The sequence below is a fragment of the Erpetoichthys calabaricus genome, chromosome 17 (genome assembly GCF_900747795.2).
Source record: "Erpetoichthys calabaricus chromosome 17, fErpCal1.3, whole genome shotgun sequence".
NCBI lineage: Eukaryota > Metazoa > Chordata > Cladistia > Polypteriformes > Polypteridae > Erpetoichthys > Erpetoichthys calabaricus.
Window position 1 is genome coordinate 40,413,017 of NC_041410.2, and position 72,089 is coordinate 40,485,105.

The following is a 72,089-nucleotide window of genomic DNA, read 5'->3' on the forward strand; positions in this document are numbered from 1 at the left end:
GTCTTGTCCTCCAAGACAAGTGGTACTGAAAGCCTACACTGCAGTGACCATCAAAAAGAAGAATACAAAAGCTATGACTGGCTTTTGCTGAGAAGCATTTTTTGTGGACTGAGGGTAACTGGTCCAAAGTTCATTTTGGCGACAAAAGCAAGATTAATTTAGTTGGTTCACATGGTAAACATTATGTTTGGCATCAAACTGGGGAAAAATTGAACATAAAGTGTGGGAGGAAGTGAGTGAAGTTTGGAGGAAGAAGTGACACAATATGGAGAATAGTCTCTGCAGCAAGAGTCACGCCTCTCGCACAGCTACATGGCAAGGTGAATGCAGTGAATCAGAACCTCCTTCTGGAACATGTGGTTTCATCCCTGTGAGCATCACCCAATAAGCCAGCCATTTTAATGTATGACAATGCCCACTGCAAAACAGGTGAAGCAATTCTTGAAAGTGGATGGTCCTGATATGAACCCGAATAAGAATCTCTGGAAGATACTTGGCAGCAAAGTTATGGCAAAGAAACCCAGTACAGTTACTGAATTGTGGAAAAGCTGGAAGGCGAGTGGAAGAAAATAAGCCAAAGCAGTTCAAGAAACTGGTCATGTCCTGTGGGTACAGATGTGTCAATGTCACTTCCTACTAAATTTTAAAACTGTAATCATCAAAAAGTGTTTATAATAAAGTTGTCCAAATCTGATCACTGTAGTTTTCCAAAAAAAAAAAAAAAATTGTTGAATGACTTTTTTGCCATGGTTATTTTTATTTAATATTCTAATAGAACAATAATCATACCTACAGCTGCTATGACTTTCAATTATGAAAAGTGATTGTCACCAGTATATGAAATACTTTACACAATTTTTCATAAATTGTTCTCAAATTTTGACTGCAAATATATATAAACAAAATATTATATTTTAACTGCCTAAGTATGCTTAGTCTACTTTAAAAAGAGTACAAGAAAGGTGAAAATGGAAGCCTTCCACTTAACCCGAAGGAGGCATTTTCCAAAGAGTTAATGTTGTGTTGTCATGAACAATTAAGGTTATTGAAGTAGTTCTTACTTTTGAAAAAGAGTATCCAAAATAGATTGTACACTCTATATAGCTTACAACTCACCTATGGACAGACAGTAACATTCTGATATTATTACCTTTTGCTCAAACAAGAATGCATGACTGTCAGAAACCCTCCCTAGATATCATTAAGACATTTTACTATTCTGTATGCACTAGCCTGACTAAAGTACTGCTTTTATACTTGCCTGTGTGTAATTAAAGGAGAATTTGGCTCACAAAATGAGCAGAAAGTTTCAAGTTTACAGAAGACAATTAAAATAAAAAATATTCAAAGCAATATACTATGAGGCAAAATCTGAACAAAAACACTACAGCTCTATAAATAAACACACACACAGAAGTTATTAGTTTTGAGTGGCTTACTTTTCTACAGGAGATTTGGATAAACAGTACAGTTATTTCTTTTTACAAAGCATCTGCATACCTAACATCCATAGGTTTATTTAACTTACATACATAGAATACAAAAAGTAAGCATGAATGACCTTGATTAACAAAGATATTAGAATGCAATGCACATAGGAGTTTGTTTAGAACCTAATAATACATACATAGTTAAGATGCAGAAAAACAACTGGAGCACCTAGAAAACATGCACATACACACACATAAAAAAGGCAGAACATACAGTAGTACACATTCCATAAAGACAATGCCCAGTTGAGATGCAAACCAGGCCTTTAAAGATGTCGCAGCAGCACTAACCTCTTTACCTGACGTACTAAAGATCCACGGCAGTCATTTAAGTACACAGGATAATACGGAGACTTCATTACAGGAATTCTCAGAAGTCCTTGAAGCAATAAGGGATAAGAAAATACAAACCTACAATCTGGAACTCTGTAATTTTGCAGCAGTTTACTTTAAATTACATGATGATCTGCAGGTTATTTATTTTCATTACAAATTAAGGTTTCTACTTTTATACTTTTAGTCTTGTTATACCGTGCTGTACTTCAGTTATTAGAAATCAAGTCAAATGGCTCAGAATAACAAACCAAATGGGCTATCATCTTCTTAAAAAACAAACGTGCAAATAATTTACCCATTATTCTAAATATTGTGTTACAAGAATTGGTTCTACATTTTTATGCTCGAAAACAAAATAGAAAGGTGGAGTATATAACTTCATCAACATGTTTAGATGAGGTTCATCTGTACTATTTAAAGATATTTACAAGGATACAAATCAAGATAGAATTTCCCTGCTACTTACTTGTTTTCTGAAACCCGGCATCAGAAGTTTTCTATCCTGTAGTGCTGTGCAAGGCTTCTTGTCCCTGTGGCTTCAATGTTGCATTTTTAACTAACTGGAAGGCTTTACCATTTCAATTAGATAAAAAGAAAACCACCCACAAACACCCACTCAACAGCTCACTCACCAACATTAATTCTGAAGGATAAACATAACTCACAAATAACAGCCTTTTTAAAAAAAAAAAAAAAAAATAGTAGGAAAACACTGGCAGCTGCATTCAAAAAAGTTTTGTTTAATATAAAACATATTGCAATTAATACCAATAAAACATTATGCACCGTGTATATTAAAAAAAAATACATAATTTTTATTCCAGATTTATATTGCTAAAACTAACTTCTAAGTGAATGAAGCTAACAAAGAAGATAAGATATCCACTTACGGGGAACCTGAAACACAAACATCAGATTTGAAAAGAATAACAAAGACTTTATATGAGTTTTACTTATTCAAATGTTAATAAAACAGTTTACAAATAAACTTGATTTCAATACTTGTTTGTTCAGAACATATGTCTAGGGTTAAAAGAAAAACTTAAAAAAAAAAAGTGTTTAAATTGAATATATAGAGGACATGTTTATTATAACAGAAAATATTTCCTTGATTCAATGCATGAAAACCAAACAATGAATGTTTCAATCAACTTAGATTAGGAGCAGGATGCAAAAAAAGATGTTTATCTTCAATTTTTTGGTATAATGTCCATGAAAGCAGGTAATCCAACAACTGATGAATATATAAACTCTCCTGAATACTTCTGTAATTCCATCAACATTCTTCTTTTACCTTGAAAGTCTCTGGGAAGAATCTATTCATATCTGCAAGTTTTAGTTAACCTTATCTCTGTAAACATCCATCCATCCATTTTCCAACCCGCTGAATCCGAACACAGGGTCACGGGGGTCTGCTGGAGCCAATCCCAGCCAACATAGGGCACAAGGCAGGGAACCAATCCCGGGCAGGGTGCCAACCCACCGCAGGACACACACAAACACACCCACACACCAAACACACACTAGGGCCAATTAAGAATCGCCAATCCACCTAACCTGCATGTCTTTGGACCGTGGGAGGAAACCCACGCAGACACAGGGAGAACATGCAAACTCCACGCAGGGTAGACCCGGGAAGCGAACCCGGGTCTCCTAACTGCGAGGCAGCAGTGCTACCACTGCGCCACCGTGCCGCCTCATCTCTGTAAACATTCTAAAGAATTAAAAACATTTTTAATAATCCAGTGAATGTGCAATTTCTAATGCAGTTTTTAACTCCAGTAAAAACTGCAAGCCTTCCCTGGACTCACATAAACCATCCCTTAGACACTCACGTGCCGCATATGGAAATTGACAACATACTCGGCATTTGTGCGCTGCACAGAGATGGCAAAGGGTTCAAATGGATGAAAAGTGAAGGCTACAAGTCTGCGCACGTTGTGGTTGACAGGTCGTCCCAAAAGTCCAGCCTGGATTTTAAATTTAAGAAGACCAGAGTCACGGGCATAAAACCTTCGAGAGAGAAGAAAAATGACTGTAAATAAAGGGAATGCTAAACGATTTAAAATTAGAAGATGTTTTATAAGATCCTTTTAACAGTACATGGCCTAAATGGAAGCAAACTTCAGCTATAGTACCTAAGGCTGTAGTTTAAACTGCTTCCTGAAAAGAAAAACGCATTTCAAATTAGGTTATCAAAATATTCTGCTTTCTTCAACTTTATGAGCTGAAATATGTCACAGTCTCAGGATAAAATATTTTAAACTGATTTGATGAACTAATCAAAAATACTGCCTAATTTGCTTTTCAGGTTACACTTTGCCTAATCCATGCTACATCAGTAAATCTAACTCTTAAAGCTTTTTTTTTCCAGTTTGGACCAAAGCCTTATAGATCCCTATTTTAAATGAAAACAGACACAGATTTTAATTTGCAAAGAATGTATACAAATTCCTACGGCAAATTAATGTACACCATGATTGAGAAAAAGATAACATCAACTTAAAAATACCAAATGTATTATCTTGTTCACTTTTTCTAAAACAGAGAAATCAGTCATGAATTGGTTGGACTACTATTAAATCTACATTAGTAGACAACAATATTTCAGTTTCACACTACTTGCCAGTATTTTTTACAACCTGATAGGATGGTCGCCACAGGTCTTGGGTCGCTCCATTACAGACACCCACTTGTCATCGTAGCTAAAGAGAGAGAGGTCTAGGTAAGGGCTGCTGCTGTAGGACTGGGCACTAATCGGTAGTTGACCAAGAAGCCTTCTAACCGCTTCAGTATGACCACCATACTTTGCATTTACAATAGTGTCCTTAAACCTGTTAGAGAGATATATTTTTTAATTTCACCAACATCAAATTCACAACTAAATTAAATAGCCAACCAATAAAATAAAGCCTACAAAAGGGGTAAGAACAAAAACATAGCTGCATCACCTAATTTTTATTGGCTTGTTCAAAATGTATTCTTTATTACCGTGTGAGAAGCAGGGCTGTGGAGTCGGAGACAATTTTGGGTACCTGGAGTCGGGGTCAGAGTCGGCAAAAATGTACTGACTCCAACTCCTAATAAATTTAAATTGTAATGAAAAAAAAAATACAGCAAGTTCAAATGTCCCATTTCACAAACATCAGTCATAATTAAGTACTTCTCTGATGTAAGAATAAAGCTCGGTGAATAGTTGTGTTACTACTAGCATGAAGTTCAGCTGAGCTATTATATAACCTGACATTCACATATTGTAATCTGGATCATGGTACATTACAAAAAGTGTTTTTATTTTAACCCAGCCCCAGGGGATGCACAAACCAGTGTTTTTCTTCGTGCTGGTCCCAAGCCCTGATAAAAGGGGAGGGTTACGTCAGGAAGGGCATCAGGTGTAAAATTTTGCCAAATCAATATATGGACAACAATACAAATTTCCATACCGGATCGGTCGAGCCCCAGGTTAACAATGACCGCCACCAGCACTGTTAGTCAACAGGGTGCTGGCGGAAATTGGGCTACTGTTGGCCAAAGAAGAAGAGGAAGAAGAGGGGGGAGACGTGTCCGGAGGAAGGTAAAGAGAGTGGAACTGAGGGTAGGAACTTTGAATGTTGGCAGTATATGGATGTGGTGAGAGAGAGAGGACATGCAGGTGATGGGTGTAAAAGAACAAGATGCAGAGGACAGAAAGATATGGAAGAAGATGATCCACTGTGGAGACCCCCAACAGGAGCAGCCGAAAGAAGACGACGAAAAGTGTTATTTTATTTCAGATATGATGTGCTTAACAAATTAATTTGAGTGTACACAAGTGTAATGTAGGTGGAGGTGTGTGCTATGGCCTTATGTGTGTTCACAGATTCTTGTCTTTTGTTTATACTGGCCAATACAGTAGAGAGTCAGCTTCCTAGCCAGTAGATCTGTGGTTAAATGTGTATGTTGCCTTCCTTTAATCAACTTGGAAAATACATTAGCATATTAAATACAGAGGAGTCGGAGTCAGAAGTACCGGAAACTAAGGAGTTGGAGTCAAAGGATTTATCTACCGACTCCACAGCCCTGGTAAGAAGTGTCTAAATACTTATGACAAAGATGCCAATTCCATCTGTACCTACTCACTGTTTTGTTTCAAATGTAAGAGAAAAAAATAATTAAAAAAAACAAACAATTTAACAAGTCCTTGTCATAGTAATTTCAAGAATCGTTGAATGAATAAAAATTGGTCTCTCTTAAGTAAGCAGTCATTCAGTTCTGCTGAAACAGAATGCCAGGTTTTGTCAGGTGCTTTTCTTTAATTATATAATATGTTTTGCATTGGTATACAGCTAATTTATCATTTAAAGTAAACATGACACATTATAGCTAAAGATATATGGAAAATAGCATATTAAATGGAAATTAGTTTTATAAAATATTTCTAGTGTACTGTACATGAAAGCACTTAAGTACCACTTAAATCATCAAATATATGCAAGACAAAAAGACCTCAATTATGCAAAGTATTATCCGTTGAAGTTGGGTTTTTACCTGTCTTCATTGGAAGCTCTTGCAGGTTAACATGGTAATATCATATTTTCCTGAACTTGTCTTAGGTAGGGCTAACATTTTAAATACAGGAATATGCAGAATTAAACAATTCAACTAAGGCAGACCTGACCTTCTTTGCACCTGACGTGCAAAATTGTTGCTGGAGGCAGAACATGGGAACTGAACAGCATCACTATGTAGTGTGGCATTACGGAAGAGGTCACAGAAGTTTTCAAAAAGTTCAAGAAGCTCGTCTGACGTGTTTTCATATACTGCCAGTACTTCTGTTGTCACCATATTGTAAACCACAAAGAAGGAGGGCTATAGTGAAAAAGTAGGAAATTGTTACTTTATACTATTTTTAAAAGCTGAAAAATAAGAAACAGTATTAGGAAGAACGCTATCAATTTTAAAAATAAGCTACTCCAATAAACCACACAAAACAAGGTGGCACAAAAGACTTGTGAATAAACTTTGCACCACAAGGTGAAGTACAAATGCTTATTTAAATTCTATCATAAGCATACCTGTGAGGGATCAGTAACTCGCAAAGTCACCACATCTTCACTTGTGTATTTCACAAAAAGGTGGTTTTTATCCAGCAGCTGCATTTTCCACATACGAAGTTGTCTCAGTTGATCAAAATACTGAAAGAACCTGCGCTTAGCCATGGCACTGCCATCCTGCTCCGCACGACGCCAGAGGTAAACCAAAAGTCTGTGTTTCAGAGAGTTGATGGTTTTCTCCTTGTAAAGACGAGAAAAGCCTGTCTGACCTTCTGATTGTGCTTCAGGGTATACAGCAGAAAGGGTGAGAAGGTCATCCTCATAGCAGAACCGACCTATTGTTCGGACATCTAAGAACATGCCCTCTGGTGTTATCTGGAAAGAGAATATTAACAGCTGCTTAAAAAAATACAATTCTAAGCAGTAATATAATAAATTTATATATAAACATACAATAGGCTATTAAAAAATCTAATTTGCATACTAATAAAGCCAGTGCATCCAATAGAGAGGTAGGAAGCAAGCACCGATACTGCACGTTGCCGCACCCACCACATGAAGAACCACGTCAGGATCCCAAATTAGGACACGAGCACAGACATGCAATTGTAACACCTCAGCACCACACTAGTTCGAATGGAGTGGAACAGTGTGAGGATTTGACAGTGGCAGTTTTTTTTATTAAGTTTAAGCAAGAGCAGGATGTTAAAATATAGATTACATTTTACTACAATAAATCAAACAGTTTATTATGGGGAGGAGAAAGCTCCCTTTACTGCCATAAATGCACCTGTACTAGATGGGTTCTGGCTAGAACTGTAAACAATTTTAGCTTCCTTTCAATTCAGGTTTTTTTTTTTTATTTGTACTACTGTTTTATGGTACATCATATATTAATATAAAACTGGAATTTTAAGTAACATAATTTGAAATTGTTATATAAAAATTGCCACCAGTTCAAATAATTTCTGAATTCATTAACATGAAAAATGAATGGCATCTACTATTATCGAATCCCGGAAAGATACGCACTGGAAATATCCGCACAGTCATATAAGCACACGGGAAATAACCCCACACGGAAAAATGCACACACGGAAAAAAACCACACGCGGGAAAAAATGCACGTGGAAGAATACGCATATGGTAAAGTGCGCACGCGGAAAAAAAAAAAAATCACACGGCAGCGACATATAACTATTACAAATATAAAGTATACTCCACCTACAGTATACTGCTAGACATTTTTTATTACAATAAAACAATGACTGGTTTGCTCTTGTACAATGTCTCCGTTCTTCATTTTCATTAAGGAATGGCACTTTGTTGATCGATTCCCACGGCACCTCCAAGTATCTATCTGCGTTTTCGCACAACAAATGGAATAGTCAAATCCCTAGTAACAGAGAATTTGCTTGCCTTTCTGACTGGTCGAAAACTCCATCTCGGTTATTCAAAAAAAAAAAAAAAAAAAAAAAAAAAGTCGACTTCCCTTGCTCGAAAGTTAGGGAAGATTAAAGAAAACTCCGTGGCCTATTTATAGGACGACCTTTACTTACTTGCCGTAATCAAAACTATAAAACCCTAATTTGCCTACCTGTGGAATAAGAAGGTATAAATTCTGAAAACTATTGTAAAGAATAATAATTTTCCAGAAATTGTAATTTAGGCACAACAATGACAGTAATAAAAGGATTAATGACTATTTTATTTTGTGGGCCATCCAACAGCCCTCTACCCCAATTAGCACAAATTAAAACATACAAGCTTATAAATACGTTTAGTGAACAATTATACAATTTCGTTTGTTGCAATTTTTTCTTCTTTGCATATACGCCTTTGCCGTATACATATTTTTCCATGTGCGCATTTATCCACGTGCGGTTTTTCCTGCAGGCTTATATGACTGTGTGCTTTTTCTCTGTGCAGATATTTCCTGTGCGCTTCATTCCGGTCACCCTATTATCATAACACTAGGCAAATCAAATGATGCACATAGCCAGCATCAATGGTGACAAAAAATTTTACTGAAGAATCCAAGGCTAAAACCCAACTATATTCAAACACACCAAGTTGCATAAAATGAGTATTCTCATCTGCTGTTTGACCATGGAAAGAACAAAAAAAATATGTAAGCAATGTGCTCACTGTTTATTTAAAAAGCAGTTCAACCAAATTTAAAGCTATTAACTTTGTAGGTCTAATCTGCAGAATACGCCAACCCACATTGATTCCATTTTTTGTTTTCAGAAATACAGTCAACCATTGATATACGACCGGCTTGACATGCGAACAACTTGATTTACGACCAACATCTTGCGTTACGACCTGAATGCGGTCACGTGTATCCGCTTGCGCTATTGTAAACAAACAGAAATATTCCTATTAATGCAGCACTCATTCAATAAAATGTCAGGGTTGTAAACTCTCTTGGGACCTCCCCCAACTAGAAGACATGCCAAAGTCCAAACTCCGTATGGAAGACTGTTTATCTGTTGCTGGGGCAACAGCCAGCTTAAAGCTGTGCCGAGTCTCTCAGTCAAAGCAAATAGAAAAGATATCGATGGGTGATATGCATGCGATATCCCTACCCGGCAATGGACAAGCAAGCTTACACAGTCGCGGCAATCGCGCTTCAGGACGCACTTCAGCATGTCGTTCCCATTGAGTGGGGAGGGTCTCAGAAGAGTTCAGAAACAGTTCCTTGTATCATCGCAAGGAAATGCTGAGAAAAATTCTCGTCAGAATAACTTGTAGGCAGGAGGAGATTACAATTAACGCAAAAGAAGCTATTGAAATGATTGCAAATGCTTGAGCGCAAGTTAAAGAAAGCCTTTAAAAAGCCTTCAGTTTCATTATCATCCTCCTCCCTTCCTGCAGCCCAAAGATGTCAAATTAAATGGTGAGTACAGTATGAAATTGTTGTTTCTGGTAGGCTAGGCACTTTTTATTACTTTTTGACTTACGAACTCAATTCGTTCGCGAGGGCTGGTTGTAACTCAAGTTGGTTGTAAGTCAAGACTATTTTTCCCATAAGAAATAATGGAAATACCCATAATGCGTTCCGAACCTCCCACTGCAACACTTACTTAACCTTTTCATAATAAAAAAGGGTTGTATAATGTGCATAATTTACGAAAACACCAATAATTTTTCTAATGTACTAACCAAAAAGTAATAAAAAGTGCCTAGCCTACCAGAAACAACAATTTCATACTGTACTCACCATTTAATTTGACATCTTTGGGCTGCAGGAAGGGAGGAGGATGATAATGAAACTGAAGGCTTTTTAAAGGCTTTCTTTAACTTGCGCTCAGGCATTTGCAATCGTTTCAATAGCTTCTTCTGCGTTAATTTTAATCTCCTCCTGCCTACAAGTTATTCTGAGAATTTTTCTCAGCATTTCCTTGCGATGATACAAGGAACTGTTTCTGAACTCTTCTGAGACCCCCCCCCCCCTCCCCCCTCAATGGGAACGACATGCTGAAGTGCGTCCTGAAGCGCGATTGCCGTGACTGTGAAAGCTTGCTTGTCCATTGCCGAGCAGGGATATCCCATGCATATCACCCATCGGTATATTTTCTGTTTGCTTTGGCTGAGAGACTCAGCACAGCTTTAAGCCGGCTGTTGCCCCAGCAACAGATAAACAGTCTTCCATACGGAGTTTGGACTTTGGCATGTCTTCTAGTTGAGGGAGGTCCCAAGAGAGTTTACAAACCTGACATTTTATTGAATGAGTGCCGCATTAATAGGAATGTTTCTGTTTGTTTACAATCGCGCAAGCGGATACACGTGATCGCATTCAGGTCGTAACGCAAGATGTTGGTCGTAAATCAAAATAAAAATTTTGGTCGTAAATCAAGTTGTTCGCATGTCAAGCCGGTTGTATATCAAGGGTCGACTGTAGTATAAGAATAAACATATTTAAGGTTTTAAAACAGACATAATTAAATCAAATTCAAAATAAGCAATACTTATCTTACTAAACTGAACACATCAACTACAGACTGAAATCTGTGTATATTATCAATATAATGAAGACTGTACTTCATGCAAATTTTATTCTTAACCATTCTTCTCATCTCTAAATTAGAGAATGTATTTCAAACAGAACTCAGGACTGGGTTCTTTTAACATTAACATCTGAATTTTTGTACCCTGAAACATAAAACATGAACTTGTGTGGTTAATCAAATTGGTCTTAATTTATCTCTTGCCATGGTAAATTCTTTTTAAATACCAATTATCACATAATGCTGTAATGTTACTTGTCTAGACTTATGTACATAATAGGTTTTAACTTTTACTTTGATGCAGGTCAGTAGGGGGCCAGAGCTGATCCTGGCAGCAATGGGCACAGAAGGCAGAAAGCAGTTCTCTCTTAGAACCACAAAACAAAACAAAAAAAAAAAAAAAAAAACCTCAGCACTTTTACGCCAGGCGTATACTTCATGCAATGTGATGCTTGCACCTTGGAATGCTGCTGCTATGCATGCAGTGTACTGTTTATATTTGAGCGCGTACTTCATGTAAATCTGGAGGATTCCACCAGGTGGCAGTGCAAGATTTCATCATGGTCAGAAAACAATATTCAGCTTCACTGCTGCGAATTGCCCAAAACATCCATTAAATTCCCAGGACACCTTGCTGCAACCTCTGAAAATGATAAATGTCTAATGATTACATCCATCGATCTAAGGACGCGCCCATTCCAGCAAATATCGAACGAGAGGTAGAAACAATCCCTGGATGGGGCATCAGACCATTGCAAGGTGAATACAAGCACACACATACACTAGTGTCTTCTTAGCATCCCCAAACCTGCATGTTCTAGGAAGGAAACCGCAGCACACTGTGGCAATCTATCAGGAAAATATGCAAACTCCAGGCAGAGGACACCAGGAACATGACTCATTACTGCGAGGCAGCAGCACTACCACTCCCAACACCATCCTGCCCAACATGTGGAATTAATAACAGCATTATTTAAATGAAGTTAACAATTTATCTGTAAAGTGTAACATACGTGCTTTAACACATTAAATCCTGAAAGCGATATCAAGTATAAATCTAAGGATTCTAAATGTGCAGAGAGCTGGAATAACATCAATTTAATGTATTCTGTGTGGCAATCACTGACTGCTGCTGCAACAAATGCAGGAGCGAGCCCCAGAAGCATGTAGTGATTAACAAGTGGGTTGGTTTTAAGTCAAAACTTCCACTTTAATCATGAAATAGACCTTTTTCTTCACTGTGTCCCATTTGTTTTGGCTCAAATACGCCTCCATACATTCTGATGCTGTTGGCAAGGTGCAAAACACAAAAAAAGCACAGAAGATTGTATTGTATCATTATAAAGGTGGAATATGCAACACTTGTATTGCATATGTGAGAAACAGATGAAGAAATGTCATGTTCATAGTAAATAAAAGACTCTGAAATCATATTTCAGCTTGAAGACACTAGGGCCCCCCTGACTTTTTGCCAGGTACGGCAACTCTGGCAGACGTTGCAATAATTTCTGAAGACTGTAAGGTTTCTAAACTCGTTTGGGACTCCCCTCAATGGGAGGACACGCTGAAGATTATCCTGAAGTGCAAGCACATCTATGGAAAACAGTTTATCAGTTGTTGGGGCAACAGTGGGCTCCCAACACGGAAGCAGCTTGCAGCTAAAGCAGATCCTAGTTGTGGTACAAGCATTTGCTGTTGATGGGTGATGCAAGGAACATTATACATGCAGGGATCAGGATTATTTGGCCACTGACATGACCACAACCCTGCTTGATTGCTGTGTCTGTGTTTAGGAGAATGGTAGATCCCTCTACAATAAATAACCATGCTGTTCCCGTTTCAAGCTGAATAAAGTTGGTTTTGCTAAAGTACCGAGACTCAGCCTCATGTTTTGGGGTGCAAGACTAACATGTTACAAGACATATTCAGAGGAAGTGTCAAATGAATGCTGGGAATGTGTGGTAGCCATGATGCATGTGTGTATGCATTCTGAGCGTGAAGTATAAACCGGCACTTCCAGGGCCAATGTGTTATTTCAACTTGTTGTTCCATAAGTGTTTGGTAATGTAGGATAAAAAAAAAAAAAAAAAACCAGTAGTAAAAAGAAATGCCACTTAGGCATGGAAAGAATGCGCAGAAAAAAAGAATTCATAACCAGGATATAGGATCTGTGAGCCTATCCTGTAATTTCAGGAAGTAAGGCAAAGAACAGCCCTGACCAGGGCTCCAGTCAACTGCAGAGGCCACTCACTCACTCACTCAAACACAAACCCACACTTAGTCATGGTCATGGGGTCAGCTAGAATCAAATCAGCCATACCACATGCACTTCAGAAGACGTCATCCACCTGAAGCTAAGCATGTTCGGAACCGGCCAGTACTTGGGTGGAAGAACATCTACAAAAAGCTTGGGTTGCAATTCCAGCAGAGGGTGCTTACCTGTGGTCTGAATGTGGATCCCAATACTCCAGTGCAGTGATAGGGACACTGTATTGTAAAAAAGGAGCCATCCTTTGGATGAGACAAACCTGACATCCTGACTCACTGTGGCTTTCTTCATAAACAGCAGGGTATATCCCAATGTTTAGGCTAAATTGTCTTCTATGACCTACTCCTAATCATCATCTGTCTCTAATTGTCTCTCTCACACCACTTCCCCACCTATACCTTGTGTGGTGAGCATACCGACGTAAAAATGGCAGCCGTTGCATAATCCAGGTGCATGAAGTGATTCCCCACTCCCTAAGAAGAGCACTTTGGAATATTGAGGAAAGCACTATCTAAACAATTATCAATTAACCTAGCCAGTATGTCTTTGGGATGCATTCATAAAGGAGCCAACTGGAATCACCAATCAACCTAACAAGCATGTCTTTTTGGATGCAAGCGGAAAGCAAGAGAACTCAAAGGAAAACTTGTACAGATGCAGACAGGACATGCTTAACTTCACATGGACAGGATGAAAGCACAGGATTCAAACCCAGGGCACTACACCCGTAAGCCAGTTGAGGTACCCAATTGCCACCCTGATTTTTAAGTCATAATGAATAAAAAAAATTTAGCAAGATATGCTAATAAAGATGAATGCTATTGCAAATACTTAGAAATCTTTTACATTAAAAGGTGTAAACTGAAAAAAAAAAAAAATTGTACCCAAAGTGCAACACAAGAAAAAAAATATTCAAAAACAAAATATGACAAATAATTTAAACACAAAAAGCTTTGCAGAAGATCCAATTAAATTCACAAATGAACACAGATTACATGTAAAGAAAAGGGAAAAAAGCTTATTATACATAAAAGGATTCTGAAGCATTTACCTGGAAAACATGTATTGTCTGCTGCTGTACAGAAAGAACAGCTAGTATGTTGCGATAGAGGTAGAGGCCCTGGTTGTGGGACAATATTATTTTGTCACATTTGAATGTGCGAGTATCACAAAGGCGCCCAGTATGTAGGTCAATAATATGTAGAGAATAGTCCTCCAATGGTGAACGTGGATTGGGAGTCACGGACTCATTGTTTCGATACACTTCAAAAAAATGTGGCTGTGGCTCCTCAGGAAGGTAAGCAGCAGAACCCACAATCACATATCGACAGTCATCAGTAAAGAGACTGCACTCTCGATTGAGATGTTCTCCATTAGAAGCAACATTTGTAACATGCATCAAGGAAAAGAAACGCTCAAACAATCGTCCACGAATGTTCAAGGAACGCTGGTCATTGCCATTGGCCAAAGTCTCCCCTTCCAGGCCCCAGAGAAGGTCTTCTGCTGCCTGACAACCTTGGTACTCGTAAATTTCCAGAGATGTCTGATCAGAGGAGAAAGCAATGAAGCATCGTCCATCAGGAGAGAATTTCCGCAGAAAGCATGGTGGCTTTTCAACATTGACCACAGTGAAGTTTGGGAACATATTCTGATGGAAGCAGCGCATGCGATACCAGTGGGCTCCTGGTGGACCTGAACAGATCCGACGTCGCTCAAGCCTGTAGACAACATTTTGATTTTGGATTCGACGGGGTTTTAGTGTTGGTGATTCATCCTCCATTCTGATCTAGATGGTGTAGGAGATCACATCAGTCTACATGACTTCTTAAAAGAAAAAAAAACAAAAAACATTCACTTCAGATTACTAAAAATAACAGCACTATAAATATTTAATTAAGAACACAACCATTATACTATAACCTCTGTGGTGTGGCTGGCATACATACTTATTTTAAAAAACAAAACAACTAAAATGAGGGGCACACTGACCCTTCTCTATTTTGGTCGGGAGGATATTTTCATTTTGATAAACTCAATGTCACATGTATGGATGCACATTCTAAAATTCTGACAACATGTGGTCTTCATAACTGTTCAAATTTACTGTGTACTAACTCCAGAAGGGAAAACAAAACACAAGACTAACCAGACAAACTGATATCTGATTTTTTTTTTTTTTTTTTTTTTTTTTTTTTTTATAAATACAGACTTTTTAATTAATTAATGACAGATATATAAGTGCGGTTTTCGTACATGTTCAAACTCTATGATATTACTAAAAGTTACAGTCTGCCAGTGACTGAAAAATCAACAGCGAGTAAACAATGATACCATATTAAACAGTCATCAGCCCTGCTCAAATCCACTTAATCTAAGGTAGTGTTGTGGAGGCCGGTGCCTACCCTGGGCAGTAGTAGAGGCACATATTAAAAATAAACTTCATAAAAATATCAAAGTTTAGTTAATAGCTACAGCAACGATTGCTGTTGGAAGCTCTTTGCTAAAATCAAGACTCAGTTTTAATTAAATGCACCCTGATACACATACACACTAAACACAATCTGCAGAATGAATGGATCCTAAAAATGCAGTGGTGCTAAAATGTAGTTAGAAAACATGAATTTTCTTCACAATAAATTTAAAAAGCATAAAACTATCATACATCTTAATCCAATTCATAATTGTGGGGGCCAAAGCCTACCATGACAGCATCATCATTTCCCACTTGAGCACATTAGGCCAACTTAGAATTACCAAGTAATCTACGGGAAAGGAAAACTGGAATACCTAAAGAACATGCTGGGAAAAAAGCGAGAACATGCACACTTGACACATGTAACACCTGGGATTACGATACTGGACATATTGAGGCAGCAGTGAAAACAGGCAACAGACACACATACCCATATGAAAAGACCCATTATTATAGACTGAAAGTTCATACAAATTTCATTACTTAGATCTGGCTGAAGACACCCTTAAAAATAAAACCAAAAATATGCAAATGAAAAGATAAACATTAAAGCAACTGATGGGAGACACTACAAACAGCTCCAGCATGTATGCTTTTCAGTAAGGTAAATATGAAGCACCAATTTTGTTGGATAATCCAGCTATTTTCTAAACCCGCATAATCCAAAATTATAGTTATGAGGGACCAAACCCACACCAACAGTTTTTAACAAAATATAAGACCCAGCACTTGACATCCTGCCAAGTCATACCTACTCAAACCTGGCCAATTTAGAGTCACCAATTAACCCAAATGCAACACTTTGGGATAAAGGGGGAAAATAGAATACTATGAGAAACGACCACGCAGACACGGAGAGATTCGGCATACTTCACTTAAGAGCGCGACTAGGATAGGCAATACCCAGTTTTCTGAGTCCAACAGTTGCACAATTACCACACCAGTTACTCTCATTAACTTATTGATTACTTTTACGTGGCTTTATTACAGTCATCTGACTAATAACAGCAGCTGTTAAAATGTAGTACTTCTCAAATGATATTTTGGCCTCTTCTAAACAACATTTACAATGTTACTGGAGGCCATTGCAAAAACATTTGAATGTTTTTCATGGTTGCTCTGTTTCTTTTTTCTGATCTAGAACGCTAGTAAATCCCCAGTAAAATAAACAGAATTTGAAACAGAAATAAACTTGATATTCCCATAGATGGAGATTTGGATAACCCAACTAAAAGGGCAAATGCTGTCCAATCAATGCTTAAATATTCTCACAGATGGTCCCATTAAGAGTACAACAGGAAATCCTTGGGCAGTACTGGAGCCTGATAGCATGTCTTATGCTAGTCAGTGAATTAATATAAAGGCATGCGAGGAAACAGAAACACAAGTAACTCCACCAGTGAGATGTTTTTACTGCTAATTAACTTCTTTTGAAACAGTTTTACTTGACTTATTTTTTTAAGATCTGTTCCCCGAACTTACTTAATTTCTTTCCTTAAATGGCTCCCAAACAGAACTGAAATGCGAGGTGAGTGGGCCAACAAAAGCCCAACTAAGTCAGGGCCTCAGACTCCAACTAGTTTCACTCCAACCACTTGCTTAATTAGGCACTAATTCTTGTTGTTGTTTAATTCCATGGCTTGCTGTTGCTCTCATTGTGCAGTAGCAGTCATTTCTGAAATTGATTTTCTCATTTCTAAGAGTACTGTTTTGGGGACCTGAGCAGATCAACATTCCTCAGACCTCCATCTTTCCTTATTTTCAGATCTTGTATGATGGGCACAGTTTGCTGGTCATGTTTTAGCTCATTTTGTATCTCATTATTGTTTGGTTGCTAATTAAGGAAAACGAAACAATCAAGAGGTCTGAGTCTTCAAGAGCAAGTCAACTGAAATTAATTCAAAAAAAGTGAATTAGCAGCAAAAACAGGTCACTAATTAAGAAAAGGGTCGTCTAGGACTGGAGTTGGGGAACCATGGCTTTCAAGAAGAAAAAAAGTTCAGTTAAAAAACAAAATCATCATTGTATTCCAGGCACTCATGTTCAAAACTAAACTATGTCAAACTTAACACTCTTCCTCTGCCAAATTCACAGACTATTCAGCGTGTTCGATAAGAGGTGCTTTTTTGCTGAACGGTTTTGCTGTCCTGGTTTAAGTGAAGTCCCATCGTCTTTATCCTAGACATTAAGAAATTCTTGCCAAAATTATGAAAAGCTCCGGACCATCGCTGGTTTTAGATAATGTAAGGAAGGCACCGCTTTATTGCTTACCTAAAGAAGGTGGGTGGGATTTACCTTTGGAACTAACTCAATATACGATAAATGCAGTGACAGAGTAACAAATCATATTGAGCATTACTTCTAGTCAAAAATAACTGATATGCATTTAAAACAAAGTATAAGAATGGCAATATAAAATATAAACAAAGTATAACGTGGGTAACTGGTATTTTTATGTGCAAGTACACTAATTTAAAATGGTGATTTTACAAATGACATCTATGACCCAACTTCATTATTCCCTGTCTGAATCAACCAAAGCCGGAGGCCAACCACCCAGAAGAATTCACACCATAGAACGACAAACAATAAACCGAACAGTAATTTTACGACTCCACAAAGTCAAACAGCGGAAGAAACTACAGCAAAATACTCAATTGAAGACGCGTTGTTAATTTAAACAATAATATAAGAGACGCGTGCAAAACAACATTTAACTGACTAAAATCCTTCTCTTTAAATATGCAGTACTGATCTATAAACGAGATATTTTGGCAATGCTTAACATGAGATCATTTGCACTACTTACCAGATTTCCAAACTTTAAATCAAAGAAGCAGACTAAGTCATTTTGATAAAAGAAAAGTCCTCATGACATTTAAAAAGGCTATTTTAAAGCCATTACTTGCTTGTGATTTTAAGCAATACGCACAAAAAAACATATAGTGTTGTTGAAAAACTATCATGATTTTAACGATATTTTAAAGACAACCACAAAATACTCAATGGGCAGGCATATCCGGCACCATCGAATGGAGAATAGAAGTTTGCCTCAAGAGCCAATAGTGCGCAGCTTCGGAAATTTCCCAGCGACACCTATCGACGGGAGGCTGCAGGCAACTGGGTTAAAGCATAAAGTTTAGAGTAGTCATTTTCAGCTACACCGCACCCGGTCCTTGTTTGCATAGAGTTTCCATATTCACCCTTTTTCTGTGTGGGGTTTCGCAAGGGGTTTCTTTCCACATCCATGACAGGTCAATTAGTAATGTTGCGTGAGTGTGTGTGTGTGTGTGAGTGAGTCAGTGACGGATGGGTGGGGGTTGGCTGCGATGGACTGTCACCCCGTCCTGACCTGTGTCTAAACTGGCTCGCAGAAACTCGCGGCACTGAGTTGGAGTTAGTGGGTTTATGAGATGGTTCTTCATCTTCTTCTTTCGGCTTCTCCCGATAGGTATGTTTTGATATATTTCTGGACTGTCATGACACGCGTGCACAAAAGCGACGCTGATGTTACCCGAGGTTTTTAGCGTCCTGGGGACACGCAGTTCTTAAAAGAAATGCATAAACTAGTTTCTCGGTTCAGTTTTATCTAGATCTCAAAATGAATGCGTCAGTCACAAGTAATATCATTTCTAATTTTCTGTCCACACACATACACATCAGGATAGAAGTCAACCTTTCTTTGAGCAACAATTTACATATTTCGTTATCCATCCATCCATTTTCCAACTCGCTGAATCAGAACACAGGGTCACAGGGGTCTGCTGGAGCCAATCCCAGCCAACACAGGGCACAAGGCAGGAACCAATCCCGGGCAGGGTGCCAACCCACCACAGCATATTTCGTTATCCAGCACCGAATTCGCATCGCTCGTAGTAAGACGGGGCAGGGAGGAAAAATAAAAGTACATCACGCGGAGTGAACGAAGCATATTGTTGTAAGCTGTAAGACAGAAATTCCCTCTACAAGTGGTCTATGGTACTGTGGTGCGTCTGTTACAGAATTTGCAAAGATTTGTATTATTTAATAATTCATTTGAGTATGAAGGTTCTAAAATGCACAGAACTGTTACGTGCGTGTTGCTGATTTACTCTGACAGTGTTATTTCTTCATTTCTTTGCTACACCTTAAATGTGTTCTTGCGCATTTGACTACATATCTGCAGAAATGCAGAGCTGTGCGCTTCATTCATTCATTTTGTAATTTTAATCAATGTACAGCACCAGCAATCTATTCATCTATCCCTATTTTCCATCCATCCATTATCCAACTAGCAATATCCGAACTACAGGGTCAGGGGGTCTGCTGGAGCCAATCCCAGCCAACACAGGGCGCAAGGTATGAAACAAACCGGGCAAGGCGCCAGCAATCCTTACTTTATGTATTACTACTAACAGTGCACAGTCACAAGGAGCTTTACAGGGCTATCAAGATTACAACACTGCATCAGTACACAATTTTATCTGTCTCTCTGTATATGCACACACTGTATATGGTGCCTTGCAAAATGATTTAGCCTCCAAAACTTTTTTTTTTTTGACACGGGGATTTTATCAATTAGACAAGGACTTTTTATTTGAAAATTAAACACTATAGTGACGGAGCGAGAACTTTGAACTAGGGTGGTGGGAGGGTGGAGTCAAGTTCGTTAGTGCCCCCCACACAGTGCCAGTTCAAAACACAGACAGGTTCCAAGGATTTCTCACGTGATTGTCGTTCTGGTAAAGTGTTGCGGTTATGCAATCAAAGGGAGCTTAAAATAAACTGCATTCTGTAGTACACGTCAGTGATTCTCTACTTTTTTATTTGGTGTATCACTTCAGGAAGTTACATGTTTCAAAGTACCACCGTTTTATTATTCTTTTTAAATTGTTAAGTATCCATCTCTTATTAGGTAAAACTAAAGGTAACATTTCATTATCTGCGCAAAAATATCTTAATTATGGTTTTTAACCAGGCATTACAGATTGCAGTTTTTTTACGTGTGTGTTTGTACATTTTTGTTATGTAAACCATTTCTAAAATTATTTTTCAATTTATTAACAAGAGTGTAGTTTGATTTGGAATAAAAATTAGAAAGCCTGAATTTTCATTACTTTTAATTCACAAAAAAACACAATTTGGAAATTAAATTTTATGTGTGGGAGAAACAGGGGGATTTCCCCTATTGTAACGACAAATTGAGCTATTTGATTAAGGGCTTTTGGAGGATTTTAGCACAGGTTTAAAAACATATAGTCACTGTGGACAACCCAATTCATGTGTGCACATAATTTATTCATTTACAGCTTCTGTATATTAACTGAAAAATAAAATACTGCTTAAACCAATAATAAAAGATTCAAATATTATTATGTCGTCACACGAATTAGTCAATATGAAAATTATTCTGAATTAAACCGCATTTTTAAAATAGGTTTGTAAGGAAATCAGCAGGTTTTTTAAATTTGTTAGTGTTCTGCTAGGTAGTCTACCATACATTAAAATTTTCTTTTTTTTTCCTACATATTAGAAAGTTTTTCAAAGCACAAAGAAACAACTGCATATGCAGAGAACCCTTCTCAGAATGAAATCAAGCAATGGCTCTATGATGAACCCTACAACCCAGTTAAGAACCATATAGTGCCATTAAAGAACCATTTTTTAAGAGTGCAGGCTGGATCCTTAGTTGAGTCCAAGGCAGCCGGGATAGGCACCAACTACCAGTGACCTTGAACAGGATATGCCAGTCAGAAAAAGGATGGACAACTGTAGTCGTTTTCATAACAACTCAAAGGTAAATGTAAAACTTCCATTCTTTTATCATGGCTGTGTACGGCGCTGCGTTAAAAAGGGAATAGTCACTTCACTCACTCAGTACATTGAACTAACATTTGATTTGTTTCAACCTTAGGTTCTCAAAGCACGCATAATCATGTATTTTTACTTCTAATTCTGAAATGGTGTAAATGTGGCAATGATAGATAGATAGATAGATAGATAGATAGATAGATAGATAGATAGATAGATAGATAGATAGATAGATAGATAGATAGATAGATAGATAGATAGATAGATAGATAGATAGATAGATAGATAGATAGATAGATAGAAAGCTTGTATTGACTTGAAACCATGCAGGATTTTTTGAAGTAACAGACACATGCAATCCTGTGCCGAAATTCAAGCCTCGGAAGCGCTTCTTAAGGTGTAACTGCAGTGGGTTCTTTCTGTTTTTCTTTCCAGTGGGCTTCCATGCACTTGATTATTCACAGAAACCTGATGTCTAAAATACCATGTAAACCCTTATTTCGATTAGAGAAATCGAGTTATTGGCCTCTGAGAAGCCCAGTTATGTGGCCATGTGGCTACTGTTAAGGATTTTGTAGACTGTGCTTGTCCTTTGCACTCTATACATGTGTTTGCATGTCACACACTATCAGCCGCCATAGGTAAGAGAGTCCATGAAATACATTCCTAGAGGCAAATGTTTGGGTGACCACATTATTCCTTCTCCTGGTTGAAATTATTTGTCTCAGTATGTCAGAAATCACTAAATTTGTGTTGATGAGCTGAATGTACAGTATTAAACTCAGAAAACACAAACTTGACAGCAGAAAGGTAACACGTTAAAAGTAATGTGCGTGTCCGATTACTTTTTAAAGAAACAAGTAACCTAAGCAATAGTTATTTTATTGAAGTAAAAATTCCTCTGTTATTATAACTCTAGCAGTGCAGGGTATAAGGCAAGAAGCACATGCACTGGGTCCATTGCAGGGCTTAATCACACAGGCAAGCGGAAAGGAGTATGCAGCGTGCAATCTGGTAACAGAAACCTATAAAGAAAGCGTCAATTTGAATAAACATATTTATAAAACTCAATAATATTATGACACGCGTCATGTTTATTTTCAGATTCATGGCGGCCAATGATGACGTTTAACCCTTTTATTGCACAGTTTAATGACGTTGGAGTGTTTTGACAAAGGAGAACTCCAGAAGATTACTTGAGCGTGTACTCGTGGATTTTAAGACACCCAGTTTCTGCCATATACTCAAGCGATTATGTGTGTGCATGTAAATGTACTGAGCCTTCACTCACACTCAATGTTGTGCACTTTTGTCTTAATCTTGTGTATTCCCTCACATATTGCCTACTAATTTTTTATGTACTACAGGTTATTTGAACAAGTCTTTATATTAGGATGTACCAGAAGATTATATAAATAGATGTTATTGTTTAAAGTATTTTTGCCAACATTACAATGAACCTGGAGTGTAGCCTTTTTTGGACAAGTCTCAATTAAGCTGTGCCAAGTTAGTTACTGAGCAGTGGTGGAGAACAGTTGTCTCACCATAGAGGTTTGATGGGTCAGGGCTCTGACTGGGGCACTCAAGAACATCCATGTTTGCATTTTACGCCACTCTGGCAGTGTTCTTTGGACTTTTTCCTCAGTTTACACTTCCTGGCAGAGGGGTACAAGTATTCCTGCATTGTGCAGCATTTATGTTCCAGTCCGTCCTGACCAGACTGCCAGTCTCTATTACTGAGCAGCATCACCACAATGTTTTAATGGCAACACCACATTTCTCAGTGGGGATGGTGTTAACCGGCTGAGGTGAGGTGTTAGATTTATGCCACATGTGCTGCTTTGTGTTCACGCCAAAAGGTTTCATTTTAGTCTTCATTAGACCACAAAGCTTTCTGCTGCAACTTTGAAGTATCTTTCAAATGAAAAATTTTCAAATCCTATAAAGGCAAAGGCATCTTTTTTTCATCCAGGGCTTCTTTTTGGTGCTGAGGTGTCACACTCAGATCCTAATCTGGGATCCTGAGTTGATTTGTCATGTGGTGGGTGCAGCAATGTGCGGTATCAGTGCATGTTCCTAACCTCTCTCTCTCTCTCTCTCTCTCTCTCTCTCTCTCTCTCTCTCTCTCTCTCTCTCTCTCTCTCTCTCTCTCTCTCTCTCTCTCTCTCTCTCTCTCTCTCTCTCTCTCTCTCTCTCTCTCTCTCTCTCTCTCTCTCTCTCTCTCTCTCTTATTTCTTGCCATTTGTCTATTAAGACACTTTTCATGCAATGCCTTACAGATTGTTGAGTCATGAACTTCCTCTCCAGTCGCAGTCACTGGCTTCAGCAGTTCAATGAGAGTAACAATTAGCCTCTTTGACAAGTGCCTTTCTTATTCAGTGAATATGTTTAAAGGGCTGGCATGAGCTAGGTATGATGGACTGCACTGAGGTATGTTCAGTGCCTTTGAGATCATCCTGTACCCTTCCCCAGGTTTCTGTTTGACCTGTTTTGAATTCTCTTTTTTCTTAATTTTGGTTTGCTCTGAAAAAAATCACTACCATAATGTTGGACCTCTGTGAGAGATGGGCTGTTTATCTTCATAAATGTATTGAGGACAGGTGATCCACTGATCCAGATGGAGATAATCAACAGCTGGCCTAGCTGGTAAGGTAATAGATGTCACTTGAGCCAAATTAGCCAAAGGGAATGCGTGCTTTTTAAATCTCACAATGTTGATTTTTTTTCCTTTTTACCAAACTGTTTAAGGATTGTCAGTTTGTTTTTTTTGGATTTGGAAAAATGTACAATATTTCATAGATGAGATGGAAAACTTTTTACTGTAAGAAATTTAGAATTTAAAACAGTAAAATATCTTGATCCACTGCCTAAACAGATCCATATTACTAACCGAGAATGGTAAACTGGAAGGCACGGACGCAGGTACACGGCGATGGACCCAGGAGACATAGTGCTCAGGCGCCTACAGCGCGCGTCTCACGGCGATGGACCCAGGAGACATAGTGCGCAGGCGCCTACAGCGCGCGTCTCATAAACCACAAGCAAGGTCTGATCCACTACGAACGAAGGAGTCACGACTCAAAAACGAAAGAGCTCAACTAACTTAAATAAGACATGAAGCAACAACGCGCCCATAGCTAACGACTAACGACATAGCCACACAGAAAAGAGGATTCTGCACTGCACCCCAGAGTCAAACGGAAGACACTACGGAGTCCGCAAAGGTCCACAAAGATAGTACGAAAGGCGCAGGCGCCTACAACGCGCTTCTGAACTAAACGTCCACACTACACAGCATGGTCCGGGTAATGAGAATAAACGAACTCTCCGTATTAAATGTACGGCATCCTCACACGTCCAAACCATATAGCATATGTGAATCACATTACAGTGATGCATTATTAACAGTACAACCACAGAAAACGCTCCGTATTAACAGTAAGTGCAATTATCCATATTACTAACGGTAGACAACGGATAACTAATGGAGTCACGGTCATGGCTCCAAAACGATCCAGCTCAACGAACAGAGCTACAAAAACGAGCCTGCATGGATAAAAAAAATAAACATAGGCGCCTACAACGCACGTCTGAAACCGCGGAAGCAAAACTGTCTCGGCTCCAAAACCAAACAGCTCGACTAACGGAGCTACAAAAACGAGCCCGCAGGACAAATACAATGAACATAGATGCCTACAACGCGCATCTGAAACTGTGGAAGCAAAGCAGGCATGGGTTCAAAACGAAAGACCACAACTGACGGAGATACAAAAACGAGCCCGCCTGGATAAAATCAATGAACGCAGGCACCTACAACGCGCTTCTCAAACAACGCAACACACCATCTTTACTACAAATGTTGTGTATAAAGAAATATTCCAATAAATCTTTCTAATGTGCCATACTATGGGGTCTTTACTTCCTTTGTTCGTCATCTACACCTTTACACTCCAATATATCTCATACATACATCAATGTATTTCGGGTTACCCAACACCAGGAGTTGGTGAGCGAAGCGAGCAGGGGGCAGAGCCCTCTAGTTTCTTCATATACAGGATCATGTGCAACCTGAGTCTATTCCAGTAACGTCAGGAGCATAACAGGAACCATCTCAGTTTAGGAGACATGTTTACATCCACCCAGAAAACTCATCCCAAGACAGATTGGAGTACTCAGTTAACCAAAATAAAATGTGTTTTAGTGCATACTGTTTATTTGGAGTGACTTCACCAGAAATTGAATACAATTCTCAGCAGCACTAACAACTGCAGTATGACACAAGAATTCTTCAGAAGGACAAACAAATTGTAATCGCTTTTACTTCACTATTGGCATGTAGACTTATCTTGCTCAAGTGGAAGAATCGTTATTCACCTCTTTTAAGTCAGTGTATAACTGATCTTCTTATATAATACGCTACCATGGCTGTTCATTTGTCTGTCCAGGATTTTAAATCACCTGTAGCTCGCAAATCGTTTGACCTATTGACCTAAAATTTGGTACACATATACTACGTGATGTCTACTGTCCGCTTTCTGGGTGATGATTTTTATTCCTCTTTTTATTTTTATTTTATTTTATTGTAGAATCAACTCTCGGCAATGGGCAGGAGGGCAGCTGTGCGGCACATGCGTACGGGCGCCATTCTCATCCCTACCACCTTCACCGTCACTTCCTCTACCTCTTCATATCTTAAATCATTCTTGAGGCAGATTGAACACTTAAGTGCAAGATTACGTGAAAAATGAAAGAAAACGTACTAAGTAATTGCAACATAAACACTGACTTAATCAGTTTTAACGCAAAAAGACGGAAGAAGAGAAGAAGCAGGTGCTAGTGTGGAGAAAAGAAAAGCTACTCAGGAAGCAGTAAGCGCATCAACCTCCGAGCAAACGAATGCTAAACGTACAGAGGAAGAGTATGAAAATTATGAATGCTCAAGTCAAGTGTATTCGTGCAGTGTGCCGTTACTGGTGTTATATATTATCTGAAATTGGAAAAAATCTAATTCTCACTTAGAGGATCTTTGCAAGACTTCTTCAAGACCTGTCAGGATCTAATTAACAACATTTTAGAATAAGCATTTAAATTGAGGAAGTGGATTCTCTTCCCTTTTTTTATTCTATTTTTATTTATGTAGTAGGGTGTTCCCCCCTGCTTGCTTCGCTCACCAACCCAAAGGCCTGCACTGTTCACCAGCCACTTCACGTCTCTGCTGGTCGCTCCTCCAAAACCCCCTCTTAAACGCTGATACAATGGGAAAACAAGTACAGTTTTTTTTACCTCCTCTTTGCTCGATCAGCTGCTGGCTTGTTTTTTCTGCTCTGCCACGTGATCTTGAACTCGCACGTCGCTTCAAACATTTAAAGCCTGTACAGCAGCTGTCCTGCTCTTTGTCTTTTATTTCCGGCCCCAGGCGTGGTTAAGTCTTTTGGCACAAAGTCACGTCTCACGGGACATGAGTTCTTGATATTTTTTAGTTTTTAATTGAAAAATATAATACGATTCTGAAAATCTAACAACATCACATTAAAGTTCGATAAATTCTGAAAAGAATGATACCAAACATATATATGTAGGTTTTAAAATAAGCCAGATTTAAAGTGTAACAAAAAAAGTGACAAAAATGTCACATAAAATCGTTGCACTTTTAAGCTTAAGATTTTATATAGAGAGATTAGATTTAATTATGTATTTATTTTTCCTACTTTTAAAGTTTTATTCTGTTGGCCTAGCTTTCTGTCTCGGGGGGGTGGTTGATTAGTTTCGAACCTAGTCTTGTAAAACTTGACTTGCTTGTATGGAATGTTATTTGATTTTAATAAATTCAATAAAATTAAAAAAAAAAAAGGAATTCTTCATGCCCTCATTCTTTCATTTTATAGAGAGGTTTTTCTGAATTCAGGGCTGCTATTCCACCTGGTCCCAGAGCAAAGCATGATGTAATCTCATACAAGATGCCAGTCCATCATAAGCCACACTCACACACATTCCCACACTCACTCATACAAGACCAATTTAGAGTCTACTATTAATCCAACACGCATTTCTTTAGGATGAGGAAATAAACAGAAGGGCTGCAGGAAGGACAACTAATCTACATAAATACAAGGGGAATGTGCAAACCTCAAATAGAAAGTCACCAGATCAAACACAAGCCTGTAATGCTGAGATATACTGTATAATGAAGAATAGTGTAATAATGTAACTGTGTTTTTCCTCATAAAGTAATAAAGGAATATGTGACATAACATCGCAAAGCAAAGGTGGCATAACATTCTGAAACACCTTTTTTAAAACAGGTTGTGGGGAGATGGAGCCTATCCTGGATGAAGCATAAGTCCAACAGGACCCTTGTGCAAATAACAGCTACACTCACACCTGGGCAGTTTAGAAAGGCCAGCCAGCCTAACGCATACAATACCTTTGTGGGGATGTAGGAGATAATGTTGAGGAAACCAGAAGAACACCCATTCCATCGTGGTGAAAATGTGCATACTGCACACAGAAGCAAATAAGAAATATTAACTAATTAAAAGGGAAGGCTTAGTTATGGATCTACTGTACTCTGGACCTCTGGAGGTAGTAGCAAAGGAGAGAGTTAAAACAAAACTGAGTACCATTATGAAGAAAGCTGCACCTCCTCTCCCTGACACACTAACACTGAGTACTTTCAGCCAACAAGTTATTCAGCAGAAGTGTGTCTAGAAACTACTGGGGCTCCTTTATACCAACAGCAATATGTCCGTATAATGCCCCACTGTGACTGTAACTGCCAAGTCAGAATTTTTCTTTGTTTTGAATTTTACTTGCTTTATACAGGGGTAGGATTCAAAAGTAATGAGCCTCATTTTGTTCTGACGCGAACGTACCTCGCCGCGCCCCACTTGCCAGCGACGGCGACGGTGGGTGTTGGCTTCACAACGCAACGGAGCTCCTACCGCTCCGAGCTTTTGGAGCAGTAGGATCAGCCTTGACGGGAACCCCTGTGCGGTAGTGCGTTACACGGCGGAATGGAAAGTTCGTTAGAGCAACAGTACGCGTTGAAGATGAAGACCATGCTCATTGCCTTCTTCGGAGTGAAGGGGATCATCCACTACGAGTTTGTCCCGCAAGGACAGACCGTGAATGCTGCTTACTACTTGGAAGTCCTGAAAAGTCTGAAAAGAAGCGTCGCGCGCAAGCGAAGGGACATCAAGGACAGCTGGAAGCTTCACCACGATAACGCGCCCAGCCACACCGCCTTCATTGTGAGCGCTTACCTAGCCCGGTTGAACGTTCCGGTGGTCCCCCAGCCTCCCTACAGTCCGGACGTGTCGCCTTCTGACTTCTTCTTGTTTCCGCGCTTAAAATCAGCGCTGGAAGGAAAATGCTTCGACTCGATCGAGGACATCCAAGCAAATGTCAAGGCAGCCCTTGCAGCCATCCCGGAACAGGCCTATGTGTTTGCCTTCGAGTCATGGAAAAGCTGCCTACAAAAGTGTATTGATGCAGGAGGTGCCTATTTTGAAGACTATTAATTAGTTGTACAGATTTGCTCAATAAATTTGTCTTTTTGAACAAAGGCTCATTACTTTTGAATCCTACCCTGTAGTAATTCCAGTGTGTGTTCAGACAATAGTGTGTGTATGTATATATATTTATTAATTTATTTAAAGAACTTCTGTAAAAAGCCACATTTCCCAGTAGACAAATATAGTTGTGTCTAAGAAAAACCTGGGAGTTGGTGGCAGAATTGGCACTCCAGTCACCGTAGGACACCGCACACTATTCCATTCCATCTGAACTAGTGTGGTGTTGAGGTGTCACCCATTGCAAGGCTGCACTTGGGTCCTAATATGGGATCCTGAGTTGGTTTGTCATGTTTGTCATGGGTGCGGCAGTGCGCTGTATCAGCACTTGCTCCTAACCTAAATGGTGGCTGGTTTTGAGCATAAAGCACTGGACTGATGATTGTGGGGGTGCTAATCAATGTGCCTTCATGTCCCTGTAAAGCAATTCAATATATGATAAAAGCAAATTTAAAAAAAAAAAAAACATAAACCAGGCATTTTTTTGTTATATATTTGAGCATGCCTACAGGTGCCATATTATAAAATAATAATGCATGCAATTACAGGTTTAAGGAAATCCTAACACATTCTTTCATCCTTTTTCAATGTTTTAGATTTTTAACAGTTTCAAATGTTCAGTTTATTACATATCTGTTGTTTTATGGTTTTTATGGTCTTTAGTTAGTATTATTTTAAGGCCATCATGCTCACTGTGGCTCTATAATAGCCAGTGCTTTAAGTATATGAAGGAAATGGTTTTTTTGGTAGAGGGGTTGAAAAAGTAAAACTATCTGAAGTTTTCGCAAATAAAATTAATAGAAAGGTTTTAAATTGCTAGGACTGAAGTAGCAGATCCATTTGTGGCCATGGAAACAAATACAAAGATGTTATTTCAAGTAATGACATGAATAAACAGAGTCCGCTGAGTAGGTACAGGAAGGCCTCATCATAATATTGCTGAGCTGTAGCTCTTTGTTTGTTTTACTGAGCCACTTTTCTCTTATCAACAAAGAGTATCTGAATCCATGAAATGTACATATTTACGAGCAGCAGCAATGCTGTGCCCATGTTATTTCATAGACTCTGATTCTGAGTTTCAGTTCAGTGTTTTATTTCATCACTTGTACATTCTAACATTACCAATGGTCAATGGCTTTGCACTCTGGTATCTAACCTGTCTTTTATGTTCAATAATCTTCTCATTTCAGCAGTTTTCTTTAATCAGTGGATTATGAGACTTATAATTATTTCATAGCATATTCATTAGAATAAATGCTAAAAGTCATGGTAGTAGTTCATTAATGCCCAGTAGTCACCCATTCGCATGATTTACACTGGCACATGTTTCTAATAATGCTGTTAAGACTTTGAGTGCCTACAAAACCAACACAGCATGGGTCAAACGTTACCTACACCAGTCCTATTCTACTTTTTGCTGCACAAGAAAGAAATAAATTTTCTCTTCATTGTTTTTTTTTATTACTATTTAAATGCAAGACAAACATTTCTTCTCACTTGGACTGTTAAAGCATCCAAAAGAGGCAGCTCAGGAAAATAAAATATAACAATTCTCCACTCTGTCCTTTCTCCACTGTTTTCCTTCTGAAAGCATCCAAATGTAGAAGTACAGCTCTTCTAGAATGGTGCAGGTGCATTAACCACTAGATTATTTACCACAACAGATGGGCGTCTTAAGTGTTCTTTTAATCCATGAAAGAAATTTTCTCAAAAATAAAATAAAAAACTGAAGACTGCAGAAGATGAAGCCAAAATTGCTAATTGTTTACATTTGGATGTAACCCCTTAGGCTGTTTCTGGAATTCAGGTTTTTATTAAAGATAATTCTTTTATCCTTCATAAGTGATCCAATGTATGTCATGTGTGTGAAAAGAATATTCTTAACTCATATTGAATTAATTCAGGACTAACAATTTGAATAAACATTTGCTCGCTATCACACTTGACAGTCATTCATACTAGTCAGTGATTACTGTGATGTTCAGAAAAGTTGCATATCACTTGTTTTAGCTTTTACTTCTTTACATTCCAAAAAAAAACTTTTTTTCATACTTATTTACTATAAAATAAAATGCTACTGTTTTTGGGTGTGTCTGGTCCCTCCAAGCAATCTGATTGGTCAGGTTCACTTTGGTTGCTCAGTCAAATTCAATTGAGACAGGAAGCACCAGGCAAGAGAGGTTGAGACACACTCAGACATCAAGTAAAGGTGTAGGAGGAATGCTGAGAGCTGCCTTTAGAGATGAGAAATATTTAGAAGAATATGAATGATGTTTTCACAGTGGCTAATGGGACCCCATCTACCATTGCTGGTAGTCAAAAAGCAGATAAGAAGCGAGCAATGAACCTTGAAATGACAGAGTCTGAGAAGTAGGCTTTATGGGAGCGCAAGCCTTTGAGGAAGAGACGTTGAGACACACAGGTATATCAAGGAAAGGTGTAGGAGGAATGCTGAGAATCACCTTCAAAGTTAGGAATTGTTCACTAGAGTACAAATGATGTTTTCACAGCAGATAAGGGGATTCTTCTAGCATTGGTGGCAGTAAAAAGCAGATAGAAGGCAAGAAACTAATTTCAGTCATTTTTGTCCTATTTCTAATCAACCCTTCATCTCCAAAATTCTCAAAAAAATAGTAGGTATTCAACTTCATTCCCATTTATCTTATAATAATCTGTACGAACAGTTACAGTCTGGTTTTTGCCCCCTCCATAGTACAGAAATGGCACTTATCAAAATTACTAACGTTACTAATTGTGAATTGTGAATTTCCCATTGGGATTAATAAAGTATCTATCTATCTATCTATCTATCTATCTATCTATCTATCTATCTATCTATCTATCTATCTATCTATCTATCTATCTATCTATCTATCTATCTATCTATCTATCTATCTATCTATCTATCTAACGACCTCCTAATGGCAGCTGATTCTGGTTTAATCACTGTTCTCATTTTCTTTGATCTGCGTGGAGCCTTTGACACTATTTGTCGCACCACTCTGATCAATAGATTATCTTCGATTGGCATTACCCACACTCCACTAGATTGGTTCAGATCCTACCTCTCAGGCCACACTCGGTTCATTCAGCTTAAAACTTTTACATCCCAACCCACCGCTGTTACTTCAGGTGTGCCCCAGCGCTCTGTCCTGGGGACCCTTCTCTTCATTATTTACCTCCTTCTCCTTGGCAATATCTTTCGTAAATATAACATTAATTTTCACTGTTACGCTGATGACACCCAGTTCTACCTCACTTACAAACCTACTTTTTCCCTCCCACTCTCCTCACTTATTGACTGCATAGCAGAAATTAAATCCTGGTTCTCCTCAAATTTTCTTAAATTAAACAGTGACAAAACTGAGGTTCTTCTCATTGGTACAAAATGAACATTATCCAAAACCGATAATTTTTTATTTGTTATTGATAATTTCTGTTTCCCCTTTCCCACAGGTCAAGATTCTGGGTGTCATCCTTGACAGTACTTTATCTTTACAGTCCCACATCAATAACATCTCCCAGTCTGCATATTTCCACCTGGGTAACATTAATCGTATTCGCCCCTCTCTCACTCCCCACACCACTGCTATTCTTGTTCATAGCCTGGTCACTTCTCGCCTGCATTATTGCAATTCCCTCATCTTTGGTCTTTCTCGTAAATCCCTCTATAAACTTTAGCTGGTCCAGAATTCAGCTGCCCGCATCATTACTAGATCTCCCTCTAATTACCATATCACTCCCGTCTTGCAGCAGCTTCAATGGCTTCCGGTTAAGTTCCACATTGACTTCAAAATTCTCCTGTTAACATTCAAGGCTATCCACAACCTTGCCCTTCCATATCTGTCTGACCTCCTCCATGTTGCCATTCCCCCCCTCACCCTTAGATCCTCTTCCTCCATTCACTTGACTGTCCCCTTCACCTTCACATTCAGTTGCTTTGCTCCTCAGTTCTGGAACTCATTACCATCTGAGCTTAGAAATATTGATTCATTTTCACTTTTCAAATCTAAACTTGAAACTTATCTGTTTAAGATTGCTTTCTCTCTTTGATTACAATTGCTCTGTCTGATTTAATTTTTTTTTTTATATTTCTTTATATTTTTAGTTTTTGTTTATAATGTGATTTTTATCTATTGTTCAGTGTCCTTGAATGTTCAGAAAGGCTCCTATGAATAAATAAAATGTATTATTATTATTAAGAAACACACCTCAAAATGACAAACTCAGTGAGAAGCAGGCTTTATGGGAACACGACTGAAAGATGAAACGCCAGCCAAGACAGACTCAGATATACAAGGATACCGAAGAAACACGTACAATGAATGCTGACAGCACATGTAAGGCAAGAGATATGTAGCTACTATTAAACAAAGTGTTAACACATAGCTGAACTGCTCAGCCACAATGTTCATACTGAGTGATGGTGATTTCCCCTGAGTTAGCAACCAAAGATCACTTGAGCACTAGAGAAGAACACTGAAATTAGCAGGATTTTCACGGCATCAGAACTTTCCTGAAGCTTCAGCATTAGTCTTTGTTTGATTTTAATTTCTTTGTTTTCTTCCCTTGTTTATGTAGTTCAGTGTAATTTGTTCTTTTTGTATTTGCTGCCTTGTAATCATTTATTTGTAATTATAATTTACTAGGGGGCTTTTCCCCCTGCTTGCTTCGCTCGCCAACCCCCGTGTTTGGTTTTCCGGATACACACTTTTAAGATTTTTTTTTCTTTGAATTGTTGCTATTTCATTAGTTTCACTTTTATTTCAGAACTTCTGTAAAAACAATATTTGTAATCTTGCGAGTCCTGATATGCTGAATCTTTTTAATGAGGTCAGGATAGGTTTCTCTGTTTGGAATTTCAGCACAGACAAAACGATCTACATCATCAGCAGTTAATAATTTTTTTTTACAAAGTAATAAAGTAAGTAGAGTTCTGCATTGGACTCCTGTCTGTAAAGTCGTGCTATTTTCCTCTCACAGTTGAAAAAGTACATGGCTTTACCAAGGTGATACCCCAGCTTTTGTCTAGGTTTTTGTACAAGGGCTAGACAGAACATTTTTGACTCCTGGGGTAAATTTAGCTTTTTAAATAAGCAGACAGATAAATATATATACATTAACAAAGTAACCAATAAATGCATGTGCGGTAAACTCCGTTTTTGAAATTCTCAAGATTCTTTATTTGTCACATGCATAGTTATACAGGACAACACGCAGTGAAATGCATCCTGATCCGCTTATCAAAAACTGTGCCAAGTTAGAAGAATATCAGTTAGATTAACAAAAAGTCATAGATCGAAAGATAACAGTATAGTAGAACATAATAAATAAGTAAAATTATGTGAATAAAGTAGAATTAAGTGTTAAGGTGCAATAGTGTAGTAATTATTGTGCAAAACCAGAGTTAGACTGGTGCATGGTTAAATGAGGCAGTTTGTTTGTTTGTGCTACTGCAATCTTTACTTTCTTTTTTTATATTTTCTAATTTTCCTACTTTCATATCCTTTAACTTTCTCTACATGTGTATAGCGCCATTTTTTTTTGAGCCTTTCTAATTTCTCTGGTTTCATAGTCTCTAACCTGCTCTCCATGTGTTTAGCGCCAACGTTTGTAAACGTCTTTATGAAGTTCTACTTTGTCTTTTACTCACTGTCATTTAATTCTGAGCGGGATTGGACGTGCTTTTTTTCAATTCCACTTGTTCCGGGCTGATAATTACTTTCCTTAACTTCTGAATTTCCACCTCGATTATTCTTTTTTTGCTCTTTTTTTTGTCCAACGCTTTTGAGTCTGTTTTCTTCGCACTGCTTTCTTCTTCGCTTAGATGTCGACATTTAATTTATAATGTACTGTCCTTATACGCTTTATATGCGCTGAGAGCCCTGGATCTGTGTGTGCTCAAATCCTTCACAAGACTGAATGTTTTGCTGCCTATTGTCCTATTTGATAGATTGTAAGTAGGGCGTGTCTTTGGTCTCGCAGGTCTTTAAAATGTCTTCCGAAAAGATCACGTATTGTAGACTTGCTTTTTGCTTTCCAGGACAGGATTTCATTTTATAATAGATAGATTTATTTAGAGGTTTATTCATTTGTCTGCCTTATTTTTTATAATTATTCCGTTTTAGTATATAGTTACTCCCCTGTGTTTTACAGTAAATGTTGTCATGCTTGCATGTCTGACGTTCACTTTCCAGGCTTATTGGACGTAAGTACTACCACTCCAGGACATGAGGGGGCAATGTTGCTGACGGTATCATCATATTTTGATCATAAAGTTTACAATAAGAAATTAATTGTTATATTTCTGTCATTATTTTGAGGGTTTGCTCCTTCTTGAATTTACCAATTTACCAAGTTTTTTTTTTTAATTGCCAATTTTTCATATGAGTAAGAATTTATTGTTAAGAGGGTGCTCAGTTGTTGGATTTCTTTCTTTACTCCGAATGCATTTAAATCAAGATGATTTTTTTGCCTTTCTTTTTTGATTCTGAGGAATGAAGGTTCACTTTTCAACTAACTTTAGTTGTTCTTTATTTTTGCAAATTCAGTAATTTCTTCTTAGCCTCTTTATGTTGTTTATAGCTTTAATAAAGAAATTATAGTTAAACCTAAGGTGTCAAGTACCTTAATGCATTTTGCTTTCACAGTCTCTGAGATATCACAACACACTGCTTATTTGACTTCTCAAAACTAAAATGCTGTGAAAAGTGCAAAAGTTGTCACATCATCAGAAGAACAGTCTCTGAGGTAGGAAACATGCAAATCTTCTTGCTTATGTTGAATTCCAAAGGTCCTCCAGGTGGCCCAAGCTGCTTCTGTAAGCATCCATTAGGTGGGCTGGCTGGCAGAGATGATAACATGTAATGTCCGGGTGTGGTGAAAATTTTATAAGTATATTCAGTTTGTTGTTTCAAAACGTTTCTCTAAATGAAGATGTTCAAAAAGTGTGTTTGCTTTGTTTCTTGTCCCTCCACTGATTACAAACAGATGAACAGCTTTTATCTCTGTGCAGTTTACACCTTCTGCTCCCTTTTCTGTTCATTGCTATAAACTTCCAGCAAGGACCACATTTTATAATCTGTCTTGGGCCTTATCTCTTTTCTATTCTTTTTCTCTCCTTTGTTGTTTAAATTTCAAGATAAGCAATTTCATTATGTACAAGGAGTAAACACACGTTTTGAATCAAGCCAGTTAAGAGAAATATGAGTAAAGCAAAACAACTTTTATTTTTCCCCATGAACACTATCTATTCAATTTATTTGTGTATAGCACTATTCCCTGAGTGCAGAACACTGTAACAATTTGACAAGTAAACACAATTACAGACTTTATAAATTATGAGTTATATAATGCATACACATAAAGATATACAGCAGGCTAACCTAAACACATAGTAACACAAAACAATTCTAAATGGATTTAACAATATCCTAATAATATCTTAACAATATATGTCCATTAATATTATCATGGTGCTATGATTGACCTATGGAAACTTGAAAGTGAAACAAATGAAAACACAAACTCCATACACCTGCATTCCTGAAGAAAATAAACCTTTGCGTGGGTCCACAGTCAGTTATATGTTATTCACTGTTACAGTTCTTGAGACTTTTGCCAACTGGTCCCTCAACCCCTCCTACAGAATGTCTATGAAGGGTTGCCTAATTAAGTCACTGAATCCTTTAATTGTTAAATTCCAAAGTTCTCAGTATCTCTGGTGTCTTTCCCATGGACGGGAAAACTGCTTGAGAGTGCAGCAGTGGCAGCAGGTGCCACAGCAGGATGCAGAGAACAGAAACAATAGAGGATGGTTAGTAACATCTCTAACTTACTGTGATTTTTCTTTCTCTATTTTTGAGTAGTGACTAACAAACTGAGATGTAGTATGCTCCGCTAATCAGCAGCTCTAATCAGGGTATGCTAGAGCAAAGTAGTGAGTCTTCATTCTGGATTTTAAAGCTTAGATCAGAAGGGTATCTGTTATATTAGCCAACAGTTTGTTCCACAGCCTTGCGCCCTGTATCTAAAAGCTCAAACTTCCACTGTTATTTTGTTAATCCTTGGAACCTTTAGTAGGCCAGCATCATGTGATCTTAAAATTCGGATGGGTTGGTTGATCCTTGGCCATTTAAAGTTGTATATGTAGAAAGGTACATTTTGAAATCAGCCCTTAAGCTTAACTTGAAGTAGAGAAAAATGGCTTAAGAATAGGAGTTATGTGTTTGTACCTTTTGTTTCTTATAATAATTCTAGCAGCAGCACTTTGAATGAACTGAAAACTGCATGCAGAAAGGTTTAAACAACATGTGAATAATGCACTGCAGCAGTCAGTTCTACTGGAATTAAATATATGAATTAATTTCTCTGTATTTCTCATATTTAGAAACCATCTTAAAATATTTTTAAGTTGGAAAAACCACACACTGATACAGTTATTATAATGTTGAAAGCTTTCTAACACTCAAATAAAAAAACGTCTTACCTGTGCAGCCACTACTCTCTATCTAACTTGACATCTTCATCTTTGGCATAGTGTGTCTCACAGAGAAGGTCCTTCTGATTGAGAAACAGATGGTAATCAGTGGGGCCAGATTGGAAGTACAGCGTGGGTATCGTATCTCTTCCACTCCAGTTGTACAGAGAAGCCTTTGCAACCTGTGCAGTGTGAGCAATGGCATTACTGCAATCCAGAAAGAAGGATGTTTCACAGTTTTCCTTGACACTTTCTCTGGCTGCTGCAAATGCCAAAGAAAATAAGACGAATATCGAAGAGCCACAGTGGCTGCAGGTTTTTGTTCCAACCTAGCTGCTTAATTAGAGGCCAAGCCTCACTAATAACAGATCTTATTTAATGTCATGGCTTTTTAGTGTTTTAACTCTACCATGTCAGAGGAGAGAGAAGTTAGGAGCATGCGCTGTTAGCACATTGCCACATCCACCACATGACAAACCAACTCAGGATCCCAGCTAGGTACCCAAGTGTAGCCATTCAACGGGTGACACCTCAGCACCACACAAGTTCAGATGGAATGGAATCAGTGTGAGGTTTTTTATGGTGGCGGGACTGCCAATTCTGCCACCAATCCCCAGGATTTTCCCTGCAGGTTAAGGGCCTTGCTCAAGGGTAGAGTAGAGTCACCTTTAGCATTTGCGGGATTCAAACCGGCAACCTTCCGATTGCCAGTTCAAATCCCTAGCCTCAGAGCCACCACTCCGCTCCGTGTCCGTTCATTCCTAAATCATAGCTTTTTTTTCCTTTCTAATAATACATGTGATTTGAAGCGTAAAACAGATGAATAATTTTCAGTTCTTCACTTTCTCTTTGGTTTCCTTCTGAGTACTTAATTAAACCAAATAGGAAATGATGAATACACACAGGTGTAAAAGGAGACAGGCTATGTGTAGAACTGCTGGTTCCTTTGTCATTTGCATCTCATTGCTAATAAGGAGCAGTTAAAACAATGAATACAACTGTTTAAGACTAAAATAAGCAATCAAGGGTTTAAAATTTAACAAGTGCTACAACTAAAATGAAGCATAAAAATGTCACTTGAGCAATAAGTGCTTCATCAGCAATGAATGATTTCTCATGAAGCAATTGGGTTGGAACAAAAGCCTGAAGTCACTGCAGCCCTCCATGACCGACACTGTTCAGCCCTGATTTAAAGGGCCTAAGTCTTAAATGGCAAATAAATTAATTGAAGTTAATTAGTAGCAAAAACTAGTTAAGAAAATAGAATGAAAACCTGTAGCCACTGTGGTTTCTCAGGATCGGAGCTGGCCACCCTGTAATAAACATGGTTAGTATGATCATGTAGGCAATAGTTTGGACCTTTAATTTCTTTGGTGCTAATAAATCAACATTCTTCCATTGTTTAAATTTTGATGTGATCCTGATTTATCCAAGTTTCCTCCCCAGTTATGAAATCCTTCTGAAATTTCATTCAGTCCAAATTCATTAACTTATCATTCTCCTTGGAACATAAGATATGGTGATGCTTCATTTCAGCAGTCAATATTCTAGATACTTAAAGTGCACAGACTCTTCTGATGTTTAATTGCACACTCAATTAATAAATTAAACCACAATCTACAGTACTTAGTGAGTAAATTAAATAAAACAGAACATACTGTATGTGCTTGTATTTTAAATGAAGGCACAAATTACAGTGTTGTATTATACTTTAGATGCTACTAATTTCCCCTTTCCTTTGAAGATGCTCTAAATTAGGTGTTGCACCCTAGATTATGAAAGGTGCCTGCTGTTGACAGGGGTTTTTATTCATGTGTGGGGCATTTGAGTAACTCTTGAAAGCGTATTTTTGGGAATTAAGTTGACTATTTTTTCATAAGGCCTACAAAACATGGGCGTAGTCATTGTGATGTAATTAATAATATTACTGGATATGATTATTTTATTTACATTTGTGGTGTTCTGTATTTTTATTTCTATGTTAGCGTACAGGAGCTGCAACCTGATAAAGAATTGTTTTGAATAGAATTAAACTTGCTTTAAACCTGGTTGCCAGCCTACTTCCAAAGTGGGCCTCATGAAATGTTTTTCATTTTGCTCTTTCTGGTTTAATCAGTCATAGGGATGGATAAAGAAAACTGGAAAACAGAAAATAAAGGAAAGCAAAAGGGAAATATCAAAGGAAGTAAAAGAGCCTTTCAGATATGGAGAATTAAAGGACAGAATCACAAATACAGATAGTGTTGGCACATGTGATATATTACTCAAGGGACTGACAAAGATCTACAGAAAAAGAGAGGGAAAGGACTTAATAATGGAGAAATAGAGGTGACAAAAAAGAGTCATGAATGTAACAGCAAAAAGGTGGAGGGGAAGAAAGAGAGACTGAGAGGAAATCAAATTCAAAAAGCATAAAATAGTCAATTCTATAGTTCTATAGTTCTATAGTTGCTTTAGCATTTTTACTCTCAGTGCACCACTGAGTATTTTAACCCAACGTATCTGAGTGTGGAATCACAGCTATACAGCAGCTAACTGGAAAGCTCTATGGCGGGCTGTGTCAAGAGCACAAAGAATTATTGGAGTACAGCTTCTAGCACACGCTGCCTCAGCCATGCGCACCATCTATTTCAGCTTCTCCCATTCGGCAAATACTTCAGAGCCTTTCCTGCATGAACCTCGCGGTTCAGAAACCCAAGAGAAAGCCCGTTTAAGAAGCAAGTAGTGATTCACACACATAGAGTACATAGAAGAAGAGTTTAACGTGCTACTTTAGCTACAATGGGATTTGAGACACTAGTAAATTAAAAGATTTTAAGAAGAAGTTTATGACATTCTACTTTAATGACAAAATAAACTACATGATTAAAGTGGAAATTTCGAGATTAAAGTTGACATTTCGAGCTTTTTTTTCCACTGTGTCCCTATTTTTTTTTCTTTTCTCTGAACCTTAATAAGCTTCCATATAACACTGAGACGGTGGGCTATGACTCGCCTTTTCACAGTGACTTTGATATCTGACCACTTCTTTTTTATTTCGGGCACTATGCGACTTTCTGAACTTGAACTTTCGATCAACTTCCTTTTGTTGTTTATACAATTGCTTTAACCAACAAATAGTATGTTTTTTTTATTGCCTCCACTTGAGATTCACTGATATTCTTTTTTTTTTACCAATGATTTTGCCATTGTCTTTTCATAGAACGCTGTACTTAAGGGAACATTTATATTTATTTGCATATCCAAAGAGGCATAATTCTAGGAGGAGTCTGAGAGGAGCGGCAGGCGCGTGCATGAGCATTACAGTTCATGCAGACTGGGATTTATATAGTGGAAGTGCGTGGAAGTTGGCTTATGCACGGTTTTCTGCATCTGAATTTTTTTGTGCATACGCACATTTCGACTTTTGTCCGTACGCCATGTTTTAGTGTGAATTCTATGCATGGCGTTATGCATGAGGCCCCAGCTTACTTGGGTCCAGTTGCACCTACAGCAGTTATTCTAAAGTCCAAAGGTGGGGGACACCTTTGACTTGGGGTTTTATTCCAACCAATTTCACAATCAGTGCACCATTCTTACTTTGAATTAATCTCATTGTTTAGTAAGCTGTCCTTTTTATTTTTATTGTAATAAAGTATGAGATATTTATATTTTAACCAGACCTTAAATGCTTAAGTTACTTTTGTCATGTTTGATTTAATTCAACCTTTTCTAGTGAGTTTTCTTACTGACAAAAAGGAGCAATTACCTCAGTGTCATATTTACTCATTTTTAGGAAATGTTTTTTAATCAGAAGACAAGTGAAAATGGATATGAAAGAATTTGTCCCCCTTAGCATTCAATGGTGTTTGCACCTGTGTCTGCACTTCTCAATGATACAATTAAGGAAGCAAATGCTACAGAAAAGGGCAAATGGAAAAAAATGGCAAAAGAAAGTCAGCATTAAAAATGTAAGTTATAGCAAAGAGTACAAATATTTATAGCTTCTAAGAAATATTTGTAGGTCAGATAACTAAACAATTAGATCAATTAAATGTTAGAAGCAATCAAGGGGTTCCAATAGGTCTGTGCTTTTAAACCACTGTGCTGCAATTATGTGTTTGTCATATAACTTTTGAAAGGTTAGTCTGACAAATGAGAGAAGGCCATTAAGTCGTAGAGGGTTGTTTCAGTTAACTAGTAGCTATGTTGTTTTTTGTTTTTCAGCTCTTTTTTGAAATTGTCAGATTGTCCACTTCAACCCCATTGGCAGTTTGTTCTTAATTTCCTTGGTCCTTTGAATGGAGAGGTACTTTATGGTTTCCGTTCTAAATGTACTTCCTCTTAATTTCCACTGTCTGCCTACAGCTAGGTGTTTAAACCTAAAGACCGAAATTAGAAAATAAGTGGGATCCAAGAAAAGGATTAAAACCATAACGACAGCAGGGTCATACGTAGCCAAATAACAATGGCCATATGAAAAAGAAGCAGCAAAAGTTTTTCTTCCTATTCAAGCATATTTTTCATCGTTAATATTACTAAAAGTGGAAAGCAAACATATTGTCAATAAAATAATTATCATTCAAAACAGGATAGATTCTTGTATCACTGCCAGTTTTTTTCTTTATAACAGGTGCAATGTGAAGATACGATGATTTTTAAAAGGATGATATGAATGTTCACTTAACTTTGTCACCTGACTCAAGTCTCTGAATAAAAGAATAGTCAAAAAACACCACTGGCCTGCACCAAAATCAGTGCACTTTACATGCTGGGGTGTGTTGAATCCATTTCTGAAACTGAAATTACTCTGCTACAAACCATTTCTGTGAGATACTGGATTCAATGAAAAAACTCATTATAAGTTGTTTTATAACACAAGTATTCTTCATGAAGTATATTTTGACCTGAAAAATGATAGTCTTCCTCCTTTTTAATGTTAGTTGAGGTGGAAACAACCTAAAATCAAATATTTACTAATTTTTTTTTCTCTTCTTATTCTTTCTAAATAGCCAGAAACCGAGCACTTCTGTGCAACATGTCTTTAAAGAATACATTTCCTACACTCTCACTTGGATTTTTCCCCAAGAACATGAAAGCAGTCCTTGATGGGTTCAACCAGGACACCATTAAGATGGAGAGATGCTATAATGGAAAGTGGAGTGAATTTATGTTAGCAGACATCTGTTGGTCATTTCGCCGTAATACTCCTTCAGAGGATTATAAGCGGAAAAAAGTTACCAAGTGACTATTCTTTGCAAGTAATAAATGCATGAGTACAGTCGTGGCCAAAAGTTTTGAGAATGACACAAGTATTGATTTTCACAAAGTCTGCTGCTTCAGTGTTTTTAGGCTTTTTATCAGATGTTTCTATGGTATGCTGAAGTATAATTACAAGCATTTCACAAGTTTCAAAGGATTTTCTTGACAATTACATTAAGTTTATGCAAAGAGTCAATATTTGCAGTGTTGGCTCTTCTTTCTTTTTCAAGACCTCTGCAATTTGCCCTGGCAGGCTGTGAATCAACTTCTGGGCCAAATCCTGGCTGATGGCAGCCCATTCTTGCATAATCAATGCTTGGAATTTGTGGGCTTTTGTTTGTCCACCCGCCTCTTGAGGAATGACCTCAAGTTCTCAATGGGATTAAAGTCTGGGGAGTTTCCTGGCCAGGGACCCAAAATTTCAATGTTTTGTTCCCCGAGCCACTTAATTATCACTTTTGCTCCATCATGCTGGAAAAGGCATTGTTCTTCACCAAACTGTCCTTGGATGGTTGGGAGAAGTTGCTTTTGGAGCATTGATTATGCAATGCTATACCATCTCAATATCATCTATTTACAGAGCCACTAAAAGACCACTAAAAGATAAATGGTAAATTGCTGCACTACCTAATGCGGTTGTGACTTTTAAATACAATGTGCTTCATGTTAGTAAATAAAGCTGTCTGCTGAGGTTGTTACATGTGTACATTCTTACATTTATATGCATTACATAAATATTCCCAAAGGCTAATTATTTCAGTTAGCCATTTCTTGATATTTACAATTCTGTCATTTCCTGCTTGTCTATCTCCACTGCTCAGGAGTGTCAAATTGTGTTAATTGATGACATGACTCTGATGCCAGATATTAAAAAGCCACTTCATAATAGGGTATCCATTTCAAACTTTGGAATGTGAACATTGGTACTAAGTTCTGGTTTGGTAATCAGTGAATGACATTACACAGTGTCACAGACATGCACATGGGAGGCAGCTAAAGGGCCTGAATGAGGGCAATTCCAATACAGACCAGGGGGTGGTGAAGTGTACTAATCCTTTCTCTCTTTCCACTGCAAACCATTTACGGGAAATTCCGCCTGACCCTGATATGATGTCACTTTTGACGTCATCACATCCGGTTCCGGGTCCAATGACGTCACTTCCAGTTCCGGCCCTACTAATGTCACTTCCTCTGCTTGCCCTTAAAACCACCATCTTTACCTTAGCAATTCAGTTCTGTATTAGACTCTAACCTGTACACATCTGTACATCCAAACTAACCATTTTGCAGCCAGGAACAATACACAGGTGGCTGCCCAGAAACCTTTCTGTGACTCCTTCTTTGTTTGTCTGTGACAACAGGTAAGTAAAAACAGAATTATTTGTTAAGGATAATTAGGCACCAGCAGGGTAAACTAATTATTTTTGTCTTCTAAAATATAATATTGAATGGAATTATTTATTAACTAGTCATTTAGCCCGTTACAATAACGGGCGCTAGAACAGTAGTGCATAAACAGTATGAACAGTCTATATTAAATGGCAAGGGACTTTGACCTCATTCTTTTTGTTGGTCGTATTTTTCTTTCTTTCAGCCTTTCTTTTGTTGATGTTTACTTGCTGAGCTGACCGTTCTTCGTGGGCTGCCGCCGTGTATTATCTGTCTTTAATTTTCTGTGACAGTAATACTGTCTTGTACGTCCGCTGGCTTGTACGTCCGTAATATACCTTTAATTTTCTCTGGCGGTAATACAGGCGTGCGCGTCGGTAATATGACTTTAATCTCCTCTGACAGTAATACTTGCTCGTATGTGGCTGTATGACTGTATATGTATGTGTACTTTTCTATTTTTAATATTATTTATTGTATCAGTATGCTGCTGCTGAAGAATGTGAATTTCCCATTGGGATTAATAAAGTATCTATCTATCTATCTATCTATCTAATATGCGTCACTGTATTGTGTACCTTTAATTTCCTCTTGCAGTAATACTGGTTTGTATTTCCATTAAATGCCTGTAACTTTCTCTGACAGTAATATCGCGCATCGCACCATGCCCCGCGCATGCACACTTCACCAGAAGACACACACACACGGACACCTGGACGCACACAGGGATTTTATTAAAGAGGATTCATGAACTAAAAGAACTTGCAAAATCAGTTTGTAATTGATAAACAAAATCTCTAAATTTCAAAAATTTGAAAGCTTCAGACTTCGATGCTACTCAGTCATAATCAATAATTCAAAAATCTAAAGCTATAAGCAGAATCAAAAAAGAAGAATTCAATAACAACGTAGCAAAGCACTCAAAAAACTAAGAAAGCCTTAGCAATGACAGCTACACTGCGCCTACAACGGGCTGACACATTACTTGAATGTCCAATACCCTCTTTGACCTATTTCTTTCATCAGCTTGAACCATTAAGTATATTACCTCATAATTAATGATAATTAAATACATCTAGAAATGAATAAAGCTTAAAAAAATTATTATTTGGATGGGGGGCCATCGCCAAATGGGCAAGTTAAACCCAAAAAATATGCTAAAGAAGTGGCATGGACGCAGAGCCCATTTCAAAACATATTCACAAGTGCAGCTATAAGTGTTCTTGCATACTGTATGCACTGTGTTTTCACAATAAGACCACGTCACACATTAAGTATTTTTATTTTAACATCCTATGTGGAATTCATAATTTCATCCCGTTTCTATAAATTATAAGTACTAATTTCATAGGTAGTGGTTTACACAAGTGAAAAACTAGCTGCAGAATCTCACTTTCCTATGATCTGAGGATGCCTTATTATATTGTGCTGCTTTGTAAAGTATTATGACAAAGTATGTGCTTTCAAAGGAGCTATATACAACAAAACGTGATAGTTTGATCATAAACATAATGATGCAAAAAAAGTCCCCCCAGGATGTCAAGTGCTACAATACTTCAGCAGCCAAAGAAAGGGTTGTAGATGTTCAGAGTACATTTAACATCGAGGACGCAAGTGAAAATCTGGTTAAAGCCATTTAAAAAAACAGCATGTTGCAATGTAGAGGCAATGAAATGAGAAAGTCATAATAGAAACAAATCACTCTTACAAACCGTGAGTGAAGAAGGAATAGTTTTGAAGACTACTCTGAAGATAGTGAAGAAACAGACACATTCTAAAAGGTGAAAGTTTGCTTACAAAAACAAAAAGACACTGAGAGAACAATCAAGAATAATTCACATGCAGGAATCGATTCAAAAGGCATAACCAAAGGAAACTTCAGAATGTGGATGCTTTATACCTTCCCTTTGGCAATGCATCAATGATCACGATCTCTGTTGATATTGAAATTACTAATCATTTTATAACTGGTTCTGTTAGGAGACATGTTCCATGTCTTCTGCATTATTTTGTTTATATGATAGAAAGTGTTTTTCCTTTCATAATGGTCAGCCATAAAGCTACCAGGCCTAAGCCTTTTATATACACCCAAAAAAATTAAAGGCGCACTTTGAAAACACCAGCTTAGGGTCTGACAATGGGTCCAAGGATACCTAATGGCAGTCAAGGTGCCATTGTCTAGCCTGTAGAGGTCTGTGCGTCCCTACATGGATATGCCTCCCCAGACCATCACTGACCCACCACCAAACCGGTCATTCTGAACGATGTTACAGGCAGCAAAACGTTCTCCATGGCTTCTCCAGACCCTTTCACGTCTGTCACATGTGCTCAGGGCGAACCTGCTCTTATCTGTGAAAGGCACAGGGCACCAGTGGTGGACCTGCAAATTCTAGTCTTCTATGGGAAATGCCAATTGAGCTCCACAGTGCCGTGCAGTGAGCACAAGGCCCACTAGAGGACGTTAGGCCCTCAGGCCACCCTCATGAAGTCTGTTTCTGATTGTTTGGTCAGAGCCATTCACACCAGTGGCCTGCTGGAGGACATTTTGTAGGGCTCTGGCAGTGGTCATCGTGTTCCTCCTTGCCCAAAGGAGCAGATACTGGTCTTGCTGATGGCTTTAGGACCTTCTACGGCCCTGTCCAGGACTCCTAGAGTAACTGCCTGTCATGCCCTTGAGACTGAGCTGGGAGACACAGCAAACCTTCTGGCAATGGCACATATCGATGTGCCATCCTGGAGAAGTTGGACTACCTGTGCAACCAACCTCTCTAGGGTCCAGGTATGGCCTCATGCTACCAGTAGTGACACTGACCGTAGCCAAATGCAAAACTAGTGAAAAAACAGATGAGGAGGGAAAAATGTCAGTGGCCTCCACCTGTTCAACCATTCCTGTTTTGGGGGTCATCTCATTGTTGCCCCTCTAGTGTGCCAGTTGTTCATTTCATTAACACCACAGCAGCTGAAACTGATTAACAACCCCCTCTGCTACTTAACTGACCAGATCAATAGCCCACAAGTTTCATTGACTTCATGCTATATTTGGATTAAAAAGTGTTGCTTTTATTTTTTTGAGCAGTTTACAATGTCTGCCTATCCAGGACTGGTTCCTAGCTTGTTCCTTATGCTGCTGGGATAGACACCAGCTCCTGTGCCAATGATTTGGATAAATAGTTTAGAAATGGAGTGCCAGTCATAATGATCCACGTCTCCTTTATATTAACGTTATAAGCTGCATTAAGCTCCCATACCCAATGTTAGACTCGCATATGATGTAGGGACGAACTGACTCTCCACTACAGCCTTGAGTGGGATGCTTCAGGGATAGCCTCTGACCTCTGTGGCCCTGCAATAGCTTAAGTGGGCTCAATGATGGATGGCTGGCATTGTAGCAGAGTGGTTAGCATAATACTGTTATGGCCTCAGGGATGCAGGTATGAATCCCTGTCCATTCATGGTCGGTGTAGACTTTGCTGGAATAGGTTCTGGCTCTCTATAATGCTTTAGTGGATAAACTGGGTCAGCAAAATGGATGTGTGAACAGAAAAAAGGACATCCAGTCAGGTGATATTTACACATGCTTTGCTTGCTTTTAACAGTTCATTAATACAGGTTAGCACCTTATTTTCCTTTGGAAAAACAGAATAAAAATCAAAGGCAACAAAGAATATCACTGAAGAGAGAAAAGAAGCAGCTCACTAATGGGCACTGTGAAAGAACACATCCATGTGATAATGCAATGAGAATTTACCTCTGAAAACTTTGCACCAGCTAATTTTGTACTGTTATTTTCTGACTTATTTATTTTGTTTAATGCTAGCAGTAATCCTAAAGTACGCTATTCTCTGCGTACCTATACATTTTTCATACAATTTTAAAACGTTAGCAAAAAAAAAACAAAAGCAATAAAACATAGCTGCATTAATACATTATTCATTTTATCCTCAAAAACATCTGCAGATCTGAAAATCAGTGATTAGTAAAAATGGTCTGCACACCACATAAAAGCACCTCTTAATTGTGGCTTATAGCTTGATTTCCATTTTAAAAGACAACTGCATTATTGGGTGTTTACTATCAAAGGCTTCTTCATGAATGATAAACAAAAACATTGAACAAAGGCACTGCCTTTCATTTCTGTTTTCATTTAGTGGTTAACTTTTTTTTTAATTATCTTTGATATCAGAGTAAAACACTTTTTAGCATGATGTTGTCAGAGACTAAAAGAAGCACAATTTGAGGCTTCTTGATTCTGAAGGACATTTATAAATGCGCCAGTGAATTACAGTAAATTTCAATAATCAAGATTCCTCTGGAGAAAAGCTGTGCACTTTAGTCAGCAAAACGCTTGCTATACACTATCAAGTAAAAAAAGTTTATTATTTCCTGCTGTTAACATTCACTGTAAATGCATCAAGCACTACTTCTGGTTCCCACTTTAAAATACAAGCTATAATAACTCCCAGACAAATAATATGGAATAAAAGGCTACAAAAAAGATCCTGGACAATTTTGACACATTAATCTATAACTAAAAATACCAACATCCCACAAATGTGTGTGTTTGGAAAGACTGTGAATTGATCTGATATGAATAAGTTTGGGATCGTGGCTGACATCCCCTATTGACTGCCAGGTATAGAGTACTGCATGTCCATTTCTGCCTGGGTAAGCGACGACACCACAAGACCCTTTAATAGGAAAAAGTGCTTCCAGTAAATGATTGGGAGGCTACCTAAAGGCTTTTCACCATCCTCCCTGATGGCTGATTTGTACTGTACAGATATTTAACAGTACAGTATCCTAGGTGATATATATATATATATATATACTGTGGGGAACAGCCCGGACACAGACAGGTAGACATCGTTTTATCACCCAACACACGTTTATTTACAATAATATTTACAAATAAACAGCACACACCCCAGTGCTGCAGCACCAATCACCCCAAAGTTCTGGCTTCTCCAAATGCCTTTCTCTCCCTTCTGACCGCCTCCACTCCTCTCTTCCGAGCTCTGTCCTCTTCCACCCGACTCCAGCCATCGAATGGAGGGAGGCGGCCCCTTTTATACACACCTGGACGTGCTTCAGGTGCCTCCCGATTAGCTCCACCGGCACTCCCCAGTGTGACGGAAGTACCGGCTGCACACCCAGAAGCACCTGGTCTTCTTCCCCCCAGCACTTCCGGGTGTGGCGGAAGTGCTGAGGGCCAGGGCTCCTCAGGCATTGGGTCGCCCCCTGGCCGTGACCACGAGCCCCTAATGGGTTGAGCTTCCAAGCTCAGTTCCCGTGGTCCCCAAAGCCACCAGGGCGGTCGCCCCCTCATAGTCTGGAGGAGGCGTAAGCCCTCCTTCGGTCCTTCTGGGCATCCCAGCTGGGTACCACCCACAGCCGCTTGCCACAATATATATACTGTATAAATATATACATATATATATATATATATATATATATATATATATATATTATATATATATATTATATATATATATATTCCTGCGGTGGGTTGGCACCCTGCCCGGGATTGGTTCCTGCCTTGTGCCCTGTGTTGGCTGGGATTGGCTCCAGCAGACCCCCGTGACCCTGTGTTCGGATTCAGTGGGTTGGAAAATGGATGGATATATATATATATATATATATATATATATATATATATATATATATATATATATATATATATATATATATATATATATATATATATATAGGTGATAGGAGTAGAATTGGCGAAGGTGGATGATCTTAAATACTTGGAACCAACAGTTCAGAGTAATGGGGATTGTGGAAGAGAGGTGAAAAAGAGAGTGCACACAGGTTGGAATGGGTGGAGAAGAGTGTCAGGAGTAATTTGTGACAGACGGGTATTAGCAAGAGTGAAAGGGAAGGTCTACGGGAGGTAGTGAGACCAGCTATGTTATATGGGTTGGAGACGGTGGCTCTGACCAGAAAGCAGGAGACAGAGCTGGAGGCGGCAGAGTTAAAGATGCTAAGATTTGCATTGGGTGTGACGAGGATGGACAGGATTAGAAATGAGTACATTAGAGGGTCAGCTCAAGTTGGACGGTTGGGAGACAAAGTCAGAGAGGCGAGATTGTGTTGTTTTGGACATGTGCAGAGGAGAGATGCTAAGTATATTGGGAGAAGGATGCTAAGGATAGAGCTGGCAGGCAAGAGAAAAAGAGGATGGCCTAAGAGAAGGTTTATGGATGTGGTGAGAGTGCACATGAAGGTGATGGGGGTGACAGAACAAGATGACGAGGACAGAAAGATATTGTCACGCTTGGGTCACAGATTTGCACAGAGACACAGGAGGTTGTAGAAAAGAAAGGAACTTTATTCAAAACACTGCAAACAAACATTTGTCTCTTTTCAAAAGTTTAAACGTGCTCCTCCATGACAAGTCAGACATGACAGTTTCCCCAGGAGGAGAGAATGTCTGAGAGAGGGAGAGAGAAGCAGAAAAACAATTTAACAAACTGAGAGAAGCCCGTACAGGCTTTTTGACAAGGCGGAGTACCACGCGGGAGGCAGATTACGCGACAGAGCCGGCCAGAAGGGAAAGGAGAAATGTGAAGGTAGTCTGTCTATGTTTCCTAGGGGTTTCCTAGGGCTTTTCCCAGGGGTGTCTGTATCTTTTTGGGGGTACTATTAGCTTCGCAGCTCACAATATGGAAGAAGATGATCTGCTGTGGCGACCCCTAATGGGAGCAACTGAAAGAAGAAGAAGTATCCTAGATGAACATCAAACACGACTCCTGAGTAGGAGATCTCCTCAGGCATCTTAACTCCTTTTCTCTCCAGGTGGAATATTTATAGAGAAAGCAAGTTCAGTATAACAGAGCATGAGTCCCTTCATTGAGTAGAAACATTTACATTCCATTTAAAATTAAAAAAGTCAAACACTCATAAAGTGCAAAGCAAAGTTAAAGGATTTTAAATTTACTGTTTACATTCTGTTTGAGATTAAGTCTTTCAAACAGCCGTAAAGTGAATAGCAAATGTAAAACTGGTAGAATCACCATGTATGTTTAAATTGGTGAGAACCAGCAGAGCAGAGCGAAATGAACAGAGAGATGGCAGCACTTCAGAAACGTCCAAAAAGCAACCATCAGAACAATATTTTTAAAAATGAAATGTTTTAATTTTGGTTTGTGCATTATTTCTCCAAACGGATAGTCATTACATCCAACATTAAATCCTGTCCTCAAATACATTAAAAATTTCAATTTGGTAAATTTTGTTATGTTTAAATCAGGTGTCATTTTTTCTCATTTCTGGTTCTTTGATTATTATCATTTTTGTCAATGTTGTTATTTTTGTCTATTATTTATATGATGTGTTTTTTTATCAGGGTGGTGCAGTGGTAGTGCTGCTGCCTTGCAGTAAGGAGACCAGGGTTTGTGTCCCGGGTCCTCCCTGCATGGAGTTGGCATGTTCTCCCTGTGTCTGTGTGGGTTCTGTGCTCCGTTTTCCTCTCACAGTTCAAACACATGCAGGTCAGATGAATTGACGATACTAAATTGGCTCTAATGTGTGGTTGGGATTAGTGTGTGTGTGTTCATCTGTTGTGGTGTGAAATTTTGCATGTAAGTTGATAAATATTTTTATGTCCCCCTACCGCCTTTTAGGACTGAGACTCTTTGTAATTTTATGACAGGGTTGGGGAAAGTGCCTGAAACCAGTTTGGCAAGTGATTCTCTGCAGGACTCTCTCAATCAACCCCCACAGTGAAAGCCAGACTACCCAGCTGGCAAACATCAGCTCAACAAATGGTTTTGGGGGCAGGTGTGAAAGTTTTTGTGTGCCCCAATGGTTTAAAGTTGCCTGAAGGCATTAAGTATCATGCCACCCTATTGGCTGTATGGTTTGGACAGAGAACCTATAAATTTGAATTTTCCCCTCCCTCTCTCTCTCTCTCTTACAAAAATCTGATGAAAGAGTATCTCGCACACCATGAACTGAAAAGGACAACACAATGAAGAGCACAGCTCAGCAGCCATATTGAGACAGGCATGCGGACTGTTCTGAAGAAAGCTGGCCAAAAATAAGAACTTAAATAGAGACATTTTAAGTAACTACAAGTCGTTGTGCCCGCCTGAAACTACACTTCAGCATTTATCAGGTTGTATGGTTGCCAATATTCAAATGTACTTTGCTTATTGTTATTATTTATGAACTAGTCATTTAGCCCGTTACAATAACGGGCGCTAGAACAGTAGTGAAAAAACATTTTTAGAAACAGTCTATATTAAATGGCAAGGGACTTTGACCTCATTCTTTTTGTTGGTTGTATTTTTCTTTCATTCAGCCTTTCTTTTGTTGATGTTTACTTGCTGAGCTGACCGTTCTTCGTGGGCTGCCGCCGTGTATTGTGTGTCTTTAATTTTCTGTGACAGTAATACTGTCTTGTACGTCCGCTGGCTTGTACGTCCATAATATACCTTTAATTTTCTCTGGCGGTAATACAGGCGTGCGCGTCGGTAATATGGCTTTAATCTCCTCTGACAGTAATACTGGCTTGTATGTGGCTGTAATATGCGTCACTGTATTGTGTACCTTTAATTTCCTCTTGCAGTAATACTGGTTTGTATTTCCGTAAAACACCTCTAACTTTCTCTGACAGTAATATCGCGCATCGCACCGTGCCCTGCGCATGCGCACTTCACCAGAAGACACACACACACGGACACCTGGACGCACACAGGGATTTTATTAAAGAGGATATTATCAATAATACAATATTTAAAGTTGTAACTTAACTCCTGCTTGTCTTTTACTATGAGGTTATAAATGTGAAAGGGAAGGTGGGGAGCAGTTATATGGTACAAAGGCTGTCATGTTTTGGTATGATGGTGCATCCGACTGCTACCTGTTAGAATGCATTAACCTGAAACTTTAGATTAAAATTCTCAGTTTGAACAAAATGAATTGTGAAAGTTAAACAGACAGCTTGACTGTACGCTGCAATTTAGTTTGCAGTGTGTTTATACATGATGCACATTATTTGGGTGACTATTCTTTTGGGATATAAGTGGAAGTAATTTTCTAATAAAAGGTTACAGTTTTCTGCCATATTCAACATTTCATCTAAAAACTGGATGCGACTTTCAAATGATTTTAAATTTATCACAGCTTCCTTCTTTCTTGGTATTGTGTTACAAATCTAAGGAGGTCATCTGTGTGCCTGGAGATGTTTAGGTCACCCGCTTAGAATGCTCATTTTCCCAGACTGCAGGAATACTAGGGTCCAATTTCAGATTAGGGGACAAGCCACAGGGGGCACTAAAGTCTCTGGTTACACATAGTTCATTGAATAGAAGGAGAAAATTGTTATGTATTGAGATAAATGTAATAATGTTTGGGCAGTATTCCTAGGCAGCAGGGGTCTCTGCAGTGGGGTTTGGAGATATTCTTGCACAAGTTGTTGGAGGGAACTCTCAGTAAAAAGACTACTGTGCAGTTAACATAATTTCTGGCCTCAGTGTCTATCATTGAATGTCTGCCCATTGTAAAAGAAGCCCAGACACAGACAGACACTGAGACAGCCAGATGTCCAAGAAGCACACTCAGTCTATTTTGTTTTCTCACTACACAGTCCTTTGTACCTCACACACAGTGCACAACCCACCAGCACTATTGCTCACAGTCTTTTCTTTCCTTCTTCTCTGCCGCCCTCACTCCTCCACTCGCAAGCTCTGTCCTCTTCCACCCGACTCCGGCTCCCTGAATGGACTGAGGTGACCCCTTTTATGTTGCACCCGGATGTGCTCCAGGTGCACCCTGATGAACTTCCTGCAGCACTTCCTGGTGTGACGGAAGTGCTGCCATCCAGGGCTCCGGGATCGTCCAGGTGTCCCCCCACGGATGCCAAGGATCCCAACAGGGTTGAGCTTCCAAGCTCCCAATCCGTGGCCCTGATGTAATCCAGGGGGGGCTGCCCTCTTGTGCCCCTGGGTAGATATTGGCCCTCTCCCGGTCCTACCCTTCTCCAGGCGTCCTGGTGGGACAAGGTCCCCAGTCGTCTGCCACACCATCATCTGACTCAAATTACCAGACATAATAAAAATAACATACTTTTAATTCTTTACGTACTCAGATTTTTAATTTTAATGAATCTTAATCACTTTTACCATTCACTTACCCTCAAATCCATTAATTTCAATTCTGGTTTTGAAAGGCTAAACTCTGGCCTGGCAGCATTAGGTTTGTGGTAGAAACCAACCCTAAAAATGATATTTTGCTAATTGTTCTCATCTGAAATAATTTATTCTACAATTGAAGAAGATATTTTGTATTAGTAATTAATTAGAAAATACTCTAGGAAGACCCATAAAGGAAGGGTTACTTTTCTGACAGCTCTTTGCACAACTGTTTGCATTTCAAAATCTCAAAACATAGCAGCTTAGCTTATCATTATACACTGCTATTCCTACTTGCATGTCTATAAAGCAAGCACACTTCTGATCATGTTTTCTTCTAGCATGCTCTATCAAAGACACAGTATTTGACATAGTAACTGTACAAAATGCTCTGGCTCTACCTTTTTTTTAAGACAGAGCTTTCTTTTGCCCCATTGACCAAAATAATAAATGATAGTGGCCACCGGGTGTAACATAAGTTTAATATGTCAATGTCCTCTGTACAAAAATATTTTATAAATCTACTTTTCTTTCTACTCACATGCACAGTGGACATAGATTTAGCACAGGGCCTCATCATTTGGAACTGCTAGGCAAGCATTAGAAGACAAGACATGGACCAAGTGTTGATTTGTGGTACTAACGCCTCTCTCTCTTTTTCATCAGACCAGAAGAAGAAAAATAACTTACCTCACACACTTCTGGGTTTGCAAGATGGCCGCCAAACGTCACTTCCTCATCCGGCTCCCAGTGATGAAGTCACTTCCAGCTCCATCTTGATGGCGTCACATCCGGTCTCATGAAGATGATGTTACTTCCGCCATAGCATCACTTCCGGTCTCCCGTTGATGACGTCACATCCGTCTTGCAGTTACGACATCATCTCCTGCCGCATCATTTCAGCCCGCCATTTTTCTCCAGTATAAAAACGCCACGACTGTATTTTCTGCTGTCAATTGCTCTTTAAAAGAACATTGATCATTATTTTGCATTTATTTCTTTACATTGTTCACTGGACATTATATGGGGACGGGCCCCAACTCTTTCTGTTGTGGATATCTTTTTTATTCACGACACCATTCTAAAGAGAAACACGACTTTCATAATCATAATAGACATCCATTGGCAATAATTAACTGTGAGTTTCAAGGTCCTTTCAGTAAAATGTCTTGTTAAAAATAACATTTAAAGGAAAGAAAAACATAAATTTACATATCAAAAGAACTATAGAAACAGCAAGGTAACTGCGTGTCTTGTACACTATCTAAACTCTTTAAATTTTATGTACAATAAAAATGTACAAAAATAAGCATTTAGATACCAATAATAATTATGTCATTTAAAAGGACCCTGCTCTGCTGCCTTAATCTTTTATCAATATGTTTGCTTGAATCTATATTAGCTAGTAATGCTACAGATATTTTCCGTATATCCAAACTGTATTCTTAGCCGACTGCATTTACCCAATTCTAATGTGACACATAAGCTGAATAAAAACTAACAAGAATAGAGCTTTAATTCACACTAGAGTCTGTTTGTTTCTGTGTATCAGTTTCTTTACATTTTAGCTATCTTTACATTTAGAATACCATTATTTCCATATTTATGCACCTAATGCACACTCGGTAACTTTCTTAGAGCAATCCATTAAACTAGCAGTAGGGATAAAAGACACAACCTTATTGTCTGCAGCTCAATTCTTTAATAACTCACCTGAATAAAAATTGAGTGCCTCTTAACTCTTTAAAGTCACATTTCTTATGCTTAGTCATGAATGTGTAAAATACCAATCAAATGAGAAGACTAGTGTTCATCTGTAAAACAAAGCTCACTTGAGACTCCAATCCCTAATAATACATGTAGAATCTTTTAAATGGTGTGTGAAGAATAGAATAGAAAAATAGTTAGGAATATGTTTCTTTATAACAAAGCTCCAGTTATTCTGTTAAAAACTTAATTCCAAATGGTAATGATTCATCAAATGGTGAACTAAGACATGATTTATTTATTCTTTCTTACATTATTCTCAGTAATAATAATAATAATAATAATAATACATTTTATTTATATAGCACCTTTCCCATGCTCAAGGCACTTTACAGAGTTTCAGATAGAATGGCAAGGTATACAGTATATAGCATTGTACAAACCAGATAAAAAAATAAATAAAGAAGGTTACAACAGTAAATTCAGAGAAAAATGCCTAACAGACAACATATTTGATGGTCTAGCACACACACATAGGTATATACTGGAATTCCAGTGGAAAGAGACCGGCTTGATTAATGAATCAGAGATGTACAATAAAAGCTAACATACAGGACAACACACAGGTCGTATCGCATATCCGCTTAGTTTGAACCTGAAAACGTTTGGCTTTCCATCAAACTTCATAGCCACTAGGCATCACTTCTCACCTAAATTTTATGTAATAGTAAACCTCATCACAAATTTCTAGATGTTAGTGTATAAAGAGTTTACATTTTGAACAATGCACGTTGACTTTCTAAGCGTTACACAGTCAGGGGTGGGCCTTGCTCTTTGGTTTGTCATTAGCTTATCTCTACTGCATTATTGTTATTCACATTTGAATTTGTTTGTTGCCTCCAACTGAATTATTTCAGTTTTTTATTGCAACTTTTTGCTACCAACAGCACAGAAGTTGGATTAATCCAATACAATGAATGTGCTGTACAGATGATGTCTAACTTTCTGATTAAATTCACTCCTAATGCCTTTCATATTTACAAAGCAAATTTTCTTACAAATACTCATATGTTTTTTGTACAGTTACATAACCAAAGTTGTATATACAGTGTTTGCCACATGGAAGATTCTAAATGAACAACATAAAAAATAGCAAAATAAAAACATAAAAAAAAGTCAGAAACTTAATCCTAGAACCCTTGAGTAGAATACAAAATTACCATTAAAATTAAATTTTTAATTCTGAATCTAATTAATATAATATGTGCAAAACCAGCCCCTTTGAATGTTTTAATATTGGCCGTCTTTCTCCGGCCATGTTATTTAAACCTCAAATCCTGATATACTGTATTTTTATAGATGATCCCCTCAATATCATATATACAGCTGATGGAACTAAAGCAATAGGTGTTCAATGTGACGCCTGTACAACAGGATGTTCATGTTACCGGTATAAATCCTAATAACTTGTCCTTAAATAAGTACTTCCTGGTTTTTATATTGAATACTTTTGTTCTTTTATTGCACTATTAACCTGGAAAAATGTGAGTGCATCTTTATATTTATATTAGGGGGCTTACCCCCTGCTCGCTTTGCTCACCAACCCCACTTGCCTGCGCTACGTGCCAGCCACTTCACATCTCTGCCGCTCACGTTGTGAAGAGGGGGGCTGAACGCACCCCAAGGAGATGTGGTTGCTCCTCCAAAACCCCCTCTTAAATGGTGATACAATGGGAAACAAATACAGGTTTTTTTTACCTCCTCTTTGCTCGTTCATTTGCTGGCTTGCTGCTGCTGCCGTGCCACATGTTCTGTATCTCAAGCAGTGCTTTGAACATTTAAAAGCCTACGCAGCAGCTGTTCTACTCTTTGTCTTTTATTCTTGGCCCCGGGCGTGATTAAATCTCTTGGCACAAAGTCTCGTCTCGCAGAATGTGAGTTCTCGATATTTTTTACCTTATAGTTTAAAAACAGAATAAGAATCTGAAAATCTAACAACATCACATTAAAGTTAGATAAATACTGAAAAGAATGATACCAAATATGCAGTATACTGTATATGTAGGTTTTAAAATAAGCCAGATTTAAAGCGTGATAAAAAACGTGACATAAAAATGTCACATAAAATCGTTGCACTTTTAGGCTTAGGATTTTATATATATAAAGTAGATTTAATTTTTTTTTATTTTTGTATTTTTATGATCTGAAGTGTACATAGTACTCTCATTTTGATCTTAATAATACATTGTGCCACTGAAACCCATTTTACAGAAGTTTGATATTTCACCTGCACAAGTCTGCTGGGCTACAATGCCTCATCTATATGGGTAGTTCCTACATACTATTTAGTCTAAATCACATGATATAATTTTTAGAGGGTTATTTTAAAATAATATATTTTAGCATTTTAGAATTGGAAAGAGCAATGTATCAGTATAACACTTTATTTTTATTCATATCCAGAATGATGTAATTCTGATTTAGCACATTAATTCTTTAAGCATTCCAAGTATGGACTTGAGTATTATGTGTTTCTCATTTCCATATGTTTTATTGGTAATATGTATTATTTATTTATTTTAATACCTTCATTTTTATCCATTTTAGATGCTTCACTGTGTAGTGCTTCTTCATTGGAACATACTTGCAACCTTCAGCAGCTGAGGCAGTAACAACAAGGCAACCTGTTTGAAACCAGTGGCCTTTAAACTGACCTTTGCAGTCGATATCTTTGCATCTTTACTTTCTCATATACATAGCATAGGGAAAGTATTGTAATCATCCAAAAATCTGATGTTGAGATTTTGATGAATCTCGATGTTTTAGACCTCCCTGAGTCCGAAAATACCATTTTTGGACTTATGTCTGTCTTTGTGTATGTATGTAAAAACATGATAACTTGAGTACGTCTTCACTTATGTCAAACAAATTTTGCATTCAAGTATTAGGTACAAAATGTAGATTTCTAGCAACGTTTGGGCTATTTCTGCTAACTAGAAGTGGTACTTTACCTTTTATTCATGCAGCCTATTTATTCAACTTTACTTTTATAATAATTGGTCAATATATTATTAATTTGATTTGATTTGTTGTTGATGGTTCTTTAATGTACATAATATAAAATTGTAATCATTGTCGTGCTGTTTACTCCTCAAATATCCATCCCTATATCTGAGTATACAAGAAAGTCTAGGGGAGACCACCCCTGATTTTTGATCTTTAAACACTATCTCCAAGGGAAGCACCTTTGCAAAACCTGACCACCAGACATGTGTTTTACAGTTGTTTTTGTTAATACAATTTTCTAGTGAATATACTTTGTGATGTCTAGTTATCCTACATTACACTGTTACAAATAATGGCTCTTTATTGGGTTGTGTGATTCCTTGTGTAACTGTTGCATGACCAAGCACTCATTCATTCATTCTTGGAAATGTTCTTTGCATATGAAGGTGGATCTTTGTGCATTGAATAACTTCCTAATAAGTGGAAAAAAACAGAAACCTTGAATGTATGGCAGGCTACTTGGCAGGACACTAACAGATGTAGCCTGTGTTATTGTATGTAGCAAGAGTCCTTTTAAAAGCATGACTCATTGGTATTTCACAAATATGTTACCATCTATTCAACTATTACAGACTTAAATAAATAAAGGTTCCTTCTGGAAACTTGAAGTGGATAGGGCCTTTGGGAACCAAAAACGGTCCCTCTGTTACATTGCTCTGAAGAACCACTCTGTCACCTTTATTTTTAAGAGTGCAGAAGAGAGTGAAATAAGCAAACATCAAAAAACTGCTAATTTGAGATGAAGTGCCTTCTCTTCTGGGTAGCTGGCTTTTATGTGGGCATTGTCTGCCAAAGTGTCCCATAAACCATAATGCAAAAAAAAAAATTACACAAAGCCTATATGAGTTGTGCTCTAAGAAGATTCTAGAATATGAAATTTGAGGCAGATGAGCATAACACATTGGATGACATCCTATCTGTTCTACAAAATGTATAAATAATGCATATGTACTTTAAGTGGTATGCCTATATACTTTATATATGGCTAATATCTATTCCAAAGTGAAATGAAAATATCTAATTTTTAATAAAATAATTTAAATGACTTCTGTTTTGGAAAATCTTTACATGAAAGAGCTTCTTTTCTTGGAAAATTTTTTCTGAGCTAAAATATACATGCTAATAAAATATGTCTGCCTCTGGCAATGATGGCTCAATCAAGAAAATCCAGATAGGCAGTGAAAAAACGTAGAAGTGATTTTTTAATTTTTTATTTTTTTGTGAGCAGCATGTGTTTCAACACAAGCACAGAATAAACACAATTAACAGAGCCTCACCATGAAGGGCTTTCGACCGTTCTCTCTGGCGGGTGCCTGGTCCACATGCCCACATGTAAAGCTCTGTGCTCTGTTTATCAAGCTGCAGTCTTTTTCTCAATCAGCGCCTGCAAGATGCTTGCTTGGTTGCCTAGCAATGGTTTTCATGGAAGGCTATACATCTGTTTCCATTGGTAATCAGCCACTCTTTATAAATGGCACTCTGCTGCAGTCCACATTTTTCATTGTATAAAAGTCCCCTGCAATTCGAAATTTATCTAGTGATTTCCGAGATGTTTTTGTATTTAGCCTGTTCAACAATTACAATTAGATATACCGTAGTTCTTACAAAACTGTATTTAGTTGTTGTTCCAAGTTGTTAAGAATGTCTTCCAGCTGTTCTCTTGGACTCTTCTTCTACTTGCTGTTGCATGGCAATGGTAATTATTTGTTTGTTACTTCAGATAGGTTTCAGCCATAATTATCTTTCATATAGCAGGCTTGTTTCAAGCAAGTTACACTCCATTGTGAAACTCCTAGTTTTGGTTTAAAACAAATTGACTCATAATTAATTATTTCATGAGACTTGCCCCTTGTTTTGAATTCTGCATGAATGCCTTTTACTCAACTAAGCAGTTAAGCAGGTTGGGACGAGTAGTCAGGCAAAATTTGAAAACGAAATTTAAAACTAATATGTCATCACATTTAAAAACAAAAATTTAAACTTACAGTTAAATCTGTAAAAGCAATAAGCCATTTAACCAGGACATCAAAATCAAAATACACTCATGAAGCTGTGAGGAATTTGTTAGAATCTCGGATGACCTGCAAATGCAGGGCTTTGAGCTTTTATGCTCAGACAGCATTGACATCAAGCACATTTAAATTGTTTCCCTTACTAACATGGTAGTAACCACACCACAAAATGGTTGATTTAGTGACACCAGATACCGTAATAATCAATAGTTTTTGCAGTAAAGACTCTCCCAAAACTGAGAAAAAATATAGTAATACAAAACAGCTTTGGTCTTAGTCTGTACTCTAATTTTTGTCTTATTCCAGTTTGAGCTTTAAATGCACCCACCTCCCTAATTAGAAACTGCTTTTAGTCAATTGCTGTTGGTATCTTGCAGTGTCAATATCTTTATTAATAAGAGCCCTCTATTTAACAGCCTATACAGTACATCGTGGCTGGGGTTATTAAGCATTTGATCCACACTCATGTAACAAATCTAAATTTTTCACATTTATCCGTGTGCCTAATTAGATCCATCTTACTCAATGACTCAATTGTCTTTTGATTTTGACCTTAGATAATTAATCCCGTTAAATGATATGTAGTAATTTATAAGTCACATTAACATGCACCTAGAAGATAATTGCAGATTCTCTGATTATAGGCATTACATAGTCAAACATATACTTTATACTGTTATTCTTCTTACATTAGCATTCTTCTCTGATTACGTTCCTATTATATGAATAGCATTTTACCACCACATGTTTTCTTTTATCAAATAAGCTGTTAGGTCTAACTGGATATCCCACTTTATTTTTACTCATTGAAGGTACCTTATGAGTAGATGGGGCTATAAGAGTCAGACTAAAAGATTATACTGAGTGTATCCCGTACAGCTGCCATCATGTGGCTCCTTAATTCACTGCACTCCTAATTTCCATTACTAATCTAAATTCAGGACTTTTTTTAATTATAAAGTAGGATTTATAATTTTTCAATTTGTCTTGTTTGCATTTTTTTTTGTTCTAGATTTAGTTTCTCTCTATTATATTAAAAAAGTTTTCCATCGTGTCCATGTTATTCAGCCTTGACCACTCCCCTCCACACCCCTCGTCCAATCATTACTCCTATTACACACATCCTCTCTCCATCCCACCCTGTGACACTCTCAGTGCTAACCTGCACTTCAACGCAGATGCTTTTAATGGCAAGGCAGAAAAACAAATAGTTTTCAATACAGTAGCATGGTGGCACAGTATTTAGCTATGTTAAGTGTTTATGGTCTTCTTATGTCTTACATGTTTTTTTTTCTTGGTACTCCATTGTAACACTCTCATCCCAAAAACTGGCCTTCTCTTAACAGCACATTTTCAATTGGCTGCATGTGTGTGAGTGTCCAAGGTTACATCCTACCCTAAACCTGCTGCTATTAACATAGGCTTTATCTCCTCACTGTTCTAAACTGGATTAAGAGGGTTTAGGTATCTTATATAATCTTGATGGAACATCTTTTATTTCGGGATTATTTTCCATGACAGTCTACTGGTCATTCACTTGTTAATCTTGCAGGGACTAAACAATTTGATGTCATTTGACTGTTGCATCTTCAGTAAAGGTGAGTAAACCAGTTCCATTGACAGATATTAATGACCACCCATGTCACCTCCACCAGGTTTCATAGGTGAACTGCAATGCTTTAGATTGTCAGCAGTTTGAGTTTTTCTCTGTTTCAACTTTCTGTTACTTTTGTCCATATTTATCCTTGTCTTATGTGTTCATAACATTTTGTACTATAGACTGAATACTTCATGTATGCAGTTTTAGACAATTTCCTTGCATGGAATTTGTTTTAGCTTTTTTAAATAATAATTTTAGTAGCATAACCTTTTCAAAAGTGTCAGATTCCCTGACTTCAAAAATATGAATTAAAAGTATTTACCTCTATCAGTATATTTTATTTGTACCTTGGCATTTCAGTATATTTCACCCTGTCCTTGACCCTTTTCGTGCTGTTCAAATGGTAAAAGAATATTATTTTTTTAGATGATGTTTGCCATTTTAAGTTCTCTTTTAATTCTTACTCTCAGAGTGTTCATACAGTATACTAGTTAACATTGTTGATTTTTTAAATCATAAATACAGACTGAAAATTTCCTCAATATTATTTTTCTAATCTTTCAGTTAACACATGGAGAGATTGTGCTTCTAAATGTGTTTATAGTCATCAAGAACTGTAGTATATTAAGTATTCTTCTAAATCTTTTCCGTTGTAATGTGTGCAACAACGTTATTCTAGTCCATTAACACAAGGCCCTTTTCAAATTAGAGAGTAGTACATTTTGACTGTTGTTTTGTGTTCTCTTTATATCTGTGTTGGGCCTTCTCCTGTTGCTCCAGTTTTCAGCTCACAGCCAAACAACATGCCTATCATGTTAATTTGTGATTCCAGTTTAGTTAAGTCCCAGTGGCGTAGCTAGGAGCGATCGAAGGGGGTGGTCTGCCACTGGTGGCACATTTTTGGGGACAGCATTATTGGCCAAAAGGCTCAGTACAATTTGTGTGTAAGCAGCAGAGTTTGGAAAAATATCACTCATGAATGAAAAAAGTAAAATTCTCAAATTGTTATCCACAAATGCTTCAAAAATAATTTTCAGACTGTCCTTCTGTGACGTCATCAGACACAGCAGTTGAAATTTATGAGGCAATAACAAAAATAAACATAAACATTACACCGATAATAATTTCTAGGAAGATAATTACAATTTACAATTTATAATTTCTTTTCGTTATCAATCCGAATGCATTCTTGCTCTGTGCAGAAAACACCCCCACCTATCACTTGTACACTACACTGGTTCTGTTTTTCACAGCATAATTAAATTAAACTCTTAATTAGAACACGGCTTATCAGTGCGTCTATATGATTTTCTTGTCTAGCTGATGCTTATAAATAATTATATGTGAAAAATTATTGCTGTTTCGCTATATATGAATAAATCTATTCAAAATGTATCTTCATTTTTCTCTATATGTTATTTTAATTTTCTATTTAAAAAGGTTAACATATTCAGATATGTTGGAGGGCGGCAAATTAAAGCACCGCCCCGCCCCGAGCGGCACAAACTCGAGCTACACCACTGTTAAGTCCTAGTGGTTATGTGTGCCTAGTGGTGGATTGGTGTCCCATCCAAGATGGGTTCCTGCATTGTGCAATAAGATGGTTGACCAAGAATAGAACCATAAATAACAATGAGAACATTATATTGTTATCATGGGATCCTAGGACTTTCCCTGTTGCTACTTGGAATTAGTGAATTTGACCTCTCTTGACCCAAAACTGGATTCAGTTGCATTGAAATTGAATGGATAGATTTTTTTTTAATTAAAAAGATGTTTCATGACACCACATTTGGTGGCCTGTAACAAACTCTTAGCTTCATTCTTCCATCCTTGTATATTTCTGTTGCAACCCAGATCGTCTCACAATGATGTGACATTTTTTTGTTTCTTTGAGTGGCCTCCAATTATAATTTATATAAACTGCCACTTCTCTGTATTGTCATTATAGCAAATCCCACCTACCTAATTTCTTTCCATTAATATTATTGTCCCACCCCTATCTGTTGGACACAGTCAAACTCTGATTATTCCTATAACCCTAACCTTAACCCTACCCCTAACCCTAATCCCTATAATTATCTCCTCTCTTGCTAAATGAATCTTAGCCTGAAGAGGCCTATTATTTTTTTAACATTTAAGACGTCTTACATAAAGGTTTCCCAATGTTGTTATTTGTCCTGGTGTCTATATAAACACAGGGAACTCCAGTTTCTGTATTACATCTTGCCTGAAGAAGGGGCCTGAGTTGCCTCAAAAGCTTGCATATTGCAATCTTTTTAGTTAGCCAATAAAAGGTGTCATTTTGCTTGACTTCTCACTACATCCTATAACATCTACAGTATTTGTAGTTCCATTCAAGTATTTTATTTGTTATGACTAATAGAACAGCAATTTCAAAATCATTACTAAATGAGACTAAACTTGCCTTGTATCTACTGCTGGTAATTTCAAAATTATTATATTTGATTTTTTTTTCATCAAGTTTCTCTTTAGGTACATATTTAATAATATTACCATTTAATGATTAAATCCAACCCTCAATATACTAACTACAGGGTCACGGAGGTCTGCTGGAGCCAATTCCAGGGCGTAAGGCAGGAAACAAACCCAGGGCAGGGCGCCAGCCAACTGCAAGGCACACCCACACACTATGGACAATTTAGAATCACCAATGCACCTAACCTGTATGTCTTTGGACTGTGGGAGTAAACCGGAGCACCCGGAGGAAACCCACGCAGACATGGGGAGAACATGCAAACTCCATGCATGGAGGACCCGGGAAGTGAACCCGGGTCTCCTAATTGTGAGGCAGCAGCGCTACCACTGTGCCACCATGCCGCCCTGTCCTAAGCTCATCACCTTTTAATTTGTTCTAAAAGGCTTCCTATGAACATGTGTTTGCTCACAGCCTATATAAGTGTTTGAAGTGGATGGGAATAGACAGGAACACAGTTCTGCTGCTTCTAAAATTTTAATTTAAGTATTTCCTTACTTCTCATAACATTCCTTTACTTTCTAACCTTCAGTAGTATGGTGAGTGCTGGCCATGCACCATGCAGTTTTAAGATTAGCAGCTCCTTTTTCTTATGTATAAAATTGATTGTGGATAAGTAAGAAAAAAAAGTCAACCGTTACTTAATACCATAATTCACAGATTGATAGATTTCGATAACATGGAAGCTGGTGGAGTTGAGATTTGGTCAATGTAATACATAGGTGGGTAAGTATCTATCTATCTATCTATCTATCTATCTATCTATCTATCTATCTATCTATCTATCTATCTATCTATCTATCTATCTATCTATCTATCTAATAGTTCGCCATATAGAACTGTTCAGTATGTATGTAGCAGTGCATTGTGAGCTTCTGCATACAGAAACAAGCTTTTATGGTTGAAAAACTGAAAGAGAACGGAGGAAGCAGAACCAAGCTGCAATATTGCTACAAACCCTAGAGATCCCTTATCACAACCTGTGTCCATTCATGATGGTATGAATGCAGAAATTTCTGAAAGCCACAACATAAATGACCCGGCTTCTGAGAAAGGCAATCATGCAGAATGTTGGAGAGAGGAACAGGTTGATTATTTAAAAAGAAAGTTACGACTCACTACACATTCATAACGGTAACTGGGATGTAAAATTTGTAAGTCACTGAATTCGTTGTTCCATCTACAACTTAAGCTGTCAAATGAATGGATGGAGTGTGATGTCCTCCTGTAGCAGCACAGACAAAGCTAGTCAGCAGACTTTACTAAAAAAGAAGATAAATATACACAAAGAATCAAAATGGCACAAAATCATTTTATAATCCTCCATAGAAGATTACATGATAAAATGAATCAGCTTATATGTTCAGCATGCTTTTTAAGTGCTTTTGACTTAACCAACATGACAGGTTCAGGTTTTTTTTTTTTAATGGTCCCATTTTCCAAAAATTGGAGAGATGGTTTGCATGTACATTTATTGCAGCATCCTATGGCGATTTTCTCCACTTCAAACACTGACCTACAACACTAAGGTCCAAATCATGTGTCGATGGTCACAGACCCCCTTCTACCCCTGAGGATTTCACTTAATTCTTTAAATGTGTCATGCTGAGCTGTCAGGCAACTCTTACCTGTTTCATTTAATCTAATGTGGATAACTAACAACTGGAGTTGTCCTTTCAAGAATATTATCCACATACTTGTAAACTGAATGAAGCTGTGTTTGTCTGGTTTCCAAAACGTTTGTAGCTTCTGCTTTCTAATGGAGTTCAGGTGATGAGTGTGACGTGATAGATAGATAGATAGATAGATAGATAGATAGATAGATAGATAGATAGATAGATAGATAGATAGATAGATACTTTATTAATCCCAAGGGGAAATTCACATACTCCAGCAGCACCTTACTGATACAAAAAAAACAATATTAAATTAAAGATTGATAATAATGCAGGTAAAAAACAGACAATAACTTTGTATAATGTTAACGTTTACGTTCTACTATCGATTCTTATTTTTAAAAAAGGAGAACACATGGGTCGATTAGCTTAGAACTTTGTTTTATATCTTTGAACAAGATAGAAATTTAGGAGTAGCATGACCTTACAAACCCAACAGTGAGATCTTAAGAGATCCACAGCCTACGGCTCCTCGATGGGGTGCCACGGGGTCCCCAGAAAAAAATGTGTAAATGTAAAATAATAATAAAATAAATATTCTTCTGTAGCAATAACAAAGTATAACATAAATTATTCTGTGGCAATTACACAAGAATGTCCAGTAACATTTACACTCTCCTTTTTAAAAGTATATATGAGCTGAGCACTCAAAAATAAAACTACATCAGCCAGCAACAAATACAATCAACTCAAGTCCAATGGAACTGTGCACAGTGCAATTCTGCAACCATCAACTATTTTGACAGCTACATCCATGTTGGCCGCATTATCAACAGTGGCTGCCACAACCTTGTCTTTGATACCATACTCCTCCAAGATCTCATCAGTCTCCTCTGCTACAGCTGTCCCTGTCTGTGCGTGGTACACTGGTTTAGTTTTGAGGACTTTTTCTTGAGCCTGGCCATTCCTGACATAATGCAGCGTTACTGTGAGGTAATGATCTTGACTAAAACTTGCTCATCCATCTGCAGTGACGGCTGCCTTCAACACATGTTTCAGCTCAGAAATGGAAACAGATGAAACATCCGGTAAGAGGAGAACACGCAAATTTGACATTCCCTGACTTAGCCTACAATTAAACACATTCACTTACCGAAAATCGGGGGCATCTACTGTGGCAAATGGGTGCAAGCCTTTTACCACAAACTGCGGTGACATTCGTCTATCCTGGCCTGTGTCATTTTACTTTTCCCCGCCTCTGTGAAAGGAGAAGCTACCGGTAGACTGCAACGAGAACTGCCAGCATCTGAGACAGCCAGACTCTGTCTGTCTCTCTCGTCATGGTCATCTAAATGCAATGCACAGTAAAAGCAGGTTTTGCAATAAGGCAAATCGCGCTAACATAATATGCAATGTTAGTTAATTAGTTACCTGCCGTATTAACGGGAGAGGACCTGCAAACGTTACCGCTGCTGCTGGGTTGAGATTCACTAGTCGGGAGCGGATCAAAAACACAACATTCATTTAAGGTTATCGCGTGTTTTGTGTGCAAATGCTTTTGCATATTCGTAGTGTTTCCTCCCTTTGATGAAATATCTACTTTGCAAGTATTGCAAGTTGCCCTGTTGTCATCCTTTCTCGTAAGGTATAACCAAACTTTTGAGCATTTGTGCCGCTTAGGCGCCATGTTTCCTGCTGGGTAAATGACGCTACGCAACGCGGTGACGTCATTCGAGGCGACTGGAATCGATAGGGGAATCGTTTGCAAAAATGGCAAACAATTCCAAGGAATTGAAACAGTGGGAACCGGTTCTCAACAAGAACCGGTTTTCGATTCCCATCCCTACCCAGAAGGTAGTTGGCTCACCGCAGAAGGCAGCGGGAGTCAGGGAGGCTTGTGAGTGTTGAGCCCCAGCGTGAGTGCCCTGGCCGTTGGAGGAACCCGAGTCTCGGTCAGGCAGGAGCTGAATGTAGCCAGGGGACGAAAGGCTACTGGACCAGAAAGAGAGTCAGCTGCAGCTGCAGGTAGGGCAACTCCCCTGTTCCACACCCTGTATGGGAGACGCAGAGGAGCTGCCAGCTATAAGAAGAAGGCACCAGGCTTTTACAAAAGGACATCTTCCTGCCATGGTTTTAACCTCGTTTTAAAGGATTATTTATTGATTTTCAACCCTCCACTTTTATCACCTAGTTTTTCTGGATTATTCATTTATTAATTTTGAATCACTGCACTTTCTTTTTAGACACTGTTTGTAATAAAAGCATTTGTGCACTTTTTACACCATCCCCTTGTTCCCAGTGTGATTTGTCCTCATTGCACAGCTCAATCAGTTACATTACCGACGGTGTTGGGTTGGAGAGGCTCCCAGAAGAGAGGTGGGAGTAAGGAGCAGAACCCACATTGTCCCAGGCAAATCAGACAGTGCTGTTTTTAGTTAAACACCAACTGACTGTTATTGGAGCTGAGGTAAAGCTGAGCACTAAGGAAGTTCCATTACAAGTTAGCTTTAGGGGTTAAACAGAATCCTCCATTATTTACTGTATGTAGTTAGGAAAAACTCACAATCTGAACAAATTAAGCAAACACTTACGTGGATTTTAACATTAACATTAATCATTCTAAGACTGGCTCTTACACTGGATAGGGAATATATCAAGCTCTCTGTTGTTGGTATATACTGAACTAGCATGTCCATTCCTCTGAAAACGGACTTCCATCTTTCTTTCTACAGATGAATTTAGAATTAGCTTACTGGAACTCATCACCCCTATGGAATATGAGCCTCTCTCCAGTTCCAGAAATTGTGTGACGTCATAAAATCTGAAGATAGGGCGTACCTCTGGCCCTATCTAATAGTGTCCCACTTGTCTTCATCTCCCTAGACTGAACCCACTTTCCACTCTCCTCTTGGAGTGTCCAGATACCCCTAAAGGACATATAGGAGAGTTTAACTCCTTCTCTTATGTAGCGCAAGTCATCTTTCACCAGATCAGTTTCTGTGACTGATCAAGGCATTTGGAGAAGCTGGCATCTACCACAGATGTAGATATCTGTGAATCCAAACATAGGGTACTACTAGTTGTTACAAGGACCTCATTTTTTATAGTTTATGGGAAAATATATATTTTGTTTCATTCTTTTTTCAGTTAGTTTGAATAACATTTAAAGAATGCAGCTGCTTTGCTAAAACATGTTTCCCCATCTCTTTTCTATATGTATGTGTAGCTATGTGCATTAAACTTTAATATGACTCATACTTTTTCATTCTCCCCTGGCTTGAGCAAAGTGGAGCTTCTACCTAATATAGTTGAAATTAACAAGACTACAGCCCTGCTTGCCAAAGTACGTGAACAAGCTTTTATGTGTTTCTACCTCACGTGGATTGCAAATTAGACTTTCAACTAACTTTGCCCATAAATTATTTTGCTCCATAAATAACAGTTCTAGGGGTGGCATGGTGGTGCAGTGGGTAGCGCTGCTGCCTCGCAGTTGGGAGACCTGGGGACCTGGGTTCGCTTCCCGGGTCCTCCCTGCGTGGAGTTTGCATGTTCTCCCCGTGTCTGCATGGGTTTCCTCCGGGCGCTCCGGATTCCTCCCACAGTCCAAAGACATGTAGGTTAGGTGGATTGGCGATTCTAAATTGGCCCTAGTGTGTGCTGGGTGTGTTTGTGTGTGTCCTGTGGTGGGTTGGCACCCTGCCTGGGATTGGTTCCTGCCTTGTGCCCTGTGTTGGCTGGGATTGGCTCCAGCAGACCCCCGTGACCCTGTGTTCGGATACAGCGGGTTGGATAATGGATGGATGGATAACAGTTCTAGCACATAACAAAAGGAAATTCGCTGTCACCCCCTTTTTTTAAATTTGCTGTTCTTGGTCCTGGATGGCTGGAGCCTACTGTATGTCTGAAGCACTGCATGGTTGAAATCAGCCTTGGTGGGGTGCACAGTACAAGACACAGTTGCAGACTCCTCCACACACACCCACACAAGACCATTTGAGGGCCACCAGTCAACTTAATGCACTTGTTTTAGATGTAGGACGAAAACTTGCACAAGCATTGTGAGCATGGGCGTACTCCACACGGGGCAACAACCAGGCCTGGATTTGATTTGAGATCTCTGCCCTAATTCCTCTTTGAGCTGCTGTTGTCCTCTTAACTGCATTGAAACCAAATCTGCATCAATAATATACTGATGGATTCACAAAGTGACTGTAGCAGGGGACAGAATCGGAGTTGTACTAGCACATTTCAGTATACAGAAATAATAATAAAGTTTATTGGAGTTGACAGACCTTGAAATCAGAAAATGTTCAGGTAACATAGTCTAAATAACAGCCTTTCTTCTCTGCTTCTACAGTTTCTCATACTGTTTATGTACTACTTGTGTAAGGCGACAACAGTTTAGAGAGAAAGAGGATTCAGGAGATATCACAGAGAAGTCAGAATGCATGCAGGCGTCATAACTAGGAGGACAACAATTAAATAGCAAAGCTCAGGATGTGTAGCCAGAAGTGTAGTCAGAAAACAAAGTGAGAAATCATAAGCCAAAAAAGGTACACATAACCAGAGCCAAGAAACACGAGAAGAAAATCATAATGGGAGGACAGAAAAGAATGTTGTAACCAGTTGAACCATAAACTAACAACACAATACGACACCATTTTTTTCTTTCAGGAATCCAATCCAGGATGAATTAGGTACATGTGCCACTGGCTTTATAAAACATTGCAAAACCTCAGAGCACCATCTCCCAGCAACGTGGTCATACAGTATATCCTAAAAACCAGTATCCAATATGGTGGGGTCAAGGAGAAATTAAGATGGTGCCGTGGAAGAACGTGAATCATTTTTAGGAGAAGAAGAATACAACCACTAGATACCTTGGCCTAAGAAACCCTGAAAAACATATTATTAGAACAATTAGAACATTAGAGCAATCTAGATGGGAATAGGCCATTGAGCTCAATGAAGCTCGCTAGTCCTATCAACTTAATTCTTCTTAAATAACATCAAATCTAGTTTTGAAAGTCCCTAAAGTCCTACTGTCTACCACACTACTAGGTAGCTTATTTAAAGTGTCTATGGTTCTCTGCGTAAAGAAAAACTTCTAACGTTTGTGTGCAACTTACCCTTAACAAGTTTCTGACTGTGTCCCTGTGTTCCTGATGAACTAATTTTAAAATAACAGTCTTGATCCACTGTACTAATTTTCTTCATAATCTTAAACACTTCAATCATGTCTCCTCTTAATCTTCTTTTGCGTAAATTGAAAAGACTCAGCTCTTTTAATCTTCCTTCATAATTCATCCCCTGTAGCCCTGGAGTTAGCCTCATCACTCTTCTCTGAGCCTTTTCTAGTGCTGCTATG

General features: G+C 38.2%; 1 protein-coding gene and 1 long non-coding RNA gene across 4 annotated transcripts; one reads left to right on the top strand and one right to left on the bottom strand.

Annotated features, from left to right (window-relative positions):
• Positions 1–2,509: 2,509 nt before the first annotated feature.
• det1 (DET1 partner of COP1 E3 ubiquitin ligase) lies at positions 2,510–18,653 on the bottom strand. 2 transcript variants are annotated; one of them, XM_028823269.2, is made up of 6 exons: positions 18,424–18,653; positions 14,193–14,962; positions 6,881–7,234; positions 6,484–6,674; positions 4,469–4,660; positions 2,510–3,839 (listed from the first exon to the last, which is right to left on the bottom strand). In XM_028823269.2, the coding sequence occupies exons 2-6, from the start codon at positions 14,919–14,921 to the stop codon at positions 3,650–3,652; spliced, it is 1,656 nt and encodes a 551-aa protein (XP_028679102.1). In that variant the 5' UTR covers positions 14,922–14,962; positions 18,424–18,653; the 3' UTR covers positions 2,510–3,649. The 2 variants fall into 2 exon arrangements, with proteins under 2 accessions (XP_028679102.1, XP_028679101.1); XM_028823268.2 differs by having other exon boundaries at positions 14,193–14,965.
• A 279-nt stretch (positions 18,654–18,932) lies between these two features.
• On the top strand, positions 18,933–55,874 carry LOC114668022 (uncharacterized). 2 transcript variants are annotated; one of them, XR_003718821.2, is made up of 3 exons: positions 18,933–19,065; positions 21,127–21,390; positions 54,890–55,874. It is a non-coding gene; the product is annotated as an uncharacterized LOC114668022 (long non-coding RNA). The 2 variants fall into 2 exon arrangements; XR_003718822.2 differs by lacking the exon at positions 54,890–55,874 and adding an exon at positions 42,446–43,385.
• The last annotated feature ends 16,215 nt before the right edge of the window (positions 55,875–72,089 follow it).

Bases quoted from the DNA above. Each gene is read 5' to 3' on its own strand.
- det1 (XM_028823269.2), bottom strand. From the start codon at position 14,921: ATGGAGGATGAATCACCAACACTAAAACCCCGTCGAATCCAAAATCAA. The intron at 6,675-6,880 runs GTATGCTTATGA...TTTTCACTATAG, and splicing joins GAGTTACTGATCCCTCACAG to CCCTCCTTCTTTGTGGTTTA. The intron at 3,840-4,468 runs GTTGTAAAAAAT...TCTCTCTCGAAG, and splicing joins TGTGGCGACCATCCTATCAG to GTTTTATGCCCGTGACTCTG.